Source organism: Dasypus novemcinctus, chromosome 12 (genome assembly GCF_030445035.2).
Source record: "Dasypus novemcinctus isolate mDasNov1 chromosome 12, mDasNov1.1.hap2, whole genome shotgun sequence".
Taxonomy (NCBI): domain Eukaryota; kingdom Metazoa; phylum Chordata; class Mammalia; order Cingulata; family Dasypodidae; genus Dasypus; species Dasypus novemcinctus.
Genome location: NC_080684.1, coordinates 112432347 through 112503065, shown reverse-complemented (window position 1 = coordinate 112503065; position 70719 = coordinate 112432347). Strand labels below are relative to the sequence as shown.

Below are 70719 nucleotides of genomic sequence, written 5' to 3'. Positions count from 1 at the left end.
ACAAGAAAATTAAAATTATCCAGTGTGAGGAGAAAAAGGAATAATAATGGGGGAGAAAGCAGACTGAGGGACCTATGGGGCACCATCAAGCATACTCAAATATGTGTCATTAGAGTCCAGAGAAGACAGAAAGCAAGGGGCAGTAAAAGTATTTGAATAAATAATGGCCCAGAACTCCCCAAATCTGATGAAAGATATGAATATATACACCCAGGATGGTCAATGAGCTCCAAACAATGTAGACTCTAATATATCTATACCAAGACACATTGTAGCAAAATTGCCAAAATCCAAAGATGAAGGTATTGAAAGAAGCAAGAGAGAAGTGTCACATTTAAGTAATTCCAATAAGATTAACATCAGAATTCTCTTCAGAAACCATGGAGGCCAGAAGACATTAGGATGGCATATTTAGAGTTCTTAGAGAAAAAAAAAAAAACTGTCACCCAATAATTCTATATTCAGGAAAATTTTTTTCAAAAATGAAGGAGAAATTAAGACATTTACAGATAAAAGCTGAAAGAGCTCATTAACAGAAAGTTGTACAAAGCCATAAGAAGAAATAAAGAACTACATTTATTACTACCTATGTAGTACCTAGGTAACTACAATATCCTTTTGGTTTATAACTGCTTCCCTCACCCCTCCCATATGACTTAACAAGCAAATGTGTAAAAAAACATTAGAAATCTATATTAATGGACATACAATGTATAAGGGGAGGGATGGAGATATGTATGAGTAAAGAGTTTGTATATTATTGGAACCAGGTTTGTACTGGTTGAACTAAGTTGTTAATAGCTTAAGATATTCATTGTATTATAAAGGCAACCACTAAGAAAATAACTTTAAAAATATAGAGAAAAGGAAAGAAGAAGGGAACCAAACTAGTGCACTACAAGAAAGCAATAAATGTAAAAAAGGGGTCGATAGTAATAGAGTAATTGAGAAACAAAAATGTATAAGACACACAGAAAACAAATAGCTAAATGGCAGAAGTAAATTCTTTCTTCCCAGTTATTACTTTAGTGTCAAAGGATGAAACTCTCCTATTAAATAGCAGATAATAGCAGATTGGATGAAAAAGCACAATCCATCTACATGCTGTCTATAAGAGACTCACTTTAGGTGCAAACACATGAAAAGGTTGAGAAAGATGCATGCAAACAGTAAGCAAAAGAGAGCCAAATAGCTATCTTATTGTGAGACAAAATAAACCTTAAATCAAAAAAGATTACAAGAGACAAAGAATGACATTGTATATTGTTAAAAGGGTTCAACCCAGCAAGAATATAGAGCAGTTATAAACATATACGCAACCCATATCAGAGCCCCAAAATATACAACCCAAAAATTGTTAGAATTAAGGGGAAAATAGATGGTTCCACAATAACAATTGGAGACTTCAATATACCACTTTCAATAATAGACAGAATACCTAAAAAGATAATCAATAAGGAAATAGAGGACTTGAGCAATACTATTAACCAGTTAGACCTAATGGACATATATACAACACTCCACCTAACAGCACTAGAATATATATTCCTCTCAAGTGTGCTTAGAATATTTTCCAGGATAGACCATATAATAGGCCACTAATAAAACCTAATAAATTTTAAAATATTAAAATCATAAAAGGTATCTTTTCAGACTGCAATGGAATAAATCTAGAAATCAATAATAGAAGAAAAAGTGGAAATTTTTCACATAAGTGGAAATTAAACAACACATTATTAAACAACCAGCGGTTCAAGGAAGAAATCACAAGAGATATTAGAAAATGCCTTGAGATGAATGCAAGTGGAAACACAACACACCAGAACTTATGGGATGAAGAGAAGGCAGCACTCAGAGGGAAATTTGAAACTCCAAATGCCTAAATTAAGAAAGAAGAAAGATCACCAATATCAACAACCTAACTTTACCCCTAATGAAACTAAAACATAACGAGCAAGCTAAGTTAGTAGAAAAAAGGAAATGGTAAAGATTACAATAGAGATAAATGAAATACAGATAGAAAAACAATAGAGGGAATCAACAGTCAAAGGTGTGTTTTTTTAAAGATCAATAAAATCAATAAGCTGTTAGCCAGACTGACAAAGAAAAAGAGAGAAAGGACACAGATAGTATCAAGGATGAAAGTGGGGACATTACTACCAACCTTACAAGATAAAAGGACTATAAGAGGTTAAAATGCAGTTACATGCCAACAAATTGGAAAACGCAGATGAAATGGACAAATTCCTAAGAAACATACAAATTACCTTATCTGATGCAAGAACAAACAGAAAATTTCAACAGCGCTGTAAGTAAAGAGATTGAATCGGTAATCAAAAACCTCCCAAGAAACAAAATTCCAGGACCAGATGATTTCATTGTTGAATTATACCAAACATATAAAAATATTTAATACCAATCCTTCTCAAACTCTTCCAAAAAAATAGAAGACTTCCTAATTCATCCTATGAGGTCAACATTACCCCGAAACCAAAGCCCAATGAAGACAGTAGAAGAAAAGGAAATTATAGACCAATATCCCTGATTAATATGGATGCAAGAATCCTCCACAAAATAATAGCAAACTGAATTGAACAGTTTATTAAATGGATTATACACTGTTTCAGTTTGCTAAGGCTGCGATGCAAAATATTACCAATGGTTTGGCTTTTACAAAGGAAATTTATTCTAGTAAAAGCTTACAGTTCTGGGGCTATGAAAATGTCCAAATCAAGGCATCATAAGTGATGCTTTCTCACCGAAGTTCAGCGGCTCATCAGATCCTGGACTCTTGCCGCAGGGCAAGGCAAAACGGCAGTTGGTCCTCCAGGCCGCTTTCTCTCAGAGCTCAGCTATGGGCAGTCAAGCCCAGGTAGGGCTTGTCTCTTAAGCATGGAGCTGCTCAGGGACCTCGGCTCTAGCCTCTGTGCTCTGCTGACTTAAAGCATCCACAGCCTCCGGCCTCTGGGACCTCTCTCAGCCTTTTTTTTTTAAGACGCTTTACATAAAAAATATAAGGTATTCCCATATACCCCACTCCCACATTAATAACATCCTTCATTAGTGTGGTACATTTTGTTCCAAGTGATGAATACATATTGAAGTATTGACACTAATCATGGACTAGTTTACATTATAGATTACACTCTGCCCCGCACGGTTTTGTAAGTTTTAACAAAATACACAATGGCCTGTATCCGTCACTGCAAGGTGTAGTTGTGCCCTTCCAGCCCCCTAGGTCCCAGCCTTTCTGTGACTGCAGGCAGCCAACCCCCTCTCTCACACAGTAGGGTCACACGGTGGCTGTCTTTCTCTTTGTGTTTCTGCTTTCAGTTCTCCACTTACATAAGTTTCCAGAAAGAAAGAGGAAAGCCTGGGTTGTGCCTACTGATGGAGTCCAAAGGCCATATAATGATCTAATCAAAAGTGACAGAATCAGCAGAGTGAGTGCAGCTCATTGGTTTGGGCACCTGCTTTGCATGTCTGAGGTCCAAGTTTCAATCCCCCGTACCTTCTTTAAAAAAAGTAATATAATCAAAAGATCCCTTAACTGAATCTAACTAAAGTCCCCATTTACACTGCATTTACAGGCACAGGAATGGATTAGCTTAAGAACAAGATTTTTTGAGGTCCACAGAAGACATAAGAGCTAAAACTAAAAATCTTGCAAGAAAACATAGGGAAATTTCTTCAGTACCTTGTCCTGGCAAGGGATTTTTAGATTTTACATCCAAAGCACAAGCAACAAAAGAAAAAATAGATTAAATCAACTTCATCAAAATTAAAAACGTTTTGCATCCAAAGGCATTATCAAGAAAGAGAAGAAAATGTCTTATTAGAATGACTATTATCAAAAAATAAACAAATAATCTACAAGAGCTGGAGAAGATATGGAGAACCAGGAACACATCTTCACTGTTGGTGGGAATGTAGACTGGTGCAGCCTCCATGCAAGATGTTTTGGCAGTTCCTCATAAGACTAAATATATTCCTCTGCTAGGAATATATTCAGAAGAACTGAAAGCAAGGCTGCAAGCAGATATTTGCAAACCAATGCTCATAGCAGCATTATTCACAATTGCTAAAAGATGGAAACAACCTAAATGCCTGTCAGCCAATGAATGGATAAATAAAATATGGTGTATACCATTCCTAGGTATTCAGCTGTAAGAAAAAATGAATTGGGGATGTACATGACAACATGGAGGAACCTGGGAAGCGGACATGACCCAGCAGTTAGGGCATCCATCTACCACATGGGAGGTTCACGGTTCAAACTCCGGGCCTCCTTGACTCGTGTGCAGCTGGCCCATGCGCAGTGCTGATGTGCACAGGGAGTGCTGTGCCACGTAGGAGTGTCCCCCGCGTAGGGGAGCCCCACGCGCAAGGAGTGCGCCCCATAAGGAGAGCAACCCAGCGCGAAAGAAAGTTCAGCCTGCCCAGAAATGGCGCCACACACATGGAGAACTGACACAACAAGATGACACAACAAGAAGAAACACAGATTCCCGTGCTGCTGACGACAACAGAAGCAGACAAAGAAGAACACGCAGCAGATAGACACAGGGAACAGACATCTGGGGTGGGGTGGGGGGAAGGGGAGAGAAATAAATAAATAAATCTTTAAAAACAAAACAAAACAAAAACATGGAGGAAACTTGAGAACATTATGTTGAATGAAATAAGCCAGACATAAAAGGACAAATATTGTATGGTCTCATTGATATGAACTAAAAACGATGAGAAGACTTACGGAGTTGGACTATGGAAAGTAGATTGGTGGGAGATGGAATGTGGGTTTGAGAAGTGGAAGCTGACGCTGGATATATGCAGAATGTTTAATAAGGTCAAATGTAAATATGTAGTAATGGATGGACTTTATGGTAACACATTATAATGAGTATAACAAACACTGCTGATTTATCAATGTGATTGTGGCTGAAATGGGTAGTCTAAGAAGTTTAATGCTAGTTGGGGGACAGCTGGAAGATGATCTAGGGACTGCATAATAGTGACTTTGGTGATAGATGAGGATTGTGGTTAATAATATTAATATGGAATGTTCTTCTACTACAAGGTGTTAAGAATATGGTGCTACATGAGACAACGATAACTAATAGAACATATAGACTACTGTTACAATAATATTGTAGTGGTTTTGTAGCAAAAGCTAAGAAGGTGTTATATCAATGCTAAAGGTAAAAAAAGGGATATGGAGTTCAGTTTTATGAGATATGAATATGATTAAGCATATTTTTCTCTTCTTCATTTTCTTCATTAACAAGGGCTTAGGGTATTTAACCAATCTGTGCTCATCTGTGTAGCTTTTTGATCACTGGAGGAACAACTGAGTTTGTTTTTAAGATTAGATGAGATAGGAAAGTGCCTGGACAGAATTTTTTGGACTAAAGCTCCCATAACTTGTTAAGCTGCCTTTTGCTTGTTATTTTATTTCTTGAATTGGAAATAAAGTTTACTTTTAAAAAAGAGAGAAGAACACCCTTATGGAATGGGAAAAAATATTTGGAAACCATATATCTGATAAGAGTTTAATATCTAAACCATATAAAGAACTCAACAGCAAAAAGACAAACAACCCAATTTTTAAAATGAGCCAACTATTTGAATAGATTTTCTCCAAAGGAGATGTTCAAATAGCTAATAAGTATCTTAAAAGGTGCTCAACATCATTAGCTATTAGAGAAATGTAAATCAAAACTACAATAAGATACTGCCTTATTATCTCATTATCTTAAAAAGTTATTTTATTTTTTATTAATAAAGCAACAACAACAGAAAATAACCAGTGTTGGTGAGGATGCAGAGAAATAGGAACCCTTATACCTTGTCGGTGAGAATGTAAAATGGTGCAGTCACTGTGGAAAACAGTCTGGCAGTTCCTCAGAAAGTTAAACATAGAATTACCGTATGCCTGGGCAATTTCACTCCTAGGTACACACATCCAAAAGAACTGAATGCATGGACTTGGACAGATATTTGTTCATCACTGTTCATAGCAGTATTATTAAGAATAGCCAAAAGGTGAAAGCAGCCCATGTGTCCGTCAACAGATGAATGGAGAAACAAGATGTGGTCTATCCAGCAGTAAAAAGAAGTGAAGTGCTGGTATGGGCGAAACTTGAAGACATCATGTTGAGTGAAATAAGCCAGACGAAAAAGGACACATACTGTATGATTCTTCTTACATGAAACACTTAGAATAAGCAAATTCCTAGAGACAGAAGCAGAATAGTGGTTACCAAGGCAGGTGGGAGGAGGGATGGGAGTTCTTGCTAAATGAACATGAGTTGTGGTTTAAGATGATGAAAATAGCCTGGAAATAGTGGTGAAAGTCACACAGTATTATCAATGTACTTAATAACAAAGGATTGCTCATTTAAAATGATTGAATGATTTTTGTGTTATTTATATTTTACCAGAATTAAAAATCAGTAATTTTTCAAAAATTCTCTAAAAAGGCAAAAACATTTTTAAAAATTCTTTTTAATTATCAAAAGATTTGAGTAGACACTTCACCAAAGCTGATCTGTGGATGGCAGTAAGCATTTGAAATGATGCTTAACATCTCTAGCCATCAGGAAAAATTTAAGAAAAAGCACTGAGATATCACTACACACCTATCAGAATGGCTAAAATTTAAAAGACCAACCATAACGAATGTTGACAAGGATTTAGAGAAACTAGAACCCTAGACACTGCTGGTGGGGATGTAAAATGTGCAGCTGCTTTGGAAAACAGTTTGGCGGTATTTTTAAATGTTAAACATACATCTACCATATAAGCCAGTCATTCCAGATGTAGGTATTTAGCCAAGTATATGTCCATACAAAGACTTGTACACAAATATTTATAACTACTTTATTGTAATAAGCCAAATTGGAAACAACTCAAATGTCCATCAATAGGTGAATAAGTAAACTGTGGTATAGTATACAATGGAATACTCAGCAACAACAAAGAAATAAATTACTGATGCATACTACCACAGAGATGCATGTCTTAGTTCCCAGCATCTAAAACAAATACCATAGAGTGGGTTGGTTTAAACAATGGGTAATTATCGGCTCATGGTTTTCAGGCTAGAAGTTCCAAATTGAGGTGTGAGTAAGGTGACGTTGCTGGGCTGGCTGCCGGTCACCTTTGGGCGCTTGGCTTTCCTGTCCCAGGGCGATGTCCCCGCCTCACTCTTCCGGGTTCTGCTCCTCCATGGGCCTTCCTCAAGGAGGACTAAGGCCAATGTCTTCCAGTTGGCCACACCTGCTAAGTAAAAAGAACATCTTCAAAAGGTCCTATGTACAATACACGCACAGGAATGGATTCAGAGTAAGAATGTGGTTTGCTTTTGTTTTCCTGGGCTACGTAATTCAACCCATCTCAGTGAGTCTCAAAATAATTATGCTGAGTGAAAGAAGACAGACAAAAAGTGTTCAGACTGTGCAATTCCATTTATATAAAATTCCAGGAAATGAAAACAAACATATAGTTACCTAGGTTAGGTGAGGGGCGCTGGAGGGATTACAAAGGAAACTTTGGGGGCAGATGGATCTCAACTGTGTTGATGGTTTCCTGGTGTATCATACATCAAAACTTATCAGATTGTGTGTTTTTAATGTGTGCAGTTGATTTCTGTCAACTGAAAAATGAAGCAAAAAAATAAATGAATTTGAAAAAGAGTAAACATACACCTACTACATGCCCAGTTATCTCACTCCTAGGTATTTAATGAAGAGAAATGAGAGCACCTGATGGCACGGACTCAGGCAGCTGATTCTTCACCAAGGATATGGTTTTTGGAGTAAAGCCCATTAAGCTAACTTCTGATTCTTGATCAGTTTTCTACACGTCAAGGATGAATCATCTCCATTTTTTCCATTTTCATTTTAAATCCACTAAAATTATATTAAGTAAATTTAATCAGTTTTTCCCTGGCAGATATTGTGAGATTTCATATATTGATCATTTTTCACAAGTTAAAGCTTCTGAATCCTTGTTTTTTTGGGTCTGCTATTCCTGTTGTTTTACCATGGGTGATCTTAGTTGTTTCAAGTTATTTTGTTATTGTTCATAGCAATAGCAATCATGATGAATTTTATTTTAAAAAATACTAATCATTCAATCTTCAAGACCTTGTGTTAGGCAATGGTTTCCTAGGTTTAGGACCAAAAGCATGATCAACAAAAGGAAAAATGGAAAAATCAGACTTCATCAAAATTAAAAGCTTTCGTACCTCAAAGGACTTCATCAGAAAAGTAAAAATCAGCCTATGAATTGGAATAGAATATTTGGAAACTACCTATCTGATAAGGGTTTAATAGCCAGAATACATAAAGAAAACATACAACCCAACAACAAAAAGACAAACAGCCCTATTGAAAAATGGGCAAAAGACACGAATAGATTTTTCTCTCCGAAGAAGACATACAAATGGCCAAAAATTCTCAGCAGGAGAAGATATTCAACATCATTAGCCATTAGGGAAATGAAAATCAAAACCACAGTGAGGGAGAGGGTGTAGCCCAGTGGTTGAGCTCCTGCTTTCCATGTACAAGGGCCTGGGTTCAATCCCTGGTACCTCCTTAAAAAAAAAAAAAAACTACAATGAGATGCCATTTCAGGCCCATTAGTATGGCTACTATTATTAAAACTCACATGCACAAAAAAAAAAAGCCAGAAAATTACAAGTGTTAGGGAGGATGTGGAGAAGTAGAAACACTCATTCATTTTTGGTAGGAGTGTAAAATGGTGGAGCCACTGTGGAAGACTGATTGGCAGTTTTTCAGAAAAGTACTGACTTACCATATGATTTGGCAATGCTACATCTAGGTATATTCCCCAAAGAATTGGAAGCAGGAATTTGAATAGATATTTGCACACTGATGTTCATAGAGGCATTATTCACAATTGCCAAAAGATGGAAGCAACCCAAGTGTCCATCAACCAATGAATGGATAAGTAAAATGTGGTCTGTACATACAGTAGAATATTTTTCAGTCATAAAAGGAATGAAGCGCTGATACATGTGACAACATGGATGAAACTTGAAGACATCATGTTGAGCAAAAAAGAAAGACACAAAAGGACAAATATCAGATTATCTCACCGATATGAAATAATTAGAATAAGTAAACTCATAGACTGAGAATCTAGAATATAAGTTACCAGGGGCCGAGGTGGAGGTAGGGAATGGAGAGATAATGCTTAACAGGTACAGAATTTCTGTTCAGATTGCTGGAAAAGTTTTGGCAAGGGATGGTGATGATGGTAGCACAACATTGTGACTGTAATTAACAGCACTGAATTATTTATTTCAAAGTGGTTAAAAGGGGAAATTTTAGGTTGTATATATATATTTCTAGAATAAAAACGACATTAAATTAACCATAGACTTATACAACACAGTGAACCAAAATGTAAACTATGAACCACAGTTACCACACAATTGTAATATCATTGTTCCATCAACTGTAACAAAGGTGCCACATTAATGCAAGGTGTCAATAATAGGGAAAACTGTATGTATGTATGGGGGGAGGTAATGGGAACAATGTGTTTCCTGCATGATTTTTCTGTACATCTACAACTTCTATAATAAAAATATATTTAAGAATTACTTATTCACTTAACCATACCATGAGAAAACAGCGACTGTGTCCTCATATGCTAAGGTCCCTTCTAGTTTGGTTACTGGGCCTCGTGTCCACTGGGCACGAGCCTCTGCTCCAGGACCCAGGGGCCATTTCCAGAGCTAGAAGATTTTCAGGGAAATGGATTTCACTTCACTCTAAACAACCTCATTCATAATTTTTAAAATGAAAATTATAACATTAGCTTGGGAAAGAGTAATATTTAATAACAGTCTTAGCTTAGATAATGGGGAAATGGGTGCTATCCTTCACTGAGGGAAGGCTAAGGACCCGGGGCAGTCTAACCTGCTGCAGAAGGTCGGCTTAGAGAAACGAGGAGGGTCTGTACATGCTAGCACAGAAGTATCTCCATATTTGTGGAATGAAAAAGGAAGTCATGGAACAGTATAAAAGGTGGGAAAACAAAGAAATTACATTGTATATAAACATAGACATATGCATGGAAAGTTTCCAGAAGGTTCACAAGAAACCATCCCTCAGGTCTCTGTGCTCGCCCCCTGGGTGGCCTCCCATCCGAGTTTCGTGGGTGTGGGCCCTGCCTCTCCAGGAAGGAGACCCCAGTGTCAGCTGCAGAGGACAGGCCCGGAGGAAGGTGGCATGGCCTTCTGAGGGGAGGACAGGGCTCGAGCTCGCTGACAGACAGGGAGCATCAGGGGAGTGGATTCACAAAAGCAGGGCCAAAGGGTGGAAGGAAACAGCTGGGTGTGTGCCCACCTCATCACTTGCCCAATCCCTCCACCCTCACCCCTGCTCCTGACCCCAGCCCTACCTGCAAGCCCACCTGGCTCTGGCTCGGACCTTAGCTGTTTCTGCTCTTTGGACCATGCGGCCTGCCAGCTGGTATCTGTCTTACTCTGGAACCAGGGCATTGTGTTTTGTTTGCTCACCCTTTACAGGTGACAAAGAATATATCCCCAGGAGGGAGATTAAGAACTTGGGGCTTTAGGAAGGAGCGAGAGAGACAAAAGCCAACAAAATGAATCATCAGGCCAGTTCCAAGTTTAGTGATGTTGACTCTTAGACAACGAAGATAGAATTTTTTTTTAAAAAAATTGAATCAAGTATTACTAAGTTACGAGCATCCCGGACCAATCTGCAAGCCCTCTTAGGTGGCCAGAGCATTTCAGGGGTCCTCAGTGGACAAACAGTGGGCACCAAAGTGCACCTTGCAGGTGAGGCTCTTACCACCAGCTGGCTCTTAAAGGGCAGCCACATTTATAAGCATTTACAATGTGCCCCACACCTCTTATTTCACCCATACCCAGGGCAAAGCGTCTTGCCCAAGGGAGGATTTGTTTGAACCCAGTCAGACTGAGGAGCCTTGAGACTGAAGACTCAGAGCTGCTTTGTCCAGCCACTTTCCAGCTCGTGCAGGAGGCCCCTCGCCCAGCATCTTCCCTGCTGTCGTGCTCTGTAACCAAAGCATAGGATCACCTGGCACGACAGGTGCTATAGTGGGGGCTGGTTGCAGCAACTGCCATTCTTTAACCCCAGGGGCTCCATCCAGCAGCCAGTTGCTCCTGCTGCCTGACCAGCTGGGTATCGGGCATGAACCCAGGATTTCTTTCCTAGGAACTTGCAAATGGATGTGCACTGCTCCCATTTAGGTGGCCCCAGCCTGGGGAGGCATGGGACAGCTTCTGCGACCCAGTGAAGTGTGAGGCAGCCACTCTGCAAGCACTCGCATGAGGGCCGAGGCCACCCAGCCCCTCGCCACGCCAAGCGTCTGCTTCTGACCCTTCCTGGGGGTCCTGGGTGACATCTTTTAAATGGCTCAAATTGGCCTCTGTTCCTTGCAATGGAAGATCTTAAGTGTCCCTAAATGGCAAGGATGTCATTCTAAGCCCACTTCGGAGCATCCGAAAAGCATCCCCTATTGCAATTCCTGAAAGCACTAGCAAATAACATTTTCTCATTTGCTGGAACCCAGAACCAACAGTATTTAACCAAAGGCCAGTAGTGCACTTGAAAAGGCAACGCCCAATCTGTCACCAAGGAGCAACAAACAAGACTCAGTTTTGGGGTGGGTACTTGCTTTGGCTGCCCTGTAACCTGCCTTTTGTTTTGGGGAGCCCAGGCTTCCATGCAGACTGAAGGAGTCCTCTCCACACACTTCCTTCACACCAGGAGAATGTGGGCTCCCAGGGGAAGACTTAGACCCTCACCTTTTCCCACAGGCTGACCCCACAGGAAGCTGCTCCCAGGGTTCACTGCCACCTACTTTGGCACGCCAGTGTGAAATAAAGATCACATCAGGCCCACATTCCCAGGTCACCTTCTTCCAGTGTTAAAAATCAAGGTTTAAAAAAGTCACAATGGACTCTGATATACAAGCAATTCCAACTTGTTGGAAGGTGAAGAAGGGTTGACTTGCTTGGGGGGCGGGGGAGTTGTCTTGGGTTGGAGAGATGGGAAGAGGTCCCGAAAGCAGGCTCTGCATGTGCGTATATATATGTGTATATGTATATATCTATATTTATTTATTTCATCTTTCTTTTCTCAGAGTGAAAAACTGGCTGGGCCTGGGGGGCAGGGGGGCAGGTCAGGACGAGGCATACATTTCAGGGCGGTCTGCGGCCGCCTGGCCATTAGAGCTCTTGAAATCAAAATGGTTCTTCTTCTTCAAGGCAGCAATGAGGAGCCGCAGGCGCGTGGGAAAAGGGATCGCTCGGGCAGTTTGGGTGGGAGGTAGAGGTGGGGGTGGGGGCGGGGGGCGGGGGCGGAGGCGGGGGCGGGGGCGGCAGAGGAGGCGGGGGAGGGGGAGGTCGGGGCTGGGGAGGAGGTCGAGGAGGGTGTTGGAAAAACCACGGGGGGTGGGCAGAGGGCAGCCGGGCGTGGGGCGGCCGGGCAGGGGTGGGCCGCGTGGTGGTGGTGGGCGTGGTGGCCGGCTGCGCGAGGCGCAAGGCGCTGGAGCCGATCTTGGAAGCAATCCAGTCCAGGTAGTGCCAGATGGACGTGTAGACTCCAGGGCGCTTGGCACGGGCACAGCCCACCCCCCAGCTCGTGATCCCGACCACCGTATAGACGTTCTCCACGCCGTCTTTGCACATGAGGGGCCCGCCGCTGTCCCCCTGCCCAGAAGGACACGGGTGACTCTCGGCCTGGGTCACTGCCCCCCCCGCCCCGAAGGATCCAAGGCTGGGGAAGACAAGGTCCGCAGCCACCCCGTTTCCTGCAGCCGCAAGCACCGGTGGTTGCGGCCGCGCTGGGGGCAGTGCCTGCAGCCTCAGCTGGGCTGAGGGCCTGGACCCCCAGGGTCGCCCGCGGGGGCTGCGCACGGCCACGTGTGGGCTGGAGCAGGGCTCCCTAGAGGGGCACACGCAGGCCCCGGGACCCTGGCCCGGGGAGGTCCAGAGGAGCACGATCCCGAGGGCCGGGCACCCGGAGGACAGTCACCTGGCAGGTGTCAATCTGGCCTTCGGGGTACCCTGCACACACATTGGTGGAGTGGATGCGTCCGTTGTACCATTCCGTGGAGTTACACAAATCGAGGCCGATGAGGGCCACGCGGGCCTCCTGCAGCACCGGCGACGGTCTGGGGGCTGAAGCCAGGCGTCGTGGTGGTCAGGGACCCCTGCAGGCGCACTCTCCCTCCTCCCCTACACCGCACCCATCCACCCCTGCAAGGCTCTGCTTAGCCCTAAGCCATGGCATCTTGTACTCAGTCGCCATGAAAGTCAAAGCCCCCGGCGTCTCCTGAAAGGAAGAAAACACCCAACGGAAGAGCAGACAAGAGCTGAGGGAATCAGGCGATGAAGTTCTCAGAAGATGGGGTGGGAAGAGGGGTCGTGGAGGACAGGGCGAGGGCCGAGCACACGGGCACAGCTCACTGAAACCTACAACACCCAGGAGGCTTTTGTTCTCCTTTTAGATCAGGGCACTGAAGCACCACCTGCCCAAAGTCACATTAAGGATGTTCTACGACTTGGGATTCGAACCCAGTACTGCCCACCCTGTCGCCCAACCAGTCTGGCTCTACCTCCTTGCTTTAGTCTCTGGCAGCACACTCCTGCTCAGTTGTGCGGATGATTTTTGGAGGCAAAGTTACTGCTGGAGCTGAGCTCGTGAGTCCCTCCCCAGGCCTGTTGGTGCATAGGGACCGAAACAGTCATGCATCCCGGGCGGAGCGTCCTTTGCCGCTCCAGACAGCTCGGCCCGACGTCTGGTAGGAAGGCCCACGCACCGCAGCTCATGCAGTCAAGTTGCACTTGGCTTAGACAGAGCCCAAGGACCAGGGCAGCAGGAGTCCAGGCACCAGCAGGCACCTGGCAAACAGGCTGCACACAGGGTGGCAGGCTTGACTCTGCTCTTTCAACCCTTTAGCCTCCTCCTTTACCATCCAAGCAGCAGTTCCCTTGCCTCGGGGTAGGGCCAGCACTGCAAGGCCAGTGAAGACAAGCCTGTCTCCTTAGCCATTTAGGTGGCTCTTGTTTTTTTCTTTTAGGCAGTACCAGGGATTGAACTCAGGACCTCGGACATGTGAAACAGGTGCTCAACCACTTGAGCTTCACCTGCTCCCTTCAGGGGCTTTTTAAGCTTAAAGCAGAGCACCCAGTTTTGAAAGCCGTGGGTTTCATTGTTAAGAGCCAGGTGTTCCAAACCAGAAAACGTTTTTGTTAATCCCAACAGCTTGGCATTAGAAGACAACATTTGATGGGAAAGGAGGACAATCTCAGGGGATTCCTCCAGCCCCAGAGCAGTTGAGTTCAAAGAAAGGTAGGAAAAGGAAAGTCTGAAGGAGCCAGGGGAGCGGCGAGGCAGGGGGCTTCTCTGAGACTTGGCCTCAGAGGTGGGGGATGTGCTCGCAAAGGAATGATAAAAACCCCTTTATGCTTAGGGGACGCCAGAGCAGAAGGGGGCTGAGATGTAGCCTGGGAGCTACAGCTCTCCTGGACAGCAGGGGAGTGAAGGCGGGGACCCCAGGGTCAGCAGGGGCATGGAAGGACCCTGAGACCTGGGCACGTGGTCAGGAGGGCAGGCAAGCAGGAGAGGCCGAGGGTGAGGGGTAGAGGGCCCGGAAGAACGCCTGTCCAGGGCGTGGTGGAGCCATAGCAGGCCCAGACCCCACGGCACACCCCTCCCTGGCGGATAGGAAAGACAACAGACCTGCGTGAAACTCAGAACACCTCTGGAGAAGGGCGGAATCCAGAAATGAGGGGCCCCACCCCCAAAACAGGCTGAATTGCTATGAGCAAGGAAATCTCTTTCCCACCATGAGAGAAAAAAAGAGGCTGAGAGCTAAGGTAATGCCACGTCCCTCGCGTGACGGCAAACGTTGACGCTGGGCCACTGTGGAGAGCTGGGCCGGCCAAGCAGGAGCAGACACCAAGCCAGGACCTGCCCGCTGCCCCTCGCTGCGCCTACAGGGTGGCCTGCTGCTTCTGGGATGAGGAACGGGCAATCGGCACTGGGGCTCCAGGCCCTGGACACATACACGACCTTGACCCCATTCTGGAAAGTGCCAAGAATCTACCTGGGCCTCCCTGGGCCACCAGACCAGCCATGGCCAAGTGGCCTGGGACAGGGGCATGCCCCCTCTGAGCCCAGGTTCTCTGCAAGGGGCCAGCTCAGTGCCAGCTTAGTGCAGCCTCAGCGCACGACCCCTGCGAGACCCCCAGATCCCCCTCCCACACTCACCTTTCTCTTTTAAGAATCCCCAGCCTGCCACCCAGCAGGTCTGGGGAATTGAAGGGGGGCCCGCCTTAAAGTGGGGCAGGCAGGCCTGTCCGATGAAGCTCCCACACGAAACGGGAGGGGTCATTTTCACAAGTGCAATGTCGTTCATCTCTTGCCTGGAGCCGTACTTCTCATGGATGATGATCTTCTCCACGAACCTCTCCTGCGCAGGCGGCTTCACAGGTGCATTGCTCCCAAACAACACTTCCCTTGCCCCGAAAATCAGCCGCCACTGGTTCACTTTGCTGCAGGCACGGGGAGGCCAGGTCACACCCACTCACGGGCGGGCCGGGCAGGAGCCCCTGCTCTGGGAGAGTCTGACCTCCACTTGGCTCTCAGGGGTCCCAGCTGGCGGTCCCTGGGGATGACCCCCCCAGGAAAAGAGCCTTTCCAAAGACCTCCCTGCATGCCCCACGCATACGTACTTTTTGTTCTTGAAGCAGTGGGCGGCGGAAAGCACCCAGTGGGAGTTCAACAAGGTGCCCCCGCACGTGTGGTACCTCCGGTTATTGGGGTACGTGAAAAACTGGATGCTGACCATCCATGGCCAGGCCCCAGGTGGCGAAGCTTGCCCTCCGATGATGCGGACAGACCCTTGTGGGTTCTGCCTGTACCGTAATCCACAGGGGCCACTGAGGAGAGACCACAGTCAACCATTTGAACCCCAGAAAATAGACACAATCCATCCTGTTTTCCCTACAATGGGGGGCACGGATCTGGGTGGGTAGACTGGGAAGTCCTCTGACAGCTGGAGGAATGGGGGGTTCTGGCGAGGTGAGGAGCCAAGGCAGAGCTGTGGGGGCTGTGAAGAGGCAGCAGGCTCCAGGGAATAGTTTTGGGGTGGGGTAGAAAGAGGACAGGCTGTGGGGGCCCTGGAGGTGTGGGATGGAGGGTCTGTGGGTGGAGGGGTGTCATGGCCTTGGATCTTGAGAGACACTCTTGTGGGGGAAGTCTTGGGAAGAGCTGGGGACTAAGGAGATCTTGGAGCTGCAGGGTTGGGGGTGGAGCAGCTATAGGTAGGTAGGGTCCCCTGGGGCTGCTCGGGGCACTAGGAGCAGGGCTGTCTAGGGGTGAAAGTCTGGGAACTGTGTTGCTGGTGGGAGGCCACAGACACTGGGGAGTTATTGGCATTGCCGGGCACCGTGGAGGCCATGGGAGTCCACAGGTGGGGTGCAGGCCCTAGAGGGTGGCATGAGGACACCTGGGTATTTGGGTTTAACCACAGGTTGGAAGGACTCAGGTATTGGTGGGGGAACAAGTGCTCCTGAGAGTCAGGTCTTGAAGTCTGAGAAGCAGTAGAAACAGTCACTGGAGTGACTAGGGGACCTGGGTCACTGGACAGTCAGAGTTAGGAGCAGGGAGGGCCTGGGCTGGGGGTGTGGCTCACAGGGTTGTAGGGTCCAGGGAAAGGGACAGCTCTGCCTCCTTCTCCTCACCCCTGGGCGGAGATAGTCTGGGTGGGGCATGCTGGTCAGAAGGCACCTTTCTCCACACTGAGATGCCCTGGACACTTACTCACACGTGTCGTTATCTTTGGCGGCCACAGACACTGCCAAGACCAGTAGAACGACAGTTGGCCGCATCTCCATCCTACTGCTGCCCCAACCTGGCCTGGAAGCCTCGTGACCTCACAAAGCTCTGCGGCCTCCCAGCCAATCGGCAAGGCTTCCTCCCACCCCCACCCAGTCATAAGTCCAGGCAGGAACTCCTTGGCTTAACTGGTTCATGTGCAAGTGACCTCCTGGCTTCTTTCAGACTCCCCACCTTCTTCTATTCCAGGGAAAAGGTCTTCATTCCCAGTAAATTCTTCCAAGGTCCCACATCATCCAAGTCTCTGGCTTTGAGCAGGTTTGGGGTCTGCCCCTCATGTGAGCTGCAGCCATGCTCCCTGTTCTTGGAGAAGCAGCTCAACCCCTCCAGGATGAGTCAGTGGTGAGAGTCAAGCTCAACAAGTTGATAGGCCCTTAGTATTTTGTGGGGCAAATCATTTCCCTTTTCTGTGTATGTTATCAACACACTTTCCAAGGCCCATTTTTAATTTCCTTAAGTTGTATCTACAAAGCCTACCTTCCTGTCCATTGCTGAGTCTCACAAAATCTCTTATTCCTCTAGAACCTCAGTGCCACAAGGTTTTATTTCCTATACTTGAGCGTCACATTAGAAGACATCATCTTAGCTGGTTGACTATCATGAATTAGTATTTCCTTTCTCTGAGCTTCAGGAGACAGCATCTCATCTGCGGGTCCAGATTCTCACTCCACATACCGGGTGTTAAAAGGTGTCACCTGCAGGAGTGTCAGCAGCTCCTTCCCCTCCTTCTGGGTCTCAACCATCCCATATCTCACCCATACGAGCGGCGGGCTATATTATCCCCCCTTTCTGAGTGCTAAAATTTCAGATTATCTTAATTCCTCTATCTGAGCATCTTCTCTAACTGAATGCCATACTTTATCTCCCCTTTTAGGAAGCCACACCCCTCAGTGAACTGTTCAGTGGTCCCCTCTACCTTAACTGGCCTCCAGGCAGATGGCATCTCCTGTCCCTTAATATGAGGGCTCTTTTCCCCTCACCTCCACAACTGTGTGTCATTTTGTTACGTCTTCTCTATCTGAGAAGCGGTCCCAAATCCTCAGGGTCAAAGTCTGGATGTCACCCAGGTGAGTGCAGTGAGACATCACCTGCCCTACTGCAGTGTCATTTCTCCTGCCTGAGTGCCAGGAATCTCCCCACATCTCAGTAGCTCCATTCCAAGTGCCCAGACTTTTCAGCTCCTTTATCGTAGTGCCAAGATTGTGTCGTCTCAACTCCCTGTCGAAGGCTTTCTCTCTCCCTCCTGGTTGTCCCCTATCTGAGGCTCATGAAAGATCCCGTTTCCTATTTGAGAGCAAGTTGGTCATGATGTTTCTTCTCTGCCCACGTACCAGGGGACCTCACGCTATGACCAGGCCTCACCTCTTCCACTGGCTCTCTGGAGGTTCCATCTCCTCTAAGCGACCACCGTGACTGGAGCTTGCACACATCTCATACAATTGTCTAAGTGTCACAAGGCCATGGGTTTCCAGTTCTTCCACCTGATGGCCAGGACATTTCATTTCCTCTAAAGGAGTGTCCAGAGTCCTCTGCTCACATATCTGCTTGAGTACCCCAATGTCTACTCTCGCCTTGTCTGCTACGGCCAGGATGTCTCATCTTTTGTTTTCCAGAGAGTGATAAGGCCTTATCTCCCCAGCCTGAGAGGCAGGATGACTTGACTCCCTTACCTAAGTGCCAAAACACACTACTTCCCTATCCGACATGCAAGAAGATTTATTTCTCTTGGTAAATGTAAGCAGGTCTCAATTGCTACCTGTGTGTCAGGAGGTCTCCTCTGCCACTCCTGAATAACAGGTCTCCCCTCCTCCACGCAAGTGTACAGGGGATACATCTCCCCTACACCAGTTTTGGAAACTCTCAGGTGCATTTTCTGAACATCAGCAGCTCCTGTCTCCAGGCTGTAGTATCAGGACTCATCCTCTATGCTAGCATTCAAGTCCCCTTCTTTTTCTAATGCCAACCTGAGCATTAGAGGCCTCACTTATTTTAACTGAGTATCAGCTGTGCCTGATAAAGCAACCAAAACAGGCTTTGGAAAACAGTTCAATAAATGGAAATAAGAGTTCAAGAAGGGATTGACTGTTAAAAGATTGTCCAGGTGTTTTTAAGGATTTTAAGGGAAATAAAGTTGCTATGATATTTTAGAGCCATGAGAATTGTTTAAAAGAATGATATAACAGTTTATTTTGAATGTTAATATGTAGAATTTTCTGGAAATCACAACCTTTGCAACTATTTGAAAGTTTGGCCAAGTGAAGGACAGGAAAACAGGCTTGAGCAGAGACGATCCAGGAAATGCACTGTGAGGTGAAGGCGGGGCGGAGCGTGGCAGGGGGAGGTGAAGTGCCACAGGGAGCCCACAGTGCCCGGGCCAGATCAGCCTACAGGAAGCCTCGGGGACGCTCTGTTCAAAGGCAGCGCTCCGTCAACGTGGGCAGCAAGAGCACCTGTGTCAGGGCGCAGAAGGGAGAAATGGAGGCAGAAGCCATGACAAATGTTCCCGGGAGAAGCAGCTGGCCTGGCGTGCGGTGCGCCAGCAGGGGTCAGATGGGAGACATGTGGGGCAGCTTCAGACAGCGGCAGGCACTGCCGAACAGGTGGGTGAAGAAGACAAGGAGGACAGGGGTCATGGGGGCAGCCGGATTTCACGTTTAGGAGGTGTCACCCCGTAACGTGATGGGCGGGGTGCTGCAGCCCAGCGGACTCTGGGAGAAGCCAGGCATGTGGCTCTGGGAAGGGATCTGAGAGCTACCGGCTGGTGTGGCTGGACACTTATACCAAGGGTGGAGATTTTCAGGCGAGCAGGTGAGGGTCCGATGGACGGCGGCAGAGGCAGAGAGTGGGTGCTGCACCCGATGGCCCCTCAAGCAGACTGAGAAGTGGTTTCATTTCTTATAAATTTATTACATAATAATATTATAATAATTATTATCAATAATAATAATATAAGAAACATAGATCTCTGTGGGGTGTATCACAACGTCAGGGTCAGGAGGCCTCAGGGCTGGCGCAGGGGTGAGACCCCCAGATGGAACTCCATACAAAAGGAGGGGTGCAGCAGAACTGACCCTGTAAAGTTAAAAACCCAAAGTGAACGGAACCAAAGCCCACAGGTGAGCGTGAGTGAGTGTGCATGTGGCAGTCTGTACAGCGACTGCCGTGGGTGTGCGACCTGGTCTATTCTGACAGGGCTACAGGGTGAGTCCATGTGCCAGGAGAGGGCGGGCGGGCGGGGGCTGGAGAGACCCAGCACAGACCGGCGTGCCAGGCCCCCAGGGCTGTGAAAACTTCTGTTTTCTTTTTTTTTTATTATTTTATTAAAAAAAGCTAGAAATACAAACAGAAACTGGTGAGTGACGTGGATGGAGCTTAATCCAGACTCCAAACCCTAGGTTTAAAAACAGGTCCCAGGCCCCCTGGCCCCACAGGTCATCGCTGAGTGTGAGGAGTCACAGTAAGGGGGGCTGGGGCGCCCTCAGGGGTCCTCGCCTGCCCCAGAGCCTGCGGCGGCCTAGTCTAGGGGTCCTCCTACGATCCCGCTACCCCGAAACCCGAGGGGCAGCTGCCTCCCGGGGCCCTTGGGGATCGCCCCCAGGCAGCAGAGCCCAGCTCAGGACCGGCGAGGTCCCTGCGGGCGCGGGCTGGGAAACGGCAGGATCCAGGCTGCGGGAGGCCTCACCTTTCTTTGGAAGAGACAGGGGACTCTTTCACAGGCACGCACCCCGCGCGCGCCCCCGGAGGCGCGCGCGCTAGGGCCCCACGCACTCGGCCGCGCTCAGTTTCACACGCACACGCGCACCCGCACGGCAGAGCAGGGCACTCTGAGGTCGGAGGCAGGGAGGCTGCTCTGCTGCCGTTGCCCAGGAACGTGGGGACGGAGGCGGGACCCCACCTCGGGGAAGAGACCCTGTGAGGGAGATGGCTGGGGGCGGAGCGCCAGGACCTGCGGCGCTCCGCCCGGGCGAGGGTCTCCCAGGCCAGCCGACCCTGCTGCGTGTCCAGCAGGGCCCAGCTGCCTGCCGCCCCTCCCCCGCGCAGCACCTGAAGGGTCGGTGGGGCACAGCACAGCTCAGCGAGGAGGAGGGGCCGAGCCCGGGCCCCACAGCGGGTCTCGAGGACCCTGGCCAACCCCAGACCAGCTGGAGCATCCCCCCGCCCCATGCGGGGGTCGCGGTGGCAGTGAGGGGCCCGGCTCATGGCGGGACCCAGCCGGAGATGGAAGACTTGGGACCGGGAGGCGGAGGAGGGGCCTGCGGGGAGGGTCGGGAGGGAGTACAGACAGAGATATTTGTTCCTTTTCTCGTTCCAAATAGAGTGGATTAAAATATGCAAAACAGGGGGGGTCCTTGGCCCCCAACCGAGAACCCCAACGTCTCCCCCCTCCCCCCAGTCACCAAGGAGCGTCCTGACCTCGCATGCTGAACTAGGCACCCCCCTCTGGGAGAGTGACCCCCCGGGGATGTGCGGGAGGGGTCAGGCCAGCGCACCCCCACCCCCGGCCCCGACCCCGGCCCCCCTCCCGCCCCGGCCTCCCTGGACCACGCCCTTCCTGACGGTGTGCTGCGGGGGGCTCGGCGGCCGGGGGCGCACTAAGCAATGTACAGGGCAAGTCTGGGAGCAACAGCGAACGGGACGATTCATGCAACATTCCTGGCCCGGACGCCGTCGTGGGGGGCGGGCCGAGCCCGCGGCCCAGGGCGTGGGGGCCCTGCCGGCAGGGCGCGGCCGAGGGCGGGGTGCGTCAGCTGCCGTCAAGCTGCCTGAGCGCGCGCTCGATGTTCATGCGGTGGCCCACGCGCGTGACGCCCAGCTCCACGAAGTCATCCTTGGTGAGCGCCGGAAGGTGTGCGCCCTCGATCTCGTGGTCCTCGAAGCGGTCGCGGTGCTCGCCCAGGTGGATGCTCTCCAACCAGTCGCCCACGTCGAATTTGCTCCAGAGCTGCAGCGGCTTCTGCTGGAAGGGCCGGCGCGGGCCAGGGGCGCCGGGGCCGGGGGCGGGCGAGGGCAGAGGCGACGGCGAGGGAGAGCGGCTGCGCGCGCTCACGCTGCGCACCACGAAGCGCACCTCCTTGGGCTCGTGCGGGATGGAGAGGCTGGACGACTTGAGGATGGTGGGGGGCGTGAGGCCGAAGGGCCGCCCCGCGCCCCCCGCGCCCGCCCCCAGCCCCTCCACCCGCTCCAGCGACGCGGGCTTCACCGGGCTCGGGGCGCGCCGCGCCACGGGGTAGCGGCCGCCGGGCCGCACCGGGTAGGAGGCCCCGCCGCCAGGACCCCCGGGGCTGCGCTGCGCTGAAATGGAGCTCAGCTCACCGAGGCTGCTGAAGAGCCTGCGGAGGGAGAGGGGGTCAGGGCCAAGTGAGGGGCGCGAGGCGAGGTGGGGGTGGACGGAGAGCCGGGGCGGGGCAGGACGCAGGGCGCTGGGACAGACTGGGGCCCTGGGGTTCAGAGGAAGAAAGAAGGGTGGGGTCTGTGGTTTCACCCTGGCCCTTTTGCTTGCACCCCCCCCCCCAGCAGTGGGGGGGTATGTCGGAGCGAGTGCCTTGCTGGGGGTGGGGGGACACCTAGACTGAACATAAGGGAAGAATAGAATGGTGCAGTTTCCCACACTCCAGCGCCTCCAGGAAGGAAGGAAAGAGCCTGGCTGCTGCACCCCAACAGCCGGGTCCACCAAGGCCCTAGGCAGTGAGACCCAGGCAGCCCCCTTTCCACTCCCCACACCAGCTCTGCGGCTGGGGGGAGGGATGGCTGAGTGGGGGCAAAGGCAGCACTGGGCAGAACGGCCTTCTGCACGCAGGTGCCAGGCAGCAGTCCCGTCCTCCGGAGCGGCAGGTCGTGCACGACAGGCTGGGTGGACACCCAGGACCAGCAGGCAGCAGCACACGCCCTCGGGCTACAGGCAAACGCGCTCACGCTCGAAGACACTCACTGATAGCCTAGCCCTACAGCGGTTTTCCAGCCAGGATGCACAAAGAGGCCTGCCTGGGGGGCTGCTCCAGAGAAAACCCACTCCCACCCCGTGCCCCAGCCCTGTGCCCCACTGTGCCAGGGGCTGTCAGAGACACCACAGCCCCACAGAGCCAAGCAGAGCAGATCCGGCAGGCAGGCGCAGCCGTGTGGGTGGCGAGAGGCATGGGATGGGCATGCTAACTTACACAGCCGGCGCTCGGGGGCCACCGCGCAGCTAGACAGAGCAGCCACATGCAGATGGGGCAGGAAGAGAGCAATGAGAGAGAGTGTTAGCGCGGGCAGTTCACACAGCAGCATACGCCCCCATTGACCTCAGGACAGCCAGGGCGCCCACCCAGGAGGGAAGGGGGGGACGCGGCGCGGGCCAGCTGCAGTGGCGCGGAGGCCGGTGCTTGCCGGCTGGGGCTAGTCAGATCTGGCCTCTCGCCTGCCCACAGCATTGCTCCAGGAGCTCTGCCCGGGGCTGGTCACAAGTGCTGCTGTCGTCTCTACTGTGGGCCCGGCCTACAAGGCCCTGCAGCCTCAGTCCCCTTCCCCGAACCCGTCAGGCCAGCTGGCAGCGCTCTCCTCCCCTCTTCACCCCTAGCTGGGTCCCAGGGCAGCCCCCACCTGTCCAAGGCCAGCCCTGCCTGTGGCCTCTCTCACTAGACCTGGCTCCAGGAGACAATCCCTACTTTCTGTCCCCTCAGCCTCGTCCCAATTGCTCGGGCCCAGAACAATGGCCCCCAAGAAAGCCAGACAGCGCCCCCAGATGGAGAGGGACTCCAGGAACACCCGGGGTTGGTGCAGGGGCAGGTGCCAGCCACCAGAAGAGACCCTCCGGGACCACCGATTTGGTGCCCCCACGGTGCCACCTAGCGGCCTGCCTTGGTGCATGGGAGGCCTGGGCCCGGGGCTGCCACATCCAAGGAGACTCTCCGGCAGCATGCTGGACGCAGGGAGACAAGGCCTCGCTGGAGACCCTGGCTGGTGCCGGCGGGCGCTGGGAGCAAGGGGCTAGGTTCTGGCTGGGAGTTGGGGAAGGGCCAGACACACGCCTGCCTTCTCCCCTAACACTGCAGACAGCAGAGACCTGGATGAGCTCTCTGAGGAAGGCTGGGGGCGCCTGTGGCCTGGCCTCTGCCCCTCCCCTCCCTCTCGAGGACCGGGCACTGCCAGTCACCACCATTCTCAGCTGTCCGGCTGCCGCCCCCTCCAGCACCAGCAGCCCCATGCCTCTGCCACCAGCTGCCAGTGTCCAGAACCTCGGCCCGTTTTGCTTCTCCAAGGCTCCTCAGCTGGGGAGGTTCCACCTGTCCACTTCCATGTGCTGACCTTGCCCCAATCTGCTTGTCTCTCCCATTGTGGTGCCCCTGCCTCCACCCTCATCCCTTCTTTGTCTGCACTTTTTCCTGGCCCATGGCAGCCACTCTTCCACCAGCAGAGATGACCAGAGAGCCCAAGAACCTCCAGTCTTGATGGCCTCTGAGGGACCACTGGCACCAACAGGCTGGGCACAGTCCAAGCTCCAGCCTCGGCCACTGTCTCCATCTTCTGACCCATCTATGCTGGGTTTTGCATAGGCTGGGTTTTGCAACTTGAGGGCCTCATTAAGAAAATTAACACATAATTATGGCACAAAATTTGATACAGGGGTCCAGAAATGTGATTCTTTTCAGCTTCGTGGCCAATCCACCTCTGATTCACAAGGTCCTCGTCCTGCCAACTCTGACTTCTCACCACCAGTGCTGTTTCAGGACTCAGCCTTTACACGCTAAACGTCCCCAGGTCCTTTTTTCTGGGTCCATTTGTTGGTGTCTTCCAAAGCCCCCAACCACGCAGGAACTGAGACAGAACATGCCCGCGTCCCCGCGATCCTACTCAGGCCACACCCAACAAGTATCAGCAGAGGTTTCATGAGAGCAGGCCCCGGATCCGCGCAGACGTGCAAGGAGGCAGAGTGAGAGCAGACCTTCTTCTCGATCGTCATGAAGAACAGGCATCGTCTGCGCACTACAAGAAGTCGTCTGAACTTGCACAGGGACCTGCTGCACATCTAACCTCAGGCTGCCAAAGCTATTTCCCCAAGTGAAAGCCAGCACACTGGGGGCTCGCCCACCCGAGGCTTCAGATTCATCTGCAGAGCCCACCGCCAGGGTGGGGCCAACATAACTGTCCGGCAGGCTGAGCACTGAAGAGGAGTGCAGAGCACAGAGGGCGGTCTGGGTCAATGTTGCTGGAGCCAAAGGTGCCGGGCCTCTCCAGGGAGACCCAAAGGCAAGGGAGAAAGGATTTCTGGAGGCCAAAGGCATAATGTGGTGCTGCACCCTCCAGCTTCCACTGGAAAATCGAAGCTGGCCCAGCTGCAGTAGACCAATCACTTCCACAAGTTACTGAGCTTTGACTTCACAACACGCGGCAGCCTGCCCTGCCCAGGTAGCTCTCAGGCCACAGAGCATCTCGTGGCCAAAAGCAGGCCTGAGAGCACAGACCCAGCTGCAGGGAGGATGGAGGAAGGGCATTTGCCCATCTGCGTTGTGCCGGGGGCTTGGCTGAAGGGAGGGGCTGGCCCAAGGGAGATTGAGAACATTCCCAGGTGACTCTCCAGGGGACGTGGCTCAGGGGTGAGATACAGAGTGACCGTGGCAAATCACTGGGGCTGCTGCCGTCAGGATGGGTGCTGGGAAGGAAACTTCCCATGCTTGGGCATTTCTCCAGAGTCTCAGCCAGAGGGCTGGTCTGCCCCGGCCGGCACCTGACTCTGGCCACCGAGCCACTGTCGGCCCCATGGGGCCAGGCCTGAAGTCAGGCTGGATGGAAAGGGCCTGGGGGCAGCTGGGGCAAGAAGGGGAGCACAGGAGTGTGAAAGGAAGAGCCAAGAGAAGGGCAGGAAGCCGAGTCAACGGTGAGGGTAGGCGGTTCAACTGCAGCTGATTTCAGACTACGTGTGCTCTCTGTACTCCACGTGACTGAAATAAAAGTGTGTGATTCTGTGCTACATAACGAACATGCCTGCGGTGCCTGTGGGCAGGCTACTGCTGACCCAGTGCATGGCGCAGGCGCAGTTCCCAGGGGGCAGAGAACAGGGCTCAGGCTGGACAGGCCCACCTCCTACTGCTCAGACGAAATGAATCTCCTGGCAGCCTCAGGTTTACTGTCTGGAAAACGGAGATGATGCCCTTGTCCATCTAACAGAACGGCCGTGAAGATGAGATAATTGACAGACACTTCTCAGTGCCATGCTTGGCACCCCGTTACCACACAGGTGTCTGCTGAGAGCCTGCTGCCGGGAGACAAAAGCAGCAGCAGCTAATGCAGAGCAGGAGACAGGTCGCTGCTTGGGTGGCACCGGGGCCACCTGACCACAAGCCAGCGTCAGGACCACACGAGCTGCTCACGCTGGCGAGAGCCGTGTCATGGGACGCATTCTCGACGTCCAGCCAGTGCCCCTTCCAGTGCAGGAACCACCCTCTCCTTCTCCCGCCAACAACAGCCCTGCGCCCTGCTGACCTCAGCGATCAGTACAGGGGACAGCAGGTGACCACGTGAGGCCAGGCAGGGTCAGAATTCTGTGGGTACTATCTGAGAGAAATATCTGGAAGGGAAAGGGTGAAAGCTGCCGGTCTTGCCCTTTCCCACCCCAAACATGGTGTCCTAGTGACCCCCAATGAGAGACACTGACCCTGAAGGAAGCCAGATGCTAGTCAACGTGGAAAGATGAGCCCAAGAAGGGGGCACAAGAGGGGCCAGCTGAGCGGCCCCCCAGCCTTCCTTTCCTGCATGGCCCCAGGCTGCCCAAGCACACCGAGAGCACAGGGTCTGCACAGCTCTCTTCTGGCACGTGTCCCAAACCACCTCACTATAGCTCAAACCACAAAAGACAGCACTTGCGTTTGGCTTCGTTCTTTCGTCCACTCGACAAGCATTTATTGAAGGACTGCTGGTGCTCTCAGGCACTATGCTGGCACTTTAAATGGCTGTGATTGTCGTAGGGACCAGGGGCCAGAGAAGAAGAGAGAAGCTGACGGAGGGAGGAGAAGCCAAGGGTGAACCCCAATCCTCCACGGCCTGCTACGGAGACCCCGGACAGAGCGAGGGTGCAGGCAGGGCTCTGGACCAGCCAGTCACCCTGCCAGGACCCTTACTGTCCACACCCCAGGCCACCCTAAGATCATCACCTCTGCAGGGCTGACCGAGGCGAGGGGAGAGGGCACTGAGCACTGCCTCAGGGGCAGAGGCAGCAGGAGGGCTCCTGGGGTGACCTCCGGGAAGCACTGTGGGCTCCCAAAGCTTCTCCTTATCTTTTAAATCCTGAACTGGAAGAAGACAGAATGGACAGGCCATTGTGAGAATTCTGCAAAGTTCTTAAGCTCTAAATCCCCCCCCCATCGCTTCATGAAGCCTGTTTTCCAAGGTTCACAACCCACTAGCAGCAAGAAGGGGGAAGTGGGAGGTGGCAACCCACACCCCCCAAAGCCAGGAGGGGGAGAGGGAGACCTGAAGGGCACAGAAGGCACAGGCAGACAAATGGGCCGCTCTCTCCTCGGACCAGCACCCCGGGGACGGGAACCCAGGCCCGAGAGGCCCTTTGGGATAGAGGTCCTCAAGCAAAGAGCCAGGGATCACCGGGGCTCCAGCAGCTTCTGCCAAGCCAGAGGAATGACAGCCTGAGCAGTCCCTTCCCCATGCCAGGGCCACCACATCTCTAGCGTGCAACGTGGCCCCAAACCCCCACCTAGGCAGGGCGGGTTCAGACAGAGGAATGGGCACAGGGTGGAGAAAGCGGAGGCGGAGCAGGCCTGGCGGAGGGCTCGGAGAAAGTGTAAGTTCCACCTGCCTTCCTGATGCTCTTGGGCCAGAGAGGCACTGCCTGGGCAGGGCTCTGGGGTGCAACTGAGAAGCAGCAGGGAGTGGGGAGCTGGAGGCGGGCCCAAGGGGAAGAGGAGCCGCAGCCCTGAGCCTTCAAAAGGGGGTGAACCAGGAGACAGCTCTGGGAACGTGGCACTGGCCGTGTGGCCACGGGGAGGACCAGGGTGGGAAGCCACAGGCAGTTGGGGGGACGGCTCCAGCCCGCATGTCTGACGGGCACCAGCTCCCACCTCAGCACCGATGGGGGCACAGGAAGTAGCAGCCCTGATACTCTGAATGCCCAAAAGGGCGAACGCAGACACAGCAGGTCCAGGTGGACAGTGGGGAAGACAGAGGGGGAGCACGGAGAGCTGGGGGGACGGGACAGAATGGGCCATGGAGAGGGGATCAGAGGAGCCGAGAGGTGGACAAGAGGAAGGACGGAGTGGGCGTGGACACAGGACAGGACCCCTTCCCACACACCGCCCACACCCTGCCCCGCTCACCGAGCTGCCGCAATGGGCGACTTCTTGGCAGGGTCCAGCAGACCACCCAGGCCGCCGGCCGGCTCCTCCCCCAGGGAGCGCGTGTCCTTGTTCAGCTGCTGCAGGCGGGAGCTGAGCTCGCTGATCACAGTTGGTTTGTCGTCTTCTGGCCCGGGGGGCCCACGGCTCTCCACAGGGTCCCCCCACAGCTTGGACCTTCTCTGGAAGAGGTAGCGAGGGCGGGCAGGCCCGGCGGCAGAGGCGGCGTGGTGCTGCTGGGCCACGAGCTCGCTGTCCGAGGACTGCTTCAGCAGCGGGTCCCTGAAGGTCACCGGCCCCTTCCCCAGGGGGGACTTGAGCTTGGGCTTGGGAGGCACTGGTGGCTTCTCGAGTAGAAAAGTGTGTCCGTCGGCAAAGGAGGTGTGGGTGTCGGTGAGCTCGCCGCTCTCTGAGCTCAGGGTGGACATGCTGGACACGGTGGAGATGGTGCTCGTGGTCTCGAGGTGGGGGTCGCTGGAGCTGCGGGTGTCGGCTTCCTCCACGCCAGAGTCGGCCGCTGACTCGGGGGCAGGGGGTGGCTCGCTGCTCGGCTTCCCTGAGACCGGGCCAGGCACCGCAGTGGGCAAGGGGCCTGGGCCGGGCAGTGGGGTGGCCAGCAGGACTCCGTTGGCAAATTCTTCAGGGGGTGGCACCAGCCCAATGCGGGCAAGCTCCTCTCGGGTCTCCTCGTCACTAGAGGACAGCTGGGCAGGCGGCAGGTTCACGGCGAACACCAGCTCTGGCTCCTCCTCTGAGCTGCCCTGGCCAGGTGCAGGGTCCACTGGGGTGCTGCTGGGGGGCTGGGCCCGAGGGCTGGGCAGGGGCTCTGTCACAGCCACCGCCGCTGACTGCGTGGGGGCCGGAGCCAGCTCCGGGGGGGAGCCCACTTGCTCCTCTTGGGCCCCCAGCCCGCCAGGCTCCTCCCCGTTGCTGGTGGCATGCACGACGATGAGGCCGGCTGGCCGCTGCAGGGACGTGTCCAGAACGCTGAGGATCATGGACTTCTTGTCGTCGGGAGGCTTACGTTCCTCTCGGGGCACCTTCTCTGGCTCCCTGCGAGCTGGAACAGGAACCCAGGCAGGGCCACGTGGGGAGAAGGCCGGGGAAGCCAGCGCTCCTCGCTCCGTGTCCCGTGCCTGGACGTCCACAAACAGGGGCCCAGGGCGGTCAGTGTCAGGGCTGTGCACAGGCGTGGGGGACCGGGAGGGCACCTGGGAGGCCAGAGCCCGCTCCCGGGCGGCCAGGGCGAGGGCCAAGGGTGAGCTGGGGTCCAGGGGTTTGCCGGTGAGCGGGTGGATGAAGGTGGAGCCCGAGGGCCCGAGGCTGGGGCCGCTGACCAATGGCTTCAGAGCAGACACCGGGGAGGGCAGCAGCAGGTCGCGGCCGGTGGCGGCGCCGGCGCCCAGGAGGCGCTCGTCGATGGAGCGGGAGGGCTGCAGGGAGGGCAGGTCGGCGCTGGGGGCGCTGCCCTCGACCGCACCCACCGACAGGAACACGGTGGAGCGGCGCCGCTCTTCCAGCCGCCGGTCCTTGGCGGGGCCCGGGCCGCCGAACGCCAGGCCAGGGCCGTCGCCGTAGTCGAGGCCGCCAGGTCTGGGCCCGCGGTGCGTCGGGGAGGGGTCGCGGGCGAAGCTGCCAGTGCCCGGGCCGGGCCCGCCCACCGCCAGCGCCGCGCGATCCTGCGCGTCCTCCACCTGCAGCTGCTTCACCAGCGGGCTCTTGCGGCGCTGCGGCTTGGACGGCGCGAAGAGGCTGGCGCTGAAGGCGCCCAGGTTGGCGTAGGGGCTGTCGGGACCCGGCGGCCGCGGCCTGCGCTTGGGGCGCTCGGGCGGAGTGACCGCAGGCGGGGGCCGGGCGCCGTCGGCCTCCGGCGCCGAGTCCTGCAGGATGATCATGGAACGCGCGCGCTTCTGCCGCTCAGGGTAGGGCAGCGGCCCCAGGGGCGCGCCGGCTTCGTAGAGCCCCGCCGGCCCCGCACCCAGACGCGCCTCCAGGCCCGGCTTGAAGCTGGAGCGAACGGTGTCGTAGGCCCTTCCGGGCGGCGGCGGCGGCGGCGAGAAGGCGGGCGGAGGGCCCGAGTCGAAGTAGTAGGGGGCAGGTGGGGGCGGCGGGGCAGTCTGTGGCGGGGGAGGGATGCCGCGGCCCTCGCGCACCGAATCCTGCATAGACGTGCTCCGTGGGAAGCGCCCCTCCAGCAGGGAAGCCAGCTTCTCGTCCTCTCCTGTGGGCAGAGGGTCTGGTGAGGCGGGTGGGGGGCACCAGGAATGGCGCCTTCCAGGAGGCACCTCCGGACCTGCTGCCCACCCTCCCGCGGGGTCCAGGGCCTAGCCCCTCTCTGCTCCAGGGGCCACGCTGCTCTGGGACTTGAAAAGGAGGGTTCCAAGGACATTGCAGAAACTGTCCAGAGGCTGCGGGGGTGAGCTGTGGGGGAGGGGGAGCCTGGAGCTGCAGCTGAGCAGGTTGGGCAGGGGGAGGGGAGGCGGCTCTTGTGAACAGTCCAGGAGGGGAGTCAGATCAGATATCAGGTGGAAGGGGGAAAGAAACCCAAACTTTGGCTCCCTGCAGTAGGCCAAGACCTGCCTGAGCCTGGGGCCATGGGGCAGGCCCAGAGAGGGCACCCCAGGGCAGTAGGGCAGCCCTCCCCCCACGAGGGACAGAAATGTGCCATGAGGCCTTTTTGCTGGGAAGAGTTAGTGGCATGGATTCCCTCACAAACTGATCAAGGCCAAGGCTCAGAAGAACCAGAAGAATGAGGAGCTCCAAGTCTCAAGCCAGGGGTAGCTGGGAGGCGCTGGTGGCCAAACAGAAACAGGAGGGAGGGAGATGGATATGGAGCAAGAGGGATTTCCAGCTGTGGTCACAACCTACGGTTCAGAGAGCAAGAATGACACATTGTAGAGGGAGGGGCAGCAAGACTGTGGCCTGTGGCAAGAGACACTCAGGAAAGAGGCTCCAACCCCAGAGACCCACACTGGTGGGATGGGAGAAGCCAGCAGGCTGCAGCAGTGGCTACTGAGGTAACCCTGGTGGCTAGAGTCCAGGAAAGAATGGGTGGAAGGGAGGGAAGGAAGGAGGGAGGGAAGGAGCGAGAGAGGGAGGGAGGAAAGAAAGAAGGAATGAAAGAAGAAAAAAGATGGATAAAAGGAAGGAAACAAGGATAGATGGAAAGGATGGAAAGAAGAACAGAAGAAAGCAAGGGTGGTTCTGTGGGTGAACAGATAGATGAAAGGATGGAAACAAGCAAAAAGGAGCAAGGATGGATGGAAGGAATTAGGTATTTATGTATGGATGTACAGATGGATGGGTGAATGGATGGAAGAGGGGATGGACGGATGGATAGATGGATGGATGGATGGATGGATGGATAGAAGGAGGCAAGGAAGGGAGGAGGGGTGAATCAGTGGAAAGAAGGAAGGGTGAGTGAATGGATAGAAGGATGGAAGTTGGGAAGGATGGATGGATGGATGGAAGGATGGAAGGAAAGGGGGGCGGGAGGAGGTTGTGTGCTTCAGACGGGCTGAGGCGGCTGGAACAATGTGCAGAGCTTAGCCAGGTGAGATGTGATGGCAACAATTTAGGTCCAAGCCCCTTGCTGAGACAGAACGGAGCATGTTTCAGACCATATGGACCAGGGAGCCCACTGAGACCAAGGCACACCCTCGTTCTGTGGACAAAACGGCAGCGAGCAAGCACCGACGCTGCACCACCCTGAAGATGCAGGACCTGCAGCTTCTAAGGCAGCAGCACACCATGCTGCGAGCTCCCTGCGCCCAGGCACTGCGACAACCCTCACACAGCACAGGAAGCCTCCGGGCAGCCCTGTGCGGCAGGTGCTAGGGCTCTGGAATCAGCACCTCGAGCCACAAGGCAAGGAACCCAGGCAGTGTGACACCAGGCCAAGAGGAAGAGACGGGCCCAGGAGGGGCCGGCAGAGACCCCCAAGTCCTGTGGGTGGGTGGGTGGGGCCGAAGGAGAGCCATCTGGGCCACACAAGGATCAGGATGGGGATGGCAAACGTTTGCAGATGAAGCAGGAGACGTGGGCTAGGGATGCCCCCAGGCAACAGGGAGCCCACAGAAGGCCAAGCTGGAGGGAGGTGGTGATATCTGCTCTGTGGAAAGCTCTCTTTGGCCAGAAGGATGGACTAGCAGGTGTGGCCGGGGCGAGAGGTCATGAGGAAACCGAAGTTGGGTTCCAGGTGCACTGAGGCCTGAGCTGGACAGGGCCCAAGAGGATGGAGGTGAGGAGGTAGCTACAAAGCTTGTAAAGAGGCAGAACCCCCCAATTTAGTGGGGGTGAGGGAGGGCAGTAGAAAAGGAAGAACAGTGGGAGTACGCAGGGCTTAGGCAGGGAGGGCAGGGGGAGCATCCCTCAGCTCCAGAGTAGCTGCAGTCTCACCTCCCCCTACCCTGCCCTCCCACCCACAGAAGTGACCATGTGCCTCTCACAGGCTGTCGGCCAGGAGTTCACCCATGGCTCCGTAGAAATGCTCCCTCATCCTGCATGTCTATGCTCAGTTGCCCCACGCATCCCGTGGGCCCAGGTGATGGGGAGCACCCTGGTCTGCTCCCACAGCACCTGTGCATGTCTTCAAACACAGCTGCCACTCACGAGCCCCCAGACCCAGTTCAGTTTTGGACCTGGAGTGGGTCAGGAATCAAGAGTTTGGGAGGTTGGTTGATGGGTGGAGCTGCTGTGTGGCCTTGGGCAAGCCACTCCACCTCCTTCTGCCTCAGTTTCCTCATCTGTAAAACAGAAGCACTGACGGTCCTTCCTCAATGCAGCCATGGTCAGTGGCCATCAGCTAACATGCGGACCACCCGAGGGCATGCCTGGCTCCTGGCGGAGGCGGGGGGGGCGGGCAAGGCTGGGAAGCTGCTCAGGTCTGGGCGGGAGAGCGAGAGGTGGGGACGAAATGGGGGGAGAGCAGGAGGGAGGCAGGGTCCCGGGGAGGGCAGGCTGCATGCCCCTGGACGAAGGCTGGCCCACCGTGCCTGTCGCAGAAGCAGCTTCAGGGCTGGGGCAGAGCGGGGTGGGACTGCTCAGGACAGCAGGTGTAGGCCATGTTTCAGAGAACACGGAGGGAGGCTCAGGAGGGGGTTTTTAGGATCAGAGCTTTTACCTGTTCTCAGGCAAAGGCGGAGCAGCCAGATAAGGAGATGGTGGGCCCAGGGGGAAGGAATGCTGGGGTTGGGGGGAGGTGCAGGAGGAGAGGGGTCCACAGGAAGGGGTATAGTGGGTAGGGGCCCAAGGGATGGGGGCAGTGGGTGAGGGACACATGCCCTCAAGGGTCTCCTTCAGCAGCGTTATCTGTCGGGAAATGAGACCCCCAGGCTGGGGCACGAGGAGACCTGGAGACCAGAACCCCCAGTTTGGGAGGAAGACAGAGGAGCCAGAGAGGGCCCAGGAGACCCCTCTCGGAGGCCCGCACCCCGTCCTCCCAGCCCCAAGCCCAGGCCGTACCTACTGACTTCGTCCGGGGAAGCCCCCTCCGCAGCGAGCCGGGCAGCTTCTCTGGGCCCGCCAGGCCCTGGCGCTCAAACAAAGACTGTGGGGCAGTACAGAGGCTCTAGGGCACTGGGCCGCCAGTTCTCCATCCAGCCCCAGCCCTGCCCTCCTGAGCCTGAGACCCGCCCCGCAGGGCCCTGGGACGGGCTGAGGTAGCCCAGGTGAGCTGGGGGCACCCAGAGGGCATGGCCATGGGGGCCAGGCTGGGGACAGCCACTGCATGCTGCTCAGTGGCAAGAGGAGCCAGAGGTGTAGGGACCCAGCGTGGGTCAACTGACTGAGCCGAGATGACCCCAGCAGAGCTCAGGTGAATCGGTGGGACCGAAATGATAGCCCTCACCCCAGAAAAGCACATCAATACCCAGAAGGGAACATGGGTCCTCAGAGCTGGGGGCACTGGTCGGACCCCTGTGGAGGGTGACAGTCAGTGTGGGCCCGGGTTTGGGGTCACTGAAGGCCACAGACACAGCTGCAAAAGCCACACACACTCCTGGAGACCCCAGCACCTCCCAGGGACCCCCACATGGCCCTCAGCCAAGCCAACCTCTGACCCCAACACTGACCCCCATGGCATGACCATGTCCAGATGCCCCCCCCCCCACTGGCTTACACTGATCTCGGCAGGGGTGAGTCTCCGGCTGGTGGGCCGCTGCTTGACAGTGGCTGCTCTCGAATCGGCATCGGCAATGTCCGGCCTCAGGGTTGGCTCTGCGGCGGCCGCCAGGATCTCATCCAGTTTCTCTGTGCAGCCAGGGAGGCACCAGGTCAGCCCCAGGCCTCTCGGGCCCTACCCAGGCCCATGCGCCCACAGGGGCTGGCAGAAGCCGGGGGCCCTCCGGCCCAGAATGCAGACCCTGCCCCAGCCCGGCAGCACTGTCCTCTCGGGAGAACCTCTGGTAACCCCTGGACCTCACCCGTAGAAAAGTCACAACCAGCCATCAGGACCTGGGCTTCCTCCCGCCTTGGTGCCTGCGCCGGCCCTCACTACTCTGGCAGGTGGGCTGGGGCAGGCAGCAGGCATCACCAGGTACTTCCTAATTCGTGAATAAATCAGTGGAGGGAAGGAACGCCAAGCTAGGGACCTAGAAGATGGCTCTGTGCAAATCGAAAGGCCACAGGGTGGGAAGAGAGAACAGGAGGAAATGGGAGCAGGCAGACAAGGCCCCCTCCTCACTGGGGTTCTTGCCAGCCCCTCACCCAACAGCAGATGAGGGATGAGAGGCCCAGGAGGGAGGGCCTGGGGCAACATTCCTTCAAAATCCCCTCCTAGACAAGAGCTATGTGTGTCTCTACTAAAGTTATTTAAATTATCATTTTTAAAAGCACCATTTTTTATCAATAAAATGCTTTGGAAATTTTTATTAAACTAGCCTGTGTATTTGAAACCATTGCTGAGATCTGGGCAGGTGATACCCCAATAGCCAACCCCTCCTGGTGGCACCCCCTCCTCATTCCATAGCCCTACCCACCACTCAGGCCCACACCTGCAGCCCCTTCCCCTTCTAAGGAGACTAACCCTCTGGCCAGGGTCCTGTGACACCCCTTCACGCTCCAAGTGCCCTAGTTCAGATGAATCTGAAACAGCGCCTCCTTCCCCCACCCCAGTGCACCTGTGGGCTCCACCTTGGAACCCCGTGAGCAATCGCCATGGGGGAAGCAACGAGGTCTCCTGACAGCCAGTACCATGCCCAGCTGTGGCTGACCCAGCGCCTCAGTTGCCTCGCCTGATAAAATGGGCACGAAACAGCTCCTGCTTCCTGCAGCTGCTTGAGTTAGTGCAGGAAGGGCCAACAGCTTGCCGGGACCCCTCACCCAATGCCTCGTCTCCTCAAACGAGCAGGACCCAGTCCATACCACAAAAGCTAAAGCAGCAGCCGAGGCCACCATGAGCCGCTGGCCCCCCACACGGACCACGGAGGGCAGTTCGAGGGTTCTTTTGGTTTGTTTTGTAAAATAACCAGCGCCACCATTTGTTAAGTGCTTCCTGCTTCCCAGACACCTTCACATGAACTTCCCCCCCCAACCCTCAACAACCCTGTGGGAGCATTTACTGTCGCCCTCGCACTTGTGGGGAAACAAGCTGAGAGAACCTGCCCCAGGCTCAGATCCCAAAGGGAGGGGCTCAGACCCCACTGCTGCCCTCCAGAAACCTCAGGACCACAGCGAGGGAACAGAGAATGGAGCACGTGCCCCCCAGGTAGGAGGCGCAGCTGCAGACCAGCAGTGGTGCTGCGGCCAGGCGAGAATTATTTTCAAAAGGGTGAGAAAACAAGGATTCCACAAACTACAAGCCACTGAGGCTGGTACCAATCCCAACAAGATTACAAAATGTTCACTTGAAACAGGAAATGAGGCAGGACCAGGCTGGGGCCTCGTTCACACGATCCAGACACACCAGGGGTGCCACGCAGCAGCTGGGACAAGCACCCGGAAGACGCGCAAAATACCTACGGCAGCACTGGGAGTCCCGCTGATGTGCAAAGTATCCCAGAAATAGCTCGCCCATGTGCCCCAAGGGTCCCCAAGGGAGTCCTGCCATCCTGTCTTTAGCACTTGGGAAGACGCTGGAGAAGGGTTTCACCTGGGACGGAGCAAGGGGCAGGCAGGGGGCTGCAGGGGCGGCAGGTGGGCACTGGGCAGACACAAGCAGACACATGCTCCAGGCGGGAAGGGACGACCGCACCAGGCCCCACGCCTGCCACCGGGCTGGACAGTCGGAAGAGCCCCAAAGGGCGCCAGCACCCGGGGGTCGGCTTGGGCAGTAGGTCTCCGATCTGCACCCAAGGCCCTGGGTCCCCAGCCCTTCTCAAAGCTGCAGCCAGTGGGCAGGGGGGCGAGGCTGTGGCCAGTGCTCACGACTCCCTGGGGGAGTCTGCCCCCAGCTCACTGAGTGTCCAAGCCCTAGGCAGCCCCCGTCCAGTTCTTCCCAGGCCTGAGCCCCTTGCCCATCTCTGAGTTCTACTTTGACCCTCCAGCAGTCTCCTAGGAAGAAGGGACCCCTGACTGAACCCCAACCTCCTTGTACACCAACACTCCCCAAGTCAGGGGTCAGGCAGTGCTGGAGCCCTGGGGACCGTGAGACCCTCCCTCAAAGGCACATGACTCACCCCCTTTCCTTCTCCGAATTGAGGCTTGGAATCAAGAAACAGAGCAAAGGGGGTGAGAGGCAGCTTCGTCCCACTCCCTGCACCCCTCCCAGCCCACACCTGCCCCAACCATCCGCCGCCAGGACCCCTCCCCACCCCTCCCCAGCCTATCCCTCCACATCAGACTGCGAGCAGCAAATCTTCCTAGTGCGGAGTTGTACACGGCTTGACACTCAAGAAGGAAATCACCGAGCGAGAACATGCACTTGCACACGTACACACAGGCAAGCACGCATGCACGCATGCACACGCACATGTGCACGCCTGTGGAGAATTCCCTGCACAATTAAACCATCTCGGTTCGGTTCAAGTTTGCTCAGAAAAAGGGCAAAACCCCTATGAAGACCAGGGGTCACCTGGAGCACCCTGCAGAGCACATTTCAAACCAAAGGGCAGGGCGGCCCTGATGAACTCCCTTCTGTTCTCGCAACAAAAGTAAAAGGGACCCGAGAAGGAAGCCCCAGTGTAGGTTTCTCTGGGGAAACTGGGTGAACAAGAGGGACGCAGGGGTCCCTGGCTCAGACGGCAGGCGTCCCCTCCTTCCCCTCCCACCGCCGTCTCAGGAGGCCCCGCCCCAAGCCCTCCCCTCAGAACCGCGCGGGGCACCTCTGCTCCTGCAGGCGGCCCTGCCCGCCCTCGCCAGCTGCACCTGCCGCCTCCCACCCCTGCCCACGCCCCTTAAAGGCTCGGGCTCACGAGGGTCTCCTTCAGCTCCCGAGTGGCCGGCGGAACCGGCTGGTGTGGAGGCCACAGGTCTTACTTCCAGGTTTTCAGAGAACAAGCGTCTCGTCATGGGCTGACCCCAGGTGCCCGGCCTCCACACACAGGCGTTTCCAGGGTCCGTCAGAGGTCCACACGGGAGCCAGCTTCCCAGGACAGCAGGGCCAGGACCCAGCAGTCAGATGGAGGCTGAACTGCCCTTCCCTCGCCCAGGTGCCGCTCAGGGAGAAGCTGCTGAGGATGTCTCTCCACGAGGTCTGCAGAGCCCCTGGCCCCATCACAAGGCTAATCGTGGCAGGAGGGGAGAACCAGAAAGGGGGAGGAAGGGGGGAACCTTCTTCCCTTCACTGTCTTGGGTCTTCAGACAACAACTCGGAGAGCAGAGGGCAGTTCTGCTCCCTCGGGCTGAGCCCTCGGGCCCAGGATACAGGTCTTGGACTGCCCAAGCGCCTCTTTGTGCAGAACCAGGGGCCTTCCGAACACACAGCTGAACATGACCACGTGACAGCCTCTGGCAGATTCCAGGGACCCCCGCCATGTGCCTCACTGGCCACTCTGGCTCCTCCATTGATGCCACGGGCAGCTCCCCCTGCCTGGCCCTGGACCCATGACTCTGGGCATGGCCTCCCTGCCCCACTCTTGATGGAGTGCATTTGGCTGGGCATAGCATTCTAGGCAGAAAGACTTTTGCCTCAATACTTTGGATATATTGCTCCATCATCTTCCGGTATCTACTGTTGCTGCTGAGTCTAACCACCATTCCTTTATGAGCAATCTGGCTTCTCTCCTGGGTAGTTTGCCCATGGTGTGCTCAAGTTTTACAATGGTGCGTCTAAATGTAGGTGTATTTCCCTGCTCAGGACTTCCACTTCTTCAAAGTGGAGATTCATGTCTTACTCGGTTTTGGAAAGTTCTAAGCCATTTACTCTGTTCAATATTCTCTCTCATTCTTTCCAGCTGCGACTCCCATAAGGTAACTTTTCTCACTTGTTATCCATGGCTTTTACCTGTTCTTTGATATTCTGCATCTTCTTATCTTTCTGTGCTGTGTTCTAGGTAATTTTCTCAGATTTATCTTCCAATTTACTGCTTCTGTCTTCAAGTGAGTGTAGTATACCATGGAGTTTATAATCTTGTAGTTACATTTTTTCTTTCATTAAAAGTTGTTTTGGATCTTTTATAAATCTGTTTATTCTTTTTTGGACTGTCCTATTCTATCATTCTGTTAGTTCTTTTAATCTTTTTTAATAATTTAAACATCTGATTTTACTGTGTCTTTCATGTTCTTCTAGGACTTCTAGTTCTTTTGATGCTAATTTCAGTTCTTGGTCTTGGTTCCAGCCTTCTTGCTCCTGGTGGGTACACAGCTATGGCTCCCGGCCTCTTGGGGGTGCTTCATGCCTCCAAGCCTTGCCCTTGGAGCCAATATCCAGTCCAGAGCCCTCATGGCCATGGAAGCCTCAGCTTCCTTGGACTCCCCTTGCTTTGATTTCTCCATTTTCAAGACCCAGAGATTCCTTTTTCTTTGCTTTGAATGGGCTCTGGTTTTTTTTAAATTTTTCATTATTTTATCCAGAATGTCTATGAAGAAGGAAATCCTGACCATAACAGCCCAGTCTCTCTTTCTAGCTGCTCTCTATAGGCAACTAAACTGCAGACAAGAGCAAAGAGCATGGGATGAAGGGAGGTTCAGGCCATGGTCAGGGCTCAGCCAAGGACAAGGTCAGGACTCAATCCATGACTAAGATCAGGGATTATCTGGGAGGCTAGGGTCAGGGTTCCTTCTACGGGTGGGGGTAAAATCAAGCCTGGGTCCAGGGTTGGAGGTCAGCCTATGGAAGACAAGAGCACTGTCAACAGTCACCTGTGCCAGGACACACCCCCAATGAGGCTAACAGTCACCTGTAAGGACATGCCCCCAACAAGGCTATTGGTCACCTGTGAGGGACACACCCCCAATAAAGCTAACAGTCACCTAAGCCAGGACACGCCCCTGATGAGACCCTATTAAAAGCCCCACACATGGGCTCGCCTTCTGCAGCCAACATGGCCCTTTTCCCATCATTGTCTATTGGCTGTTGCAGACCGTTAGGTCAGAAGACTCAGTGTTGTCACCCTCACTTGGCAGTGGATAAAACAAATTCAGAGTCATGCAGCCGGTGCCCAGTAGGGCTGCCAGAGTCCACATCCCCCTCCCCTGCCCTCCTCCCCAAAGCTGCCTTTCCTTACTGGCAGAGGACGGGGTAAAGGTAGAGCAGAGACACAGTGTCCACAGAGGCAGCATGCATGCACACACACACCTGTGTAAAGACACGCCCGTGCAAACTCACACACCTGTACACACACATGTGCAAAACAGACATCCGTGCAAATTCATCACTTCCAGTGGACCTGGCCCTGCTCCCCAGGCTACATGTGTCCCCAGCTGTCCCACCACCCAGCCCATCACCCCATCCAAGCACTGGCCCTGTGGCCACCCCACAGATGCTCAGGCTTCCCACCACACCAGTACTCTGCTCACTGCCCCGTGACCTGCTCGTCCATCTGTCCATTTTTATATTAATTCCTCAGTCTGGCCTGGTCTCAGTCCTGACTGTCTTACTACCTCTTCCCACCTATCCTTGGTCTGTCTGCCCTGGGTTCTGTCCCCCTGTCCATCCCCATGGCTGCCCTGGGCTGTCTGTCTACCTGTCTGTCCCCACTGCTGTCCTGACATTTGTCCACGTAGCTATCCCCACCATTCCCTGAGCTCTCTATCCATCTGTCCCCTCTGTTTCCCTGGGCTGTCCGTCTGTCCATCCATCCCCACCGCTCCTTCGGCTGTCTGCCCATCCATCCACCTGTCCATCCATCCCCACTGCTTCGCTGGGCTGTCCACCCATCCGTCTGCCTATTCGTCCATTCCCACTGGTCTCTGGGCTGTCTGTCCACCAGTCCATCCCCACTGCTTCCCTGGGCTGTCTGTCTGTCCCACCACTCCCTGGGCTGTCCATCTACCTGTCTGTCCATTCCCACCGCTCCCTGGGCTGTCCACCCATCCATCTGTCCACCCATCCATCCCTACTGGTCTCTGGGCTGTCTGTCCACCCGTCCATCCCCACTGCTTCCCTGGGCTATCTGTCCATCCCACCGCTCCCTGGGCTGTCCGTCCACCTGTCTGTCCATCCCCACCGCTCCCTGGGCTGTCCGCCCATCCATCTGTCCACCTGTCCATCCCACCGCCCCCTGGGCTGTCCGCCATGCTCACCAAGCTCCTCCAGCTCAGCGGTCATGGACTTGGAGCGCAGGGTCAGTGTGGTGCTGGGGGCCCTCTTGGGGGGAGGGGGGGCTGCAAAGAAGAGGGAGGCTTTGGCCCTCCTGTCCAGCAGGAGGCGGCGCGGCGTGGCCAGGTGCAGGTGCCACTTGCGCTCCACGGCCTGGATCTCCTCGTACTCCCGCGAGGACGCGTCGCACTGCGCCAGCATCTTGTTCAGGCTGCGGCTGGACGCAAACTTCTTCATGGCGCAAGGGCCCGGCAGCTCCAGGGGCCAGGCCGGGGCGGCTGGGGAGGTGGTCGGGGGCCCCGGCAGGGGGGGCCGGCACCGGCCCTGCAGGTTCGGGGGACGGGCAAGGGGGGCCCAGAGCCATGGGGTGGGGGCCGGGCGGGGTCTCCTGCCGCTCCGGGGCGCCTCCCCGCGGGACCGGGCGAAGCTTCCCGGGCGCAGGCCGCGGCCGCGACGCTGCTCCTCTTCCTTCAGGTGCCGCCCCTCCCCCTCCCTCCGACAAGAAGGCGGCGGCGGCGGCGTCAACCTCACGGTTGCCATGGCAACCCCGGCCTCCAGGCAGCCGCTGGCGGCGCGAGGAAGGAGGGCGCCTGGGTTTGGGGACGCCGGGAAGGGGGGGCCGGGTGCGGGGCGGCCCAGGACGTCAGGGCGCGAGGGTCCCGAGTCCCCTGGGGGCCAGGGCGCGGGGAGGCCCGTCGGGGTCGGGGTCCGCGGCTCCTCACCTCGCCGCCTGGCCCCGTCCTCCTCCGGCCGCCTCGTCACGGACACGACCTTCATGGCCAGGCGGCTGCCGCCCTGGCGGATCAGCGCCACCACCTGCTTGTGCCCGACCTTCACCACGTTCACGCCGTTCACCTGGGGACAGACGGGCGGGTGGGCACGGGCCCCAGCGCAGCCGCCCAGGCCGGGTGCCCCGCCGGCCTCACCTCGATGAGAAAGTCCCCGGTGCGCAGCCCGGCCCGCCAGGCCACGCCCTCCACGTCCACCGACTCCAGGTACTGCAGCGCCGGGAACGCCGGGGTCGGCGTGAACTCCTCGATGGGGGTCTCGGCTGCAGGGCAGGCCGGCCGTTAGGACCCCCGTGAAACAGAGGAGCGTGGGGGCCAGGGGCGGCGCGGGAAGAGGCAGTGGGACCCGAGCATCCATGCGCAGCCCCCCGCACCACAAAGGCCCCCCGGGCCCTGCTACGTGCCCCTCAGGAGCCGCTGCCCCGCAGCCTCAGTGGAGGAGCAAGGCGGGTGGGGCCAGGGAGAGGGAGGGGCCGCAGGGCAAGCAGTGAGGGGGCAGCTGCCCCAGCCCCTCCTCGCGGGCCCCCATCTGTCACCTTTGGCCCCTCGGAGCACGAAACCGAAGCCCTCGTGGTCCCGTTTCTGCAAGACTGCCACCTTGTCTTCGATGACGTAATCGCTGAGGGAGGAGAGGAGGGTGAGGAGGGCCAGGGCACGGCCGGCCACACCCAAGGCCAGCCGATCCCCTCGCATGCCCCGGACAGAGGCCCACGGTGACGGTCGACCCATGGGGGTGGGCTGACGGCCTCTCCTCTCTATCATGCCCTGTCCCCGGCCTCCCCCGCATCCAACGCCCCGTCCCACAAGCCCCGCAGTGTTGCCCACCTGCCCGTACCTGTGGGATGTGAGGCTGTCGTAGGAGCCCACCGTGTAATGGCGGAAGAGCCGCTTCGTCCGGTCCTCTCGGGTTTCTGAAGGGAGTGTCGGGAACTGATGGAGGAGTCGTGTCCTCCAACTGGGCCCAGCTGTCCTCCAGCGTGCCGGTTACCAGGCTTGCCGTGCACACGCCACAGGTGCGGGTACACCAGATGGAGCAGGGGGCGCCCAAGCCCTGGAGCCCTGAGGCCCAGGTGCCCTGAGGCAGGACGGCTGAAGGCACTGTGCCCAGGACGCTGGCCCTGGAGGTGCCAGGGTGGCGGTGCCCTCACTCCTCTAGCTGGGCAGCTGAGCCGGGGTCGAAGAGCTCCCCGCAGTCAGCACCCAAGGCTGAGAGCAAAGAGGGGTGTGTGTGCACAGTCCGTGTGTGCCTGTGTGCCTGAGAGCAGTCGTACCGAAGTGCTGTGCTCATGCACGTGTATGCTCGTGAGCATGGTTGTGCAGAAGTGCTGTGCTTGTGCACGTGTGTGTGCCTGTGAGCATGGTCGTGCATAAGTGCTGAGCTTGTGCATGTGCCTGTGTGTGCATCTGAGAGAAGCCATGAGAAAGTGCTGTGCCGGTGCACATGTGTGTGCCTGTGTGCACGTGAGTGGTCATGTAAAAGTGCTGTGCTTTTGCACGTGTCCCTATGTACCTGTGATGGCAGTCATGCAAAAGTGCTGTGCTCGTAAACGTGTGTGTGCCTGTGTGTGTATGAGCAGTTTTGCGTACGGTATGTGCCATGCTTGTGCACGTGTCTGTATGTGAGCACAGTCATGTCAATGTGCTGTGATCATGCACATCTGAGTGCTCATGTGAGCAGTTGTGCATAAGCACTGTGCTCATCCACGTGTGTGCATAAGCACAATCGTGTGTAAAAGCCATATTCATGTATATTTTGTGTGTGTGCACGCCCACAGCTGTGTGTAAAGTGCTGTGCTAGTGCATGTTTGTGCAGAAGCCCAATCATGTGTAAGTGCTTTGCTTGTGCAGGGTGTCTGTGCATGTTTGTACAAACCACAATAGTGTGCACTTGCTGTGCACTGGCATGGAAGTGGCATCAAGCCTCACTGAATCCCTCACAACCACAGCCTACTCACACTCCAGGATGGGTCCCATCTCTAAGGGAACAGAGGTCCAGGTATGGGGGTCTGGGTCCCCTTTCCTGGTCACTACATGTTATAGGGCCTCCTCCAAGCCCCCACAGCCACTGCAGAGCTGGGCGGCTGTCTGCCCACTAACCCTACCACTGGCTTCGTTCACCTCCATGCCTGCAAGGTCCAGTCCCAGCCCCAGCCCCAGCTCCTGCTCCAGCCCCAGATCCTGCTCCAGCTCCAGCTCCAGCTCCTGCTCCAGCCCCAGCTCCTGCTCTAGCACTATCTCCTGCTCCAGCTCCTCCTCTAGCCCCAGCTTCAGCCCCAGCTCCTGCTCCAGCATCAGCTCGAGCCCCAGCTCCTGCTCTAGCTCCAGCCCCAGCTCCTGCTCTAGCTCCAGCCCCAGCTCCTGCTCCAGCTCCAGATGTGTTTCTCCAACCACTTTCAAGTCAGACTTCACCTGCCCCCTAGTACCCACAACTCCTCCTGGAACCTCTGGAACCACAGGAGGTCCCCATGACGGCTCCAACCCAGCCCCTCATTTCACCCTGATACCTGCCACGAAAAGACCCACAGCACCTCCTTCATTTGAGCATTTCTCAAGATTCATTTACTCATTCAAAAAATATTTTGTGAGTTCCGACCATGTACCAGCCACTGTCTGTTTCAGGCTCTGGGAAGACAGCAGAAAAGAGAACAGGTAAAGCCTCTGACCTCATGGAGTTTAGAGTCTATTCAGGGAAAAGGTAAACAAACAGTAAATAGAGAAAAGCACAACATGTCAAATGCTGACATGTGCTCAAAGGGAAGACAAGCAGAACAAGGGACCGTGAACCTGCAGTTCAGGTGGCGTCACATGAAGGTCCTGCCCAGAATGGTTACTGGAAGAAGGGTGCAGTGTGAGAGGCTGAGGTTGGGCAAAAGGCATTCAAGGAGAGGAAACAGTCAAGGAGTCAGCTTGCAGGTCAAGCAAGGCCCATGGGGCTGGAGCAGAGGGAGTGTGAGAGAGAATGCTAGGAAATAAGCTCAGAGAGGGAACCTGCAAAGTTTGATGACCTGCCCTCACTAAGTGTGAGTTCCTTGAGGACTAAGCCTCTTCATCTCTAGCACAGTGCCTGGCGCATAACAGGTTCTCAAAATAGTGACTGAATGGACAGACAGACAGACAACTGGCTGGGTGGGTGGGCCAAAACGTGGCTGAATGGAGCAGGAGATGGGCAAGGAGGGGTGGATAGATAAAGAAATGGATGGAAGGATGAATGAAAAAGCCCATGGAATGGAGCTGGGACAACTGGAAATCCACAAGCAAAAGAATGAATGTAGAGGGAAGTGGACGTAGCTCAAGCAATTGGGTTCCTATCTACCATATAAAAGGTCCAAAGTTCGATGCCCAGGGCTTCCTGGTGAGGGCAAGCTGGCCCATGCAGGATGCTGCCCGGCGCAGGAGTGCTGGCCAATGTGGAGAGCTGATGAGGCAAGATGGCGCAACAAAAAGACACAGAAGAGAGACAAGAGACTGAGCGGGAAGCAGACTTGGCCCAATGGATAGGGCATCCACCAACCACATGGGAGGCCCACGGTTCAAACCCCGGGCCTCCTTGACCCGTGTGGAGCTGGTCCATGCATGGTGCTGCTGCACGCAAGGAGTGCCATGCCACGCAGGGGTGTCCCCCACATAGGGTAGTCCCACGCACAAGGAGTGCACCCTGTATGGAGAGCTGCCCAGTGCAAAAAAAGTGCAGCCTGCCCAAGAATGGTGCTGCACACAAGGAGAGCTGACACAAACAAGGGGATGCAACAAAAAGAAACGCAGATTTCCAGTGCTGCTGATAAGGATAGAAGCGGTCACAGAACAACACGCAGTGAATGGACACAGAGAACAGACAACTGGGGGGGGAGGGGAGAGAAATAAATAAAAAATAAATCTTAAAAAAAAAAAAAAAGACTGAGCAAAAACCAGGGAGCTGAGTTGGCACAAGAGAATGATCACTTCTCTCCCACTCCAGAAGGTCCCAGGATCGGTTTCCAGAGCCGCCTAATGAGTATACAAGCAGACACAAAAGGACACACAGCCAATGGACACAGAGAGCAGACAATGAGGGGGATGGGGAGAGGGAGAAATAAATCTTTTTAAAAAAGAATGAATATAGACCTCTATCTCTCACTGTATACAAAAAGTAATTCAACATGATCAACAACCTAAATATAAGAGCAAACATTATAAACTTGCAAAAAACATAGAGAAATACCTTCAGGTCTTTGCAGTAGGCAATGGATTTTCAGATTTTACACCAAAAGCAACAAAAGAAAAAATAGATAAAATGGGCTTCATCAAAATTAAAAACCTTTGCACACCAAAGAACATTATCAAGAAAGTGAAAAAACAACCTACAGAATGGGAAAATATTTGGAAACCATGTATCTGATAAGAGTTTAATATCCAGACTATATTAATAACACATACAACTCAACAGCAAAAAGACAAATCCAATTTAAAAAGTGATATCCAAATGACCAATAAGGATTTGAAAAGATGCTCGACATCATTAGCCATCAGAGAAATACAAATCAACATTACATTGAGAAACCACTTCACATTCACTAGTGTGGCTATTTTTTTTTTAATGTAAAATAACAAGCATTGGTGAGGATGTGGAGAAATAGAAACCCTCCTACATTGTTAGTGGGAATGTGCAGCCACAGTGGGAAAGCCTGGTGGTTCCTCAGAAAATTAAACATAGAATTACCATATGGCCCAACAATTTCATTCCTAGGTATACACCCAAAAGAACTGCAAGGGCCTCAAACAGATATTTGTACACCAATGTCCACTGCAGCATTATTCACAACAGCCAAAAGGTGGAAGTAACCCAAGTGTCTATCAACGAATGAATAAGCAAAATGTGGTCTATCCATACAAGAGAATATTATTCAGTCGTTAGAAGTGAAGTGCTGGTATTAATAGATGCTACAACATGGATGACCCTGAAGGCAACACGTTGAGTGAAAAAAACAGACAAAAGTACAAATACTGTATGTTTTCTTTTGCATGAAATATGTAGAATAATCAAATTCATAGAGACATAAAGAATAGTGGGTACCAGGGTGGGGGGAAGGCGGAAAACAGAGTCATTGCTAAATGAGTATGCGTTTCGGTTTGGAAAGTTGAAAGGAATCTGGAAATAGATTGTGGTGAAAGTTACAAAATATTGTCAATGTACTTGATACCAAAGCATTGTCCACTTAAAATGGTTAAATAATTTTTATGTTATGTATATTTTACCACAACTAAAAATAGATAATTTTTTAAAAGTAAATGGAGAAGAACCACCACATCTTGTCTTAGTTATGTCACTTCTCCTAAGAGTTTTGGCTCTACTCATTAATAAAAAGTAAATGGATATATGCAAATGGATGGGTAGATCAAGATTGTAAAGAAGGAAGAGAGGGACAGGTGCATGGATGAAAGGACAGAATACAGATTTATGAGTATGTGGGTAGACAAATGGTTCAATGTGTGGATGGAAGGGCAGATGGACTGAATGGATTGATGGGTGGGTGAGTCAAAGGCTATGAATGGATGGAAAGGTGGATTGGTGGATGGATGGATGGACAGGTGGGCAGCTAGATGGATGGAGAAACTGAATGGATAGACAAGCGGGTGGATAATAGATGGAGGAACAGATTAATTCACTGATGGATGGATCAATTTAAAGATAGATGGAATTGGTGGGTAAATGATGGACAGATAGCAGCTTGATCAGTAGATAAATGGATGGACTAGAGGGTAATTGATGGATAGATGAATGGAACAATGGATGGATGGGTTAGATAGCTAGACAGGTGGGGTGAGTGGGTGGGTGAGTGAATGGACAGGTGGGAGGGCGGGTGGATGATGGATGGATTGGTAGATGGGTAGGGGGAGGATGGATCGATTTATGGATAGATCAATTGGGTATTTAGCTGATAGGTGGATGGAAGGATCAATAGATGCACAGGGTGGGTAGACAGGTGAGTGAGTGGGGGTGTGATTAGGTAGATAGATGGATGGGTGGGTGAGTGGATAGATGAGGGGTTGGATGGATGGCTCAATGGATGGACTGAGTAGGTCGACATGTGCATGGGTGGGTGGGTTAGTGGATGGATGGATGGATCAATAAATGGATAGGTAGACTGAGGGATAGGTGCATACATAGCTGGATATAAAATTATATGGGTGGTTGGAGCATTCATTGGATAGAAGGAAGAAAGAGCTAAGAACATCACAAGACAGAGATGTCAGGAAAAGTACTGTCTAGATTTAAGGACCCTGCCCCTAATTCATATGACTTTAGGTAAGTTGATGGTTCCCCCTGAGCTTCTCCTTTCTAGCATTGGCAAGTTAACCTTGGAGGGTCCCCAAGATTCTGGAGGCCTGTCGTTTAGGTACTCTGGCACTGCCGAGCACACATCCCCCTTCTTCTCCCGCATATTCCTGATCACAGCTGACGCCCTCTGTACTGTGTTGGCACCCATCCTCCCATCGTTCCATGGCCTCACCACCCTCAGCTGGGCCATCAGACCCTTCCTTGCCTCCATCCTACCTTTCACCACATCAGACCAGCCACAGAAATGCTCATGGACCCTGACTGCCCACAGGAGGACTTGCCCACTCTGCAGGTCACCTGCCTCCCATTTCCAGATTTTGTCAAACAAGCTGTACTTACTGCACAACACAAATTCATCTTCTCAAATGACCCAAATGACAACTGAATGGAAAGGAAGGGGGAGGAGGGACACAGGCAGCCCCCATGGGACTTGAGAAACAGCCTCCAGGGCCTACAGCTCCAGCTCAGCACTCCCCCTGCCAAGCGGCTCTCTCCACCAGCAACAACTCCTTCCACTTCCTCTCCAGGTGTCAAAGGGGAGAGTGACCAGCCTGGCCAGGCTTCTCAGCACTGCACCCTTCCTTGGCTTCTAAGCCCTTCTAGGGCCCAGAAATGGAGCTTCCTTTGGATCCAGGCCTGTTGGAAGCAAGTTCCTGTTCCTGGTGCCCTCTGGCCTCAGCAGAGCTCGGGCCCTGGGTTTAGGACCAAAGGTTCTGCCCAGAGAAGCCCTGGGGCCGGCGGCTGAGGTGGAGGGAGGTTGCCAGCCACTCCCATCCCTCCAGGCGGATGGGCTCCAAGCAGATCCCTTCCCTCTGCCCACCCCTGAAACGCTTACTGGACGCCTTCTGACACTCTCCCTGGTAATGTACCCCTGAGTTGCCTCCTTCTTGGAGCCCAAAAATTGCCCCATTCCTGCAGTTCCTTCATCCCTACACTCGATTAGCCTGGGCATACACTGTGACCTCAGACCACCTGTGCCCACCTCTTCTGCCTCTGCCCACCCTCTTCTCCTCACCACTCTACCTTGTATGGCCTTCACACGAACCTTAAATAACCAACACGATCAAGACAGCCCTGCAGATACCCAGGAAGGGCGAGTTAAACGCACTGTGAGGTCAACAGATGAGATGCTGGGGAGCAGCCTTTCGACCGCCCCACCAGAGAGCAGGCCCGCCCGCCCCAGGCGCCCATCTCCGGGACCACACTAGTGACTGGGACAACGGAGGAAATGGCCAGCATGTCACTCTTTACAGGCCTGATGTCCCATGGAACCCCAGTTGACAGTTATACTTGTAAAAACCTGTTACACTAGTAAAAACAATAAAGACTCTTTATATGGAGAAATTCCCCAGTTATCTTGTTAAGCAGGAGAAGCAGAGCAGACCAGCCCACGCCACGCTACCTTTTGTGTAAATAAGGGGTGAAAATGAAACTCTATATTTGTTAAAAATAATAATAATAAAAGCCATGGCTTCTTAGCCAGAGTATGATGTAATAGAAAAAATAAAAAGACAAACCCTTCTTGGCCACACTGCCCCGAGAACGTCAGTGCAGCATCCTCTCCCCTTGGAGATGACACCGCCCCTGTCCTCGAGCCCCGGAAGAGCACCGCAGGCCACCCCCCTAGCACTGCACCCCAATCCTCACCCACCTGCAGCCCACAAAGTGCAGCAGCTGACGCCCCGGGGAGGCAGGGCTCCGCCCCTCAGAAGCGGGATAACTGGACCCACCTCCCAAGACAGCTCTGCGCCTCCTCGTATGTGAAAGTCCTTCAAACAGGGCCAGGCGCCCTCAGCAGCGAGGAGCCCGGGGCACCGGGGCCGCTCGCTGCCCTCCAGCCCCAGCTTGAGTGCTGCCGCCTCTGTGCTGTCCTCCCTGGCTCCTCCTGGCCAACACAGGCCGCCCCCCCCCCCATGCTGCCACGGCCACGTGCCCCCAGTAGGCACGTGCGCACCTGCTTCCAGAGGCTGTGCATGGCCACAGAGGCAGGGACCGTGTCCTTTCACTCCGATCTGGCTCTTGGTCAGTGCATGGAAATACCTCAAAAGCATTTGCTGTTCTCAAACTCCGGCTCCAGCCAGACCTCTTCTCAGCTCAGGCCCATGTCCAATGCCCCTGGACACCAAGAATTCTCAAAGCAGAATGTCAGCATCCCCTCACAGGGCATAGGACATGCTCCACCTCGGGGTGCTCTGTCTCCGCCATGAGATCTGGACTCTCCCCTCCTCCTCCTCCTTCCCACACCGCAGTCCCTCACTCCCCCACCACTGGGTTTAGGACCAAAGGTTCTGCCCAGAGAAGCCGTGGGGCCGGCAGCTGAGGTGCAGGGAGGTTGCCAGTTGCTCCCACCCCTCCAGGCAGAGAGCCAAGAGGGTCCTGCCCCTCGAGCTCCAGAGCCCCCAGGAGAGCCCCAGATGAATGAGAGAGGGCAGGCGCCTGTGCAGGTCAGGCGGCAGCCACGCTCCACCCTCTCACACAGACACGCTCTTCCTCACAACCCAGGAGAGGAGCAAGCACTTGGCTTGGTACCTTTCCGTGCTCAGCAGGAACCTGTGTGCATCCGCCCCAGACACATGCAACCCCCAGACCTGCTTGCGCCTGCCAGTGACTGCTGCCCGGAAGGGCTTTCCCACGTCCCCCTGGGCCTCTGGCTACCTAGACCCCTGAGAGCTAACTGCAAAGGTGGGCCCCAGGCATGGAGCTGGGTCTGGCCTGGGGACCTCAAAAGAGCAAGCACCCCTTCCCATCAGCAAGGCCCCTAGAGATCCCTGACCCCTCCCTTCCTGAAGGTCCAGGGAGCCAGCCCTGGAGGCTGCAGCCTTCGCCCTGGATGTGGTGGTCCCTCATCCGCTGCCTCTCCCCCGCAGGGCCCCAGGCCATCCGAGACAGTCACTCAGGTCTGGCTGGCCTCATTTCCTCTTGGCTGGGCCTGGGCCTTCCTGCTCTACCCACTCTAACAATCTGTCCACTTTGGAAGGGTGCCTCTGCTCACACCGACCTGCTTTACTTGCCTGCCGGCCATGCAGGAGTCACGTTTTCCAAGCACCTAGACTCTATGTGGCTGGGTGGGATGGCTTCTCTCTGCACGGATGCACATCCACATGTGCACCTGCCCTGCAGGCGCTTCACATGCATGTCCTTCCACTGTGTGTGCAAAGCACACCTCTGCACAAGCACATGCAGGGGCACGTGCGTCCGTGTGTGTGGACTGTTCACGGTCTGTGTGTCAAGTGTGTGAGTCCAGTCCCTTCGGTGTGCATCTCCACACGGGTTTAGCTCTGAGCAAGACAAAAGGGAACCTGGGGGCGGCGCACCCTGGGAGCTGCCGGGCGCAGCCGGGGTCACTCACCGTGCCGTGTGTCATACTGCCTCATCTGCACCTCCTCCACGCAGTCGGCCGGGAACCAGCCCGTGCGGCCCTTCACGGTCCCCTCCCAGAAACCGCCCTCCCCGATGCTGAGCACTGGGGGACAGAAGCCAGACAGGCCATCAGAAAGGGTGGTGGGCGGGGCACCCCCAGCCCAGGCCTCCCCCACCCCACCAGGGGCCGCCCCCCTCCCATCCCACCCACCCCAGCCTCAGGCCCACCTGCCCCACCCCTGCCCCCACCTCTGGCTACCCTCCCCCACCACTTTGGGCCGCCCCCCACCTGCTCTGCCCCCTCCCTCCCTCCCATCAGCCCTCCCCCTTCTTCCCTTCCGTTCTTACATCCTCTCAGGTCCCTCCCTGGGAAGATTTTGGGATCAACACAGAATAGAGAAGCAAACAGATGGGCAAGGCACAGGACGGGCATGTGGGGGACAAGAGGACACGGAGGCAGAGGCGGGGACCACACCTGCTGCCCCTCCAGCTGGCCCTCTCCACCCACCGCCTGAACCAGACCTATCCTGGCCCTCCCGTCCATCCCAGGGGTCATGACAAGCACACAGGGTCGTCACGCTGTGGCCAGAGGGTTAGGCCACACGATGGCCAAGGCCGACCCGCACAACCCTGAGTCTTCCCGGGAGAAGACAGAACCCCAGTAAAGACACGGAGACCCCAGACGAGCAGGAGCCCCTAGAACAGAGAAAGCCCCAGGGCCAGAGGCCCAGGGAGTGGTCCCGGATGCACCCCCGCATGGGAGCCTTGTACCGGCCAGGCCCCCTTTAGCACAGGGGTTTCCAACGAAGAAACCCTAGCAGCCGGCCAGGACCCCATCCCGGAGGAGGGTTTCCAACGGGACAGGGTCCTTCAGACACAGAGAGGCGTGACACAGAAACATCCCCGACAGGAGCGCGGAGCCCGCCGTCAGGGGCCTCGGCCCGCCCGACAGAAGCCCGACGCCCCTCCCTGCCGGCCCACGGCGGTGACACCGGGAATCCCGGGCGGCAGACGCACCCCTCGGGATGGCTCAGGGGTCCGCAGGGGTACCCGCAATGCTAGAGACCCCCAAAATGGCACCGGCCCTCCGCGATCGCAGGACCCCGGGCGCGCCCCCCAGCAGCCCCGCCCCCGCGCCCCCGCGCCCCCGCGCCCTCACCCTTCACGGCCTCGCCGCGGTGCAGCGGGATCTCGCCCTCGCCCTGCGGGCTGTGCGCCTTCACGGCGATGAACTTGCGGCCGGGGACCGCGCTGTAAAGTTTCCGCTTCGGGCCCCGGGGCGGCGGCGCGGGGGGCGCGGGGGGCGCCGGGCCGGAGCCGGGCGCGGGGCCGGGGCCGCCAGGGCCGCTCGGGCTGTAGACGAACACGTAGGTGACGGACGCGATGCCGGGGGCCAGCGGGCACGCGAAGCCGGCGCCCGGGGCCTCCATGGCGCGCGGCCCGGCCCCGCCGCCGGCCTCACCGCAGCCGCCGCCGCAGCGCCCGCCGCCCGCCGCCCGCCGCCGCCCGCCCGCCCGCCGGGGGCCGGGCCCGGGGCCGCTCCATGGGCCGCGCCGCGGCGCCCGGCCCGCTCCCGCCAGCGCACGAGCGCCCGCTCAGGGCTGCGGGGCCGCGGGGCTGCGCTCCCGGGCGCGCCGGGCTCGCTCCATGCCGCGGCCGCTCGCCGCCGCCCCCTCCCCGCCCGCGGCCGCGGCTCCTCCCTCTGCGGGCGGTGGCTGCGGCCGGCCCCTCCCTCCCGCCCGCCTTCCCCGGCCACCCCCCTGCCCCGCCGCCTTCCTCCACCCCCGCCTCCCCTCCACAGACCCCACCGCCAGGGGCCACGAGGACCGGGGAGCGTGGCCGCAGTGCTCTGAGGTCAGGAGGAGGGGGTCAGGGAAATGGGTGGGGGGCGGTGTTCGGGAAGCAGCCAGGCCAGAGCTGCGGAGGACGGAGACTTCAGGCCTCGGAGAAGCCTTCTGGAGGAGGAGGGGCAGTGCGAAGGCTGGCTCTCAGCAGCCAGGAGAGCACCCCGGGTTCGGGGCTCTGGGGCCACCATCCCCACTCCCCTGCGGCCCTCTGACCGCTGTCACGGACCAGGCACCCCGGCCCCCTCCCTGTGTCCTCCCCCTGGACACCTGGCTGCTGCCCCCTACAGCCACTGGAACGTGCCCACTCGAGCTGACCACGCACCCTGACCTGCTCCTCCCCTGGGCACTGACTGGAAACCTCGGTCTCCGGCTTTTCCTGCTCAAAAATCTGCACTGGCTCCCGAGTGCTCGGCAGCCCAGGTCCACCTCAAGCCAAGGGCCAGGCCGTCTGGACATGAGGACCACCCACCCCTACATGTGGCTGGGGGCGTCCCCTTCACTCCACCGGGCTGGTGGGCTCTGCGGGTCGGCAGATCCATGGCCAGCTCCGCCAACTGGGGGCCCAGATGGAGCCGCCACCAGCACATCCAGCTCAGCCCTCCGCCACTTCCTTTACCCAGAGGGGCTCTCCCTGCCCAGGGTCCTCTCCCTCCTTGGTGCCCCAAACTGCCTCATCTGCTCCTGAGCTGCAGATTCTCCACCATGCCCCAGGGCACCCCTCACCTGGATCCCTGCCCACCTAGGTGCTCCTTGGGGTCTCGGCTCTCAGTATCCTTCTGAGACCCAGCTGGGACCCCCAGCACACACCAGGCACCTAGTAAACGTGCATGAAGACACAGTATCCAGCCTTCCTCACAAAGCGATGAGCCAGGAGCCCAGCAATAGCAGGTCCGCTTCCCTGCCTCGGCTCCAACCGCTCCAACGTGGGAGCCACCCTTTGGGCCCCTGGGCAGTGTAACCCCCAGAGCGTCCCACAGGCCTACAAAGAACTAGATTTGGGGCAGGACAGACACCGTGGGCGTCACACAGGACCTGGGCCCCCGTCTCGCACAGAGAAGACATCCCATGGGGGCGAGGGCAGGACGGCACGGCTCTCATGACGCGCCTGCCGTGCCCTTGGACAGGTCTGCTCACTGGCTCTGTGACTGCGCAAGCCGCACACTCCACCTGAATGCCAGGAACAGGGCTTCCACAGAGCAGAGCCTCGGGCGCTGCCTGGGCTAGACGAGACACGTGCGGCCACCCTCAGCCCCTACCTGGCCCCGTGCCACCACTGCCCTCCTCCCTGGCCTTCCTGACCACGGGGCTTGCCATGTCCTCTCCAACCAACACCCTCCCTCAGGTGTCCACTGTCCTCCAAGGAAGCCCCAGGTCTAGCCCTTTGGCCCTCACCTTCCCTTCCCCACCTTTAGGGGCCAAGCTTGGGGAGGGGGGGATTTCCCGGACCCCAAACCCCAGCCCATTGCTGAATAGTGGCCCAGCACCACGAGGCCTCTCCTGCCTCCCCCATCCTCACCACTCCTAGTTCGGGACCCGGCATGCCACATGCCCCCACCCCTCCAGGACCTCCCCCAGCCCCGCCTACCTGATCTTGCTCTGGCTGCCCTTGGCTGCCACGTGGCCGCTGGCATCGTTCTCCTGCTCTCCATGCCAGTCCCGGTCCTTCTCCTCCTGCAGCCGCTGCAGCAGCAGCTGGTGGGGAAGGCTTCGCAGCGAGGGTCCAGGAGAAGCCGCCAGCTGCACCTCACCTTTCAGGTTGATGTCGCTGGCCGAGCGCTGCAGGGGCCGTGGAGACGCCAGGCCACTGGGGCCAGCCAGCCGCCGGCGCTTCGCATAGCTGGGGGTTTCCCTGAAGGGTACTGGGGTGGGGGGGACACAGGTGAGACTCCAAGCAGCCAGGGAGGGTGATCCACTTATCTTGGTTTGCTTGGGACTGTCTTGGTTTTAGAAGTGGAAGTCCTGTGTCCCAGGGACTCCCTCATCCTGGGCAAAGTGAGACTATCAGCCACCCTACAACTGCTCCTGAGGCGGTACCTCCCACTCTCCCCTCCCACTCCCTGCCTCTAACTCGACCTCCAGGGTTAGGAGCCTGTGCCTCCTCTCAGCCAGACGAGGACTTAGAGATACTCAGACCTGCTCTTGGATCTGCCCATTTCACAGGCTTCAGGAGAAACAGACCAGGCTACATGTGACAATTCTCACCAGGCCTCCAAAGTATAGGACCATCTGCTGTTAACTGCAGCCGGGAAAATTGTAAAACACATTTTAGACCAAGGGTTGGCAAACTTTTGCTGCAAAGGATCAAACTGCAGCTATTCAGGCTTTGCAGCTGTTCAGTCCCTGTCACAAAAACTTAACTCTACCACTGTAGAATGAAAGCAGGCACAGATAGTACATCAGAAAATGGGCATGGCTAAGTTTGAATAAAACTTTATTTAATAAGCAGGTGGTAATTAAAAAAACATGATCTGGGAGCAGATGTAGCTCAAGGGTCAAGTGTCTGCTTCCCATGCACAAGGTCCCAGGTTCGAGCCCCAGTACCTCCTATAAACAAAAAACAAAAACAAATGAAAAAGCCAACTCTCATTGGGGAACGGATGTAGCCCAGTGGTTGAGCACCTGCTTCCCACATACAAAGACCTGGGTTCAATCGCCAGTACCTCCTTAAAAGAAAAAATGATCCACTATATGCTGTCCACAATATACTCACATTAGATCAAGTCTACAAATAGACTGAAAGTGAGAAGATGGGCAAAGATATTTCATGCAAATAATTATCAAAAGAGAACTATGGTAGCTACACGAATAACACAAAATGGACTTCAAGTAAAAAACTGTTATAAGAGATAAAGAGGGATATTATACATTGACAAAAGGATCAATTCAATAGGAAGACTTAAAAATTTTTAAATGTATGCATCAACAACAGAGCCCAAAATATACAACGCAAACATTGACAGAATTGAAGGAAGAAATACACATTTCCACATAATTGGAGACTTCAACAGTCTACCTTAATTAATGGAGAGAACATTTAGATAGACAATCACTAAGGAAATAGAGGACTTGAACAACACTATAAATCAACTAACAAATACACACAAAATACTCCACCCAACAACAGCAGAATATACATTTTTCTCAAGGGCACATGAGACATTCTCCAGGATAGATCAGATGGTAGGCCACAAAACCAGTCTCCATAAATTTTAAAAGACTGAAATCATATGAAGTATCTTCCCCAATTGCAATGGAAAGACGCTAGACATCAATAACAAGAGGAAAACTGTAAAATGCACAAATATGTGAAAATTAAATGGCCCACTCAAACAACCAATGGGTCAAAGAAGTAATCACAAGAGAAGTTAGAAAATAGTTTGAGACAAATGAAATAAAAAATACAGCATATCAACACTTATGGGATGCCATGAAAGCAGGGCTCAAAGACAGATTTATAGCCGCCTACATTTTAAAAAAAGGGAAAGATCTCAAATCAGTAGCCTAACTTTACAGCTGAAGTAAGTAGAAAAAGAAGATCAACTAAACCAAATCTAACAGAAGGAAAGAAATAATAAATATTAGAGGGGAGATAAATTAAATAAAGAGGATCAATGAAACCAAAGGCTAGTTCTTTGAGAAAATTGACAAATTATTAGCTACACTGACTAAAAAAAGAAGATTCAGTTACTAAAATAAAATAAGAAATGAAAGTGAGGACATTACTACCAACCATACAGAAATAAAAAGGACTATAAGAGAATACTATGAGCAACTATTTGCCAATGGATTAGATAATCCATGTGCAACAGACTATTTCTGAGGGAAACAAAAATTACCTAAACTAACTAAAAGAGAAAATATGAACTAAACCTATAAAAAGCAAAGAGACTGAGTAATCAAAACACTCCCAACAAAGACAAGTCTAGGACTGAATGGCTGCATGGGTGGATTCTACCAAACACATTTAAACAAGAATCAATACCTGCGGATGTGGCTCAAGTGATAGGGCTTCTGCCTACCATATGGGAGGACCCAGATTCGATCCCTAGGGCTTCCTGGTGAAAATTTAAAAAGAGGAGGAAAAAGCATGCCTGTGCAGCAAGGCAGCGCCTGCGTGGTGAGCCAGTGTCTGCGCAAGTGAGTCACGCAGCAAGATGACAAAACAAAAGAGAGACAAAGGGGAGAGTCAAGGTGAAGTGCAGCAGAGACCAGGAACTGAGGTGACGAAATAACCACTCTCCACATCAGAGGTCCCCAGGATCAAATCCCAGTGAATCCTAGAGGAGAAAAAATAAGAAGAGAAGACCAAAAGAGAAATAGATACAGAAGATCATACAGCAAGTGGATACAGTCAGCAAAAACAGCAGGGTGCGGGGAGGGGTGTAATAAATAAATAAATCTTAAAAAAAAAAAAATCCTCAAACTCCTCCAAAAAAAAAAAAAACTGAAACTGAGCAGAGGAAATACTTCCTATCTCATTCTCTGAGGTCAATTTTACCCTAATACAAAGCCAGACAAAAACAGCACAGGAAAGAAAACTACAGGTCAATATCACTTATGAATATGGATGCAAAAATCCTTAACAAAATACTAGCAAACTGAACTCAACAGTGCATTAAGAGGATTATTCACCATGACCAACTGGGATTATTCCAGGAATGCAAGGGTGGGTCAACACAACAAAAGCAATCAATGTAGCACACCAAATTAACTGAACACAGGGAAAAAACACATGATCAAGTCAACTAGTAGAGAAAAAGCATTTGGAAAAAACCAACACCCTTTCATTTTAAAAAACGCTCAGAAAACTACAAATAGAGGGGAACTTTCTCAACAAGACAAGGGGCATTTATGAAAAACCCACAAGTAGCATCATACTCTATGGCAAAAGTCTGACAACTTACCCCTAAGATCAGAAACAAGACAAGGGTACCCATTTTCATCACCATTATCAAGCATTGTACTGGAAGTTCTAGCCAGAGCAATCAGACCAGAAAGAGAAATAAAAGACATCGAATTGGGAAAGGAGATGACAACTATTTCTATTCACAGAAGACGTCATCCTATATATAGAAAATCCCAAAGAATCCACACAAAAAACTACCAGAGTTAATAAACGAATTCAGCAAATTTGCAGGATACACAAAAATCAGTTGTGCTTCTAAACACCAGCAATGAACAATCCAAAAAAGGGAATTAAGAAACCAATTCAATTTACAATGAGATCCAAAAGAATAAAATACCAAGGATTACATTTAACCAAGGAGGTGAATGGTTTATACATTGAAAACTATAAAACATTGCTGAGAGAAACTGAAGAAGACCTAAATAAATGGAAGCTCATCTCAGGTTCATAGCTTGGAAGATTTAAAATTGTTAAGATGGCAATACTACCCAAAGCAATCATCAGAATTCCAACGGCCTTTTATGCAGAAATGGGAAATCTGATCACCAAATTCACATGTCATTTCAAGGAGCCCAAAATGTCAAAATGATCTTGAAAAAGATCGGAGTTGTAGAAATCACACTTTCTGACTTCAAAACTTAAAACACCCTAAAAATTAAGAAAAAATAATAATAAAGGGGGAGTAGGTGTCGTCCAGTGGCTGAGCACTTATTTCACATGTACAAGGTCCTGGCTTCAATCCCTGGTCCCTCCTAAAATAATAATAATAATAAAACTTCAGGGAAGCAGATGTAGCTCAACTAGTTGGGTGCCCACCTACCACATAGGTGGTCCCCAGGTTTGGGTTGCAGTACCTCCTAAAGAAGATGAGCAGACGCCACACCTGCCACAATGAGCAGATGCCTAAATGAGCAGATGCCACAAGCCAGCAGACACTATAGCCCACGGGGAGCAGATGTGGCTCAGACCACTGGGTACCTGCCTCCCACGTGGGAGGTCCCAGGTTCAGGTCCTGGTGCCTCCTGGAGAAGGCGAGCAAACAATGGGCAGAGAGACAAGAGAACCATCTGGGGGTAGGGAGGAGTAAATTTAAAAATTTAATTAAATTAATTAAATAAACTAATAAAAACTTACTACAAAGCTACAATCATGAAAGCAGTGTGATATTGGCCTAAGGATAGATATATAGAACAATGGAGTCAAAAAGAGGATCCAGAACTAAACTCACAAATCTATGGACAACTGACTATTGACAAGGGTGCCAAGACCATTCAATAGGGAAATAATTATCTTCAATAAATAGTGCTGGGACAGCTGGAAATCCACATGCAAAATGGTGGCTTTGGACCCCTATTTCACACCATATGCAAAAAGCTTCTCACAATGAACCAACAACCTAAATAAGACACCAATAAAAATCTTAGAAGAAAACGTACAGGTAAATATTTATGACCTTGGATTTGGCAATGGAGTCATATATATACCAAAAGTATAAGCAAAAAAGGTAGGTGAACTTGACTTCATCAAAAGTAAAGCTTTTGTGCATCAAAGGACATTATCAAGAAAGTGAAAAAGAATGGGAGAAAGTATTTACAAATTCTATATCTTATAAGAATCTAGTATCCAGAATACATAAAGAACTCCTACAGGTCAACAACAAAAAATCAACCTAGCTAAAAAAATTGGCAAAGGACTTAGACATTTCCGCGAGGAAGATATATAAATGACCAATGAACACATGGAAAGATGCTCAGTATCATTAGTCATTAAAGAAATGCAAGTCAAAACCACGATGAGATACCACTTTATACACACTGGTTTGGATAATATTAAAAAGAAGAAAAAACAGAAGGGTCCATCGATAGTGGATCAGCAAACTGTGGTGCAGGTGTACAAGAGGGCACTGTTCAGCCATAAATCCAAATGAGGTTTGGACACAAGCACAACCTCAAAAACATTATCCTGAGTGAAAAAGGGCCAGACACAGAGTCACATATTGTATGATTCCATTTATATGAAAAGCCAGAAGAAGCAAATCAATAGAGGCACAGAGCCTCAGGGGCTGGGAGAAGGAAGAAATGAGAAGTTTTTGAAGGACAAGGGGCTTCCTTTTAGGTGAAAATGTTTAGAATTAGAGACGTGGCAGCTGTGCAACACTCAGTTATTAAATGCCACTGCACTATTCTCTTCAAAACAGCGAGTTTTGGTTATGAATTTCACTTCAGTTAAAAAAGACAAAGCAGGGGCGGGTCAGATTTGACCTGTGGGTATCCTTTGCCCACCCCTTCCTGGACTCCTGTTACAACCTGCCCTTCCCAGTATCAGCCTCACCTGGGAGCTGTGAGAAACGAGCCTCATTTCAGGGAACGCGCTTCCCTGGGCTCTCATGGAAAAGGCGGTGGAGTAGCAAGTCCGAGGACATGCATGCACCAGGGTGGGGGTGCAAGACAAAGGGTGAGAGAGAAGGCAGACCCCAGGGTGGCCCAAAGAGGAGCACAAGCGGAGGCTCCAAAGCCAGGGTCGATCCCAAGGGCCCGCGGCCTTTCAGGCAGCAAGAGGAGCTGTTCCTAAGAGCAACCCAGACTTCCCCCCACCACACACCCAGCTATAAAATGGGGTTCATAACAAGACTCCTGGGGGCTGTCGAGAGGTCAAGGGAGAATGAGAAAATAGGGCTTTTGGCAAATACTCAGGGTAATGTGACCCTGAGCACAGCAGGTGTGGCCATCTCACCTGGCCTGTGAGTGACGGCCGGATAGGTGAGCACGGGGCACGCAGAGGTGCATCAGTGACACGGGGCCGATCTCCATACCAGACTCACTGACCACGTGACTGGCCCCACCCAGCGAACGCAGCCCTGGGCCCCTGGGCATTGAGCCCAGGCGGTGGAGCTCCAGCACAGACACCAGGGTGGCTGGGACCTCCCTGGCCACAGCCCCGTGGCCGGACCCCCAGGACTCTCCACGACTGCAACACAGATGAGCTGCCCTCCCAGCCCCCAGGACCAAGAGTACCAGCCAGAATCAATACCACTGGCCCAGGGGGTCAAGGTGCAAAGGGCACACAGATGACCAAAGCCCCGACTGTACTTAGGAGAGGCACGAAGGCCCCGGGCAGCCCCTGGGGCTTGGCATGGCCCAGTGAGGCCCCAGGGCACGGGCCCCTCCGGCCAGCACCCCCCAGCCCTAGCCCTTACCCAGCTGGAGCCTGCATTAGGCCTGCACACCATTACCTCGACAGGTCCCTGCTGAGTACCTGCTGTATACCTGCCCACTCATCTTTAACATGCTCCGCATGACCCCGGGGGGAGCAAGGGGAGGCTCCTCAGGGGATACTCAAGAGCAGGGGTCTGTGAGCTTGAAATGAAATTCAAAAAAACATTATTCTCATGGGGATGTGTTGGTGCTGGTGTGAAACAGTTATTTAAAAATACACAGTATAGTGTGGACTTGGTAAGGGGTCCATGGTTTCACCTGCCTGGCAAAGGGGCTCATGGAACAAAAAAGGTTAAGAACCCCTGCCCTAGAGGAAGGGTTCCTGACCACAAATCTGACCTAATTTTAACCCCATCCCCATGTAACCCCAGCCTTGACCCTAACCCTAAACCCTAACCTCACATTAGAACCAAGCAAGATTCTAACCCTAACACAAGCCCCAGCCCTTCGCTACCACTGCCACTTTTAAATAAGTAGTAAAAATGGGGAGTACACTCCCAGCAGACACTCCTGGCAGGAAGGGGAGGCCAGAGCAATTCACACCCTCCCAGAACAGGAGGGAGCCGGCGAGCGAGTCCCAGCGCAGGCACCTTTCCCAGAGCCCTGGGTTCCGAGGGGGCCCCACGGAGAGAGGCTGGGACCACAGCTGGCCCCAAGGCCGAGGGGCAGGTGTCTGTTTTTTCAGTCTTCCCTTCCCGCACCGGCTGCCCACGTCCAGGCCCACACGGCGTCCCCTCTCCTGTGCTCTGCGCGATGTGCCATCGTCACGTGCACCCACCCCTGGCCCTGCTGGCCCTGACCCAGCCCTTGTCCACCCAGAGGACTTCCCCTGCTCCCCAGGTCACACCTGGGTGCCTCCAGCTGAGCTCTGACCCTGTGCAGGGCACCCCGACAACCCCACAGCACGTCCAGCAGGGCCGGGCCAGGCGAACTCACCCACGTTGGAGTCTTTGTGGGTCTTGATGACCTCGGCCAGCTCAAAGTTCCCTGCGATGATGGCCACCTGCGGAAAAGGGGGTGTCAAGACGGAGCTGGGGCAGGAGGGAGCGGAGGGGAAGGGGCGGGAAGGGTGAGGGCACGGGGCGGGCATTCCGGAACCCACCCTCGCCACTCCTCTAACTTCTTTGCGGGGCTTGGACCCCAGACCATTCCACTCGAGCTACTCGAGCTCCCAACTCCCCTAGAGTGAAGGGGACCCTGGGTCCCAGCTCTCCCAGGACCTTCAGGGCTAAAATCAGGAAGTCCCGGGAAAAGGTGGGAATTGTCCTGACCTCACCAAAAGTCATGTTCAGGATCCAACCCAGTCCTGCAAGTGTGAACCCACTTGTACACTTAAGGTGCCCAAAACTGAAGGCGGGTGGCCGTGATCCAGCAGGCCATGAGCAAGGAAATCGGACGCGGAGAGGAGCTTGGGAGCAGCATAGGTGGACCCCAGGGAACCCAGCGGAGAAAGGAGAAGACGCCGCCCGGTGCACACCATGGCACAGGAAGCCAGGGAGCCCCAGAGACCGCTGGCTGGGTGGCAGATCCGAGGCCGCGAGCCGGCCAACGCACAGGCTTGTCTCAGAGGCCAGAGCTGTGTCGGCCACCCTGGCCAGAACTCCCGACTGGCACCCTCCACACACGTGGACAGAGCCTCACCGTCCTCCCCATCCCAACAGCAGGGCCACCACCCCTCAAACCCCACGCCCCTGTGCAGGCCCCCAGCCTTGCCCCTGGGCGCCACCGCCCATCCGGCGACACGTCCTCCCATATGGAGACTGCCTGGCCCTTCCTCCACCCCACTAGGGGCAGGCCTGTGCCCCAGGTGAAGAACCGGGGTCCAGGGTCAGACACACCCATAGTAGCCTCGTACCTGGAAGGCTGTCTGGCTGTTGTAATTGCGGACATCCTTGTTGGCGCCACGAAAAAGGAGGACACGGGCGCAGCTCTCCTGGGTGGATGGCAAAAAGGGGTGAGAGCACAGGTCAGAACTGGACAGATCAGAGACACGTGCCGACACACACTGGGACTCACACCTACTTGCTCAGGGCACACTGCAGAGCTCAGTGTGCACACCTGGGGAAGCAAGCTCAGGGCACACTGCAGAGCACAGCGTGCACACCTGGGGGAGCAAGCTGTGCTCACACGTGGACTCACACCTACTCGCTCAGGGCACACATGCCGAGCACGGCGTGCACACCTGGGGGAGCAAGCTGTGCTCACATGTGGACTCACACCTACTCACTCAGGGCACACATGCCGAGCACAGCGGGCACACCTGGGAGAGCAAGCTCAGGGCACACTGCAGAGCACAGCGTGCACACGTGGGGGAGCAAGCTGTGCTCACACGTGGACTCACACCTACTCACTCAGGGCACACATGCCGAGCACGGCGTGCACACCTGGGGGAGCAAGCTATGCTCTGAGTGTGGACTCACACCTACTTGCTCAGGGCACACGTGCCAAGCAGAGAGTGCACACTTGGGAGAGCGAGCTGTGCTCACACTTGGACTCACACCTACTCACTCAGGGCACACATGCCAAGCACGGCATGCACACCTGGGAGAGCGAGCTACTTCATACATACTTGGACTCACACCAACTCATTCAAGGCACACGTGCCAAGCATGGCGTGCACACCTGGGGGAGTGAGCAGTGCTCATACACACTCAGACTCACGCCTACTCATTCAGGGCACACGTCCCAAGCACAGCATGCACACCTGGGGGGAGCAAACTATCTCATATGTACTTGGACTCACACTCATTCAGGGCACACATGCCAAGCACGGGGTGCACACCTGGGGGAGCGAGCAGTGCTCATACACACTCGAACTCACACCAGCTCGTTCAGGGCACATGTGGGTGACACAGGGATGAGTGGGCACAGCGTGCTCAGGCAGAGCCCCATCTGCACCCGAGGGCCCAGCGTGTTCAACTCACACCCAGTGTTCAGACACAGCTGTGCACGCATACATCTACAGGCATGCGCATGTGTGGGAATGCACACTCGCACATGTGCAGCCACAGCACACTGTAACAGCCTGGGAGTGGGCCCACTCGCGCCATCGCACCTGGTTGTAGAGAGCGCAGATGTGCAGGGCCGTGTTGCCCGAGGCGTTCTGAGCCCCCATGTCGGCTCCATAGAAAAGCAGATGCTCCAGGTGCTGCACATGCCCGAAGCGGCAGGCCTGAGGCAGGGGGAGGCAGGGGCTGCAGGGGCTGTTGCGGCCAGGACCCCACCCCCAGACAGAGGCCAGCCCGCTGCACCCGCCCCTGCCCACCTGATGGATCTCCTGCCAGCCGTTCTCATCGGTGGTCCCCAGCTGAGCATGGTCATGGAGGAGCAACTCGCAGCAGAGGGCGTCCCCGCCCCCCAGCGCGCTGTGGTACAGGGGTGTCAGGCCGCGGCTGTCCTTGTAATCAGGAGACGCCCCCAGGTCCAGCAGGGTCTGAGGGTGAGGATCCTCAGCACCCATGTGGTTCCTGAAGCGTCCATTCCCTCCCAGGGCTGCAGCCCCCAGGCCGGGCCCGCCCCACACTGACCGTCAGCGCAGCCGCGTTCCGCTGCCGAGTGGCGCAGTGCACGGCGGTGAGCCCGTCCCGCGTGCGGAAGTCCAGGTGGGCGCCGCCATTCCTCAGCACCTTCAGCAGGTCAGCAGCGTCATCCAGCTGGGTGGCGAGGCTCAGCGGGCACTCTGGGTTCAGGGCACAGGCTGCGGTCACGGTCCCAGACACCAAGGTCGGCAGCCAAGAGGTCACGCCACCCCTCCTGCCCAGCGCCTCACCTCCCGTGTCAGGGTCGTGGAAATTGGGGTCCAGCCCCTTCTCCAGGAGACGGGCCACCTTGTCCGTGCTGTGCAGCTGGACATACTCCATGAACTTCTTCAGGTTTGCCTGGAACATGCGTCCCAGTCAGCCCTGCCTGTGGCCCATCGCCCAGACCTGCACCTGCCTTTCTCCGTTCACCTGTCGGGTGTCCACTGCCCTGCCCCCACTACTCTGACCTCCCTCCAACACCGTGACCCTGTCACTCCAGGATCATGGGACCTCTTCCTAGCTACTGTCCTTCCCCTGCTCTCCTGGGGACACAGCTGTGCCCGGCGTTCCGGCCACACGTTAATTCACTCCACAAAGCCTCACTGAGGCCCCGCTGGTGCCAGGGTGCCACGAGCACAGACGCCGGCTGGCTACCCAGGCCTCCCGGGAATGCCTCGGGGATGCTGCCACAGGGTGGCCCCACAGAAGGGCCTGGACCAAGATCCAGGAAGAAGGGCGTCCAAGACAGAGGGAAGGGCCTGTCTGATGCCAGCAGCAGACAGCTCAGCCTGACACAGGAGGAGAGGAGAGGGGCAGGGGCCAGCCGCAGCCCATCGAGCAAGAGCTTGGCGGCTGCAGTAAGGGGCTTGAGTCAGCCTGCAAGCACGTGGATCTCCCTGAAGGACCAAGAGCCAGGTGTCCTGTTAGTCACTGAGAGGGAGGAGATTTGCAGGAAGAGGGGACTGTGGGGAGGGACCAGGGAGAAAGGGCCACACCTGGGCCAGGGGAGAGAGAGAAGGGCCTTCTACGATGGTCTCTGTCCAGCCCCAGAGCCACGGCCAGAGTCACATAAACCATGGTCACTGAGCACCACTGAGCGATAGAGACTGACCACCATGTGAGCCACTGGCTACCACATGCACCATGGCTGCTGACCACTGAGCAACAGCCACTGACCACCACTGAGCCATGGAATTGACCACCTCATGAGCCATGGCACTGACCACTACTGAGCCACAGCCACTGAGCCACTGGCTACCACATGCACCATGGCTACTGACCACTGAGCCATGGGCACTGAGCCACGGGCACTGACCACCACTGAGCCATGGCTGCTGACAGCCACCAAGCCATGCTACAGACCAACACTTGCCCGCGGGGCAGCAGAGAAGTCAGGGCATGGAGGCCTGCAGCTTGTCATGAGGGGCAGAGTGCACTCCCTGCACCTCAGAGCGTCACAGTGGAGTATCCAGCAAGCAAATGCACACTGGCCCCAAGGGAGCTAACCTGCAGGGGGAAGGGGTGGTGAGGGGCATGGAGGGGCTGTGGCACCCACCTCCAAGTTTCCCCTCCTGCACACAGAGGGGCCAGTGAGATGCCTCCCAAGAGCAGTCAGGGTCAGGGCCACCTGGTGACGCCCAGCTGTGAAGACCCTTCCCGGGCATGGCTAGGCACAGAGAACCAAGGGTAGGGCTAGAGCCGAGAGCCAGTCACGCTCACTGCACAGCTGTGTGCAAAGACAACCTCTGCAACTGCTCCTCATCTGGGAAACAGGCCAATAATGCACCTCCCAGCAGAGTCTCAACGATAACTTACTACATGCACCCAACAGCCCCACTGGGTGCTTTCTGACTCCTCTCTCACCCAGGTCCTTGCCGTATAGCAATGCCCCTCCCTACACCCCAGCCCTGGGCCCACCTGCTGGGGGGTCAGCCGACCCTCACCACAATGTTCCAGCATCACCTGACTGACCACAACAGTGGGACCACCCACCCCCGGCCATGCACCCAGACTCTGGCCCAGTGCCACCACGGCTACACACCCTGGGGAGGGGTGAATACAGACCAGGCTGAGGCTGGTTGGCACCTGGCTGGGGGGGGTTCTGGAGACAGAAGGGACAGGGAGACCTCTGGAGCCCCTCCCCCACGGCCCTCTACTTACCTTTGTGTGAAGCTTCGCAAACTGCTTATCATCAATGAGGTTCTGGGCATAAACCCGTCGCTTGTATCGAAACTGCTCAGGTAAAAAGAAGGGAGAGAAAAGGCACCCCCTGGGCCCAGTGGAGCAGTGGACTGAAGAGCCCCACGCCCTTCCCAGGGCAGCCGGCCCTCAAGGGCCCTCTGAGGCTCACACAAGACCTCCGTCCAGCTTACTGGGGCTGCAAATGCTGGATGCTGCTCACCATCGCTGGCACAACCCGTCTTCAGCCACAAAAAGCCCTACATGGCCTCCGCCACAGTGGACCCAGAGCCAGCGGCTAGCAGGTCCCAGGCTCAGACATGGGGGGAGCAGAAGAGGCCGGCCTGGCTGTTCCAGGCTCAGTTCTACCCTCCTCCAAGGCCCTGATCCAGGTCACCTTCCAGGACAATGCCTCCCCCAGGTAGAAGTGACCTCCACCTCCTCGTGCCACCACGGAGACCACGTGGACATCCGCCCATTCGATCCCCCCCTCCAACTGCAAGTCCCCGGCACTGTGTGGCTCCCCTGCACCTCCCATCAGGAGGGCAGGGGGGGGTCTGCCTCCAGAAGACGGGGCGGAGCGGGTGTGCTAAATAATGACCACAGCCTCGCACGGCACAAGGCTCAGGCCCTCGTTCCCACTCACGATCCTCTGCACAGATCCACGCTCAGGGCTCACATGGCTCGCGGCGCACACCGCGCTCACGGCGCACACCGCTTCCTGCACACACTAACGCCCTCTGGGCGTTATCCCTCACTGCCGCGACCTTGCTGCTCACGTCCCGGAGCGCCGCAGAGCCCCCTGCGCGCGGAACCCCCGCGCCGCGCCCCGCGGCCGCGCACCTCCAGGTAGGGCAGGGGCGTGTCCAGGCTGGGCGGGTACTCCCGCAGGAGCCGCTCCTCGTCCAGGAACTTGCCGGCCCGGCCCCGGGAGGGGGGCTGGAACAGCCCGTAGTTGAGCGCGTCCTGCAGGCTGTGGTTGAGGGCGCAGAGCACGCGCTGCCTGGCGGCCCACACGGGCGCGGCCGGGTCCAGACGCAGGCACTTCTGCGGCGAAGCGGGCAGTGAGCGTGCAGCCGGCACCGCCCCGGGAGCTCCGCGCGGAGCGCCGAGCCCGGGGACCCCGCGGGAGCCCCGGCCCGAAGCAGCCCCGCGGGCGCCCGGTGCGGGAGCCAGCGCCGCGGACCCCACGCCTCCGAGTCCCGCGGCCTAGGCCACGCCCCGGGGGCTGGGCTTCCCTGGCCCCGCCCCGGCAGTGGGGAGGGTCCCGGCGGAGGCGGCGGGGGAGGGGTGAGTGGCCGCGGGCCGCGGGCGGGGGTCGGGGCCACCGGCCCGGATGGGCGGAGGGCGGCGGAGCTCACCGTCTGCTGCAGGTCCGGGATGCCGATGCGCACGACCACGGCGCTGGCCCCGGGGCCGTCCATCCCCGCGCCGGGGCCGGGGCCGGGGCCGGGGCCAGGGCCGCCCGAGGCCGGGAGCGGGGCTCGCGGGGACTCAGCGCGGCGCCCCGGCCCCCCCTTCTCCCCCTCCGGGGCCCCGTTGGGCGCGCTGCGCGGGAGGGGGCCGGGGGGGGGCCGGGACCGGGGCCGGGGCCGGCGCGGGGGGCAGCGGCGCCGGGGGCTCCGCAGAGGCAGCGGCGGCGGAGCGGCTCAGCGGCATCCGCTCAGCTCGGCGCCTGTCTTCCCCAGGGGCGGGGGCGGCGGGGGGGAGGGGGCCTGAGCCGGGAGGGGAAGCGGGGGTGGCGAGGGGGCTGCGCCGGAGGCGGGGGCCGGGGAGGGCTCAGGGCCGGCCGGGATGGGGGACGGGGTTGCACGGGGTGTTGGGGTGATTGAGGGGGTTCGTGCAGAGGGCCGGGTCCGCGCCACGGGGCGGGGGCCCTGGGGCTTGTGCGGGGGGTGGGGGAGTGCTGGTCCTGTGTTTAGGGGAGAGTGGCCAAGCAGGTAGGACAGTGCCGCCCTTCCGTTGCGGGCGAGCCTCCGCGGACCACCGGGGGAGGTGCTGCCGAGGAGGGGGTCCTGGAGACGGGGTCGGGGGCCGCGTGGGGCACGAGGACCGGAGACTGGGGCAGGGCGGGGAGAGAAAAACAGGAGAGTCAATTTCCGGGGGTAGCAGTTTCTCCATCTCTCCACCGACCCTCAGCCCCCCACCCCACACCCCACTCCAGGCCCGGGGACGGTGTCGGGGGCTAACGCTGCCTAGGGCCTAGGTCGGGCGGCGGGGACTCCGGGCTGGGTAGAGGGCGGGGGCTTTTCCACCGCCTCGGCTCTAGGGTCCTCCAAATAAAACCCATTTTGACCACGACAAGCGGCTTTTAGCACGACTCCCCCACCCCCAGGCCGAGTTCGGGGAGTTTGCTCTGGACTCCCAGGCCCGCCGCCCCCTTTCCCCAGACCCCCGTTACTCCAAGATCCAACGCTTGTCGCCCCCTCCCCGTCACCTTAGCGACGACAGGATGGGGGCGCGACCTATGAGGAAGGGCTTAGGGGAGGGGGCGCTACGAGTCTCCACCTGCGACGGGGAAGTGAATTTTAGTTTTACACGTTGCCCTGGTAACGCGGGAGGGGGTGATGAGTGGGCGGAGAAGGGGGGAGCGCAGAAGAAACTCGCTCCGGCACCGCCGCCCCGCCCCGAGGCGCCTCCCGGAACTCAGCCCCGCGGAGCAAAGAGCAGGCCCCGCGGAGCGCCTCACGCGCTCGGGCTCCACCGAAGCACCGCGCTGGGCCCTTGAAAGGACTCCTGGCTGACCCTCCCAGAACCCCCCCACCAGGGAGCACTGCCCCCCCGTTTGACCCCAGCCCCCCAGACACCAGTGCTTGATCCTCACGAGACAGTCCCTGGTCGTTCAGGAACTGGCCCCCAAGAAAACCTCCGACCCCTCCCCTCGACACCCCCGGGGTCAGCCCAGAAAGCCTGAGCCTGCTCAGAGCCACCCCTGACCCGCAGAAGCATTCCAGGTGCCCGGAGCAGAGTGACCAGCAGCCCGCCCTGTGCCCCTGGAACCCCGGCCTCAGGCCAGCCCCACTCGCCTCTTCTCAGGCTCCACTGACCCTGCAGAACCGAATCTCCAGCGCCGTCCGGGTCCCAGGGTCGGGGGCGTCGGTTCTGCTTTCTCCTGGACCTGGTGGACCCTCCCTGCCGGGAAGAGGCCCTAGGATGCGGAGACCTCCAGCCCTGTCCAGGCTCCTCCAAGGCAGTGACCACTGGCCTGGCCAGGGTGGGAAGCAGAGGGTCTCCTGGGGCACAGGCAGGATGGGCGGGGCGGGGGGGGGGGTGGCAGGATGGGCGGCCCACACCCGCTTATCTGCAGGAAGCACCTTGGGAAGCACAAGGATTGGATTTCCTGCAGCCAGGCCTGGGGTGGGGGCGGAGGAAGTGAGCCCCTCCCTGCCCCTCTGTCTCCACCATCTTCCTGCCCAGTGCTCCCCTCCCCGGTGTCCCATGTCCCCACCTCCCTACCCACCCCCAGGCCACCTCCCTGGCTCACCACTGGCCCTTCCCACAGCCTCCCCTAGGCCCCACCCAGGGCCACCCTGGTGGAACCACCAGACCCTCCTCTGCCAGCAGCCCCAGCTCTCTGCTTTTCGCCCACTGCTGCCCACCAGGTGGGCCAGTCACATGGGTCCTTGATCCATGATGGGCCTGGAAGGAAGGAGGGACTTGGCGGCTGCACCCTTCCTCCCTGGCCAGAGCCTGGCCCCT

General features: G+C 55.5%; 2 protein-coding genes across 2 annotated transcripts; both read right to left on the bottom strand.

Moving 5' to 3' along the window:
- Positions 1-12116: 12116 nt before the first annotated feature.
- Positions 12117-16958, bottom strand: ACR (acrosin). Its single transcript, XM_004470349.2, is given in 6 exon segments — positions 12117-12378; positions 12380-12736; positions 13062-13207; positions 15303-15586; positions 15767-15973; positions 16857-16958. Coding segments are annotated over 6 exon segments (1239 nt in total). The 5' UTR covers positions 16931-16958; the 3' UTR covers positions 12117-12207.
- A 2859-nt stretch (positions 16959-19817) lies between these two features.
- Positions 19818-70248, bottom strand: SHANK3 (SH3 and multiple ankyrin repeat domains 3). The gene is given in 24 exon segments (XM_058309075.1): positions 19818-22261; positions 28235-30473; positions 33716-33800; positions 34371-34501; positions 36868-36891; positions 40874-40954; positions 41612-41744; positions 41816-41940; positions 42214-42296; positions 42513-42588; positions 51343-51456; positions 52513-52706; positions 54786-55059; positions 62258-62324; positions 63177-63254; positions 64377-64493; positions 64587-64754; positions 64849-65000; positions 65091-65199; positions 67003-67074; positions 67864-68067; positions 68382-68597; positions 68599-69079; positions 70068-70248. Coding segments are annotated over 23 exon segments (5409 nt in total). The 5' UTR covers positions 68680-69079; positions 70068-70248; the 3' UTR covers positions 19818-21675.
- Between the last annotated feature and the right edge of the window lie 471 nt (positions 70249-70719).